At 34.2% G+C, this 72,089-nt stretch overlaps 6 protein-coding genes, 1 long non-coding RNA gene and 1 pseudogene across 8 annotated transcripts in view; 5 read left to right on the top strand and 3 right to left on the bottom strand.

Annotated features, from left to right (window-relative positions):
* The first annotated feature begins 12,395 nt into the window (after positions 1-12,395).
* LOC132623797 (receptor-like protein kinase FERONIA) lies at positions 12,396-15,685 on the top strand. Its single transcript, XM_060338612.1, has 2 exons — positions 12,396-14,339; positions 14,647-15,685. Exons 1-2 carry the CDS (start codon positions 12,482-12,484, stop codon positions 15,378-15,380), a joined length of 2,592 nt encoding a protein of 863 aa, XP_060194595.1. The 5' UTR covers positions 12,396-12,481; the 3' UTR covers positions 15,381-15,685.
* Positions 15,686-30,744: 15,059 nt separating this feature from the next.
* LOC132623846 (uncharacterized) lies at positions 30,745-31,520 on the top strand (annotated as a pseudogene).
* A 9,353-nt stretch (positions 31,521-40,873) lies between these two features.
* On the bottom strand, positions 40,874-44,867 carry LOC132621713 (uncharacterized). 2 transcript variants are annotated; one of them, XM_060336071.1, is made up of 5 exons: positions 44,429-44,867; positions 43,620-44,001; positions 42,877-43,221; positions 42,217-42,370; positions 40,874-41,430 (listed from the first exon to the last, which is right to left on the bottom strand). In XM_060336071.1, the coding sequence occupies exons 1-5, from the start codon at positions 44,485-44,487 to the stop codon at positions 41,405-41,407; spliced, it is 966 nt and encodes a 321-aa protein (XP_060192054.1). In that variant the 5' UTR covers positions 44,488-44,867; the 3' UTR covers positions 40,874-41,404. The 2 variants fall into 2 exon arrangements, with proteins under 2 accessions (XP_060192054.1, XP_060192055.1); XM_060336072.1 differs by having other exon boundaries at positions 43,620-43,972.
* Positions 44,868-46,717: 1,850 nt separating this feature from the next.
* Positions 46,718-49,927, bottom strand: LOC132623939 (COBRA-like protein 4). The gene is made up of 6 exons (XM_060338754.1): positions 49,680-49,927; positions 49,505-49,584; positions 48,568-49,024; positions 48,332-48,479; positions 47,635-47,912; positions 46,718-47,138 (listed from the first exon to the last, which is right to left on the bottom strand). The coding sequence occupies exons 1-6, from the start codon at positions 49,738-49,740 to the stop codon at positions 46,855-46,857; spliced, it is 1,308 nt and encodes a 435-aa protein (XP_060194737.1). The 5' UTR covers positions 49,741-49,927; the 3' UTR covers positions 46,718-46,854.
* A 2,838-nt stretch (positions 49,928-52,765) lies between these two features.
* LOC132624026 (uncharacterized) lies at positions 52,766-54,032 on the bottom strand. Its single transcript, XR_009576512.1, has 2 exons — positions 53,979-54,032; positions 52,766-53,042 (listed from the first exon to the last, which is right to left on the bottom strand). It is a non-coding gene; the product is annotated as an uncharacterized LOC132624026 (long non-coding RNA).
* A 2,843-nt stretch (positions 54,033-56,875) lies between these two features.
* Positions 56,876-58,198, top strand: LOC132622275 (uncharacterized). Its single transcript, XM_060336855.1, has 3 exons — positions 56,876-57,086; positions 57,589-57,677; positions 57,785-58,198. Exons 1-3 carry the CDS (start codon positions 57,063-57,065, stop codon positions 57,933-57,935), a joined length of 264 nt encoding a protein of 87 aa, XP_060192838.1. The 5' UTR covers positions 56,876-57,062; the 3' UTR covers positions 57,936-58,198.
* Positions 58,199-62,969: 4,771 nt separating this feature from the next.
* On the top strand, positions 62,970-65,962 carry LOC132623905 (PI-PLC X domain-containing protein At5g67130-like). Its single transcript, XM_060338714.1, has 8 exons — positions 62,970-63,235; positions 63,845-63,967; positions 64,049-64,186; positions 64,318-64,416; positions 64,510-64,813; positions 65,165-65,388; positions 65,496-65,582; positions 65,707-65,962. Exons 1-8 carry the CDS (start codon positions 63,146-63,148, stop codon positions 65,743-65,745), a joined length of 1,104 nt encoding a protein of 367 aa, XP_060194697.1. The 5' UTR covers positions 62,970-63,145; the 3' UTR covers positions 65,746-65,962.
* A 3,778-nt stretch (positions 65,963-69,740) lies between these two features.
* The window catches only part of LOC132622450 (PI-PLC X domain-containing protein At5g67130-like), a 2,822-nt gene continuing 473 nt past the window's right edge, over positions 69,741-72,089 (top strand). Inside the window, exons 1-7 of the mRNA XM_060337056.1 lie at positions 69,741-69,922; positions 70,290-70,412; positions 70,731-70,868; positions 70,992-71,090; positions 71,191-71,494; positions 71,656-71,879; positions 71,977-72,063. Coding sequence (XP_060193039.1) covers positions 69,833-69,922; positions 70,290-70,412; positions 70,731-70,868; positions 70,992-71,090; positions 71,191-71,494; positions 71,656-71,879; positions 71,977-72,063 — 1,065 coding nt within the window. The 5' untranslated portion in view covers positions 69,741-69,832. The remainder of the gene's footprint in view (positions 69,923-70,289; positions 70,413-70,730; positions 70,869-70,991; positions 71,091-71,190; positions 71,495-71,655; positions 71,880-71,976; positions 72,064-72,089) is intronic.

Here is a 72,089-nt window from a genome sequence, read left to right as displayed (position 1 = left end):
AACGTATACACGTATTTTCTTAAAATGATGAAGTTGGTCTATACTTCAAAATTTAAGGCCACAACAGATGTTGACACATGAAAGCGTTTTTCAGTGTTGTTGAGTAGAAAGATATGATGACATGAAACTCGGTAGGACAAAGCGTATTTCAAATCTTTCAATTGGTGAACCAAATCGGGAAAGTCATATATGGGAGAAACGGATTAAGTAAAATAGTTTATTGATATTTTCAATTAATTAAATTATAATACTTTCTATAATAAAAATTCCATAATTATATTACTAAAAGGTACTCTCTTTGTCCTAATTTATGCTTCATAGTTTGACTAGGGACGAAGTTTAAAAAAGAAAGGAAAGATCTTTGAATCTTGTAGTCTAAAACAAGTCATAGATATTTGTATGAATTTAAATCATTTCATTAAAGGTAAAAGGAGAAGTTTCATGTTAAATGATTTCTAAACATAAAAATATATCATTTTTTTCAGATAAACTAAAAAAAAAATGTGATACCATTTTTTGTGCTGGACCCGTGCTATCACAAACTTTTATCATCTAGTGTATATATACATACATACTTACTAAGAACTGCGAATAGCCTAAGCAGCCACCAGACCGTCAACATACCGTCAACATGCCTGCTTAAGCTAGGCAGTTTGGTCATTTCATGTTCTGCCTTTGATATCTTTGATAATCTTTGGACACATGCATATGAATTTGCTAAATTGGGGCCTGCCTCAATTTCCACGCCCCAAGCTGCAATTGCAAGCTTTGATGCAAACCCATTTGCCTCAAGGCCATTCACAAGGAGGCAAGCTCGGAAACTACAACACTTGCAAGGTCTATTTATGAAGTGGGAGGCTCTTGAATATACTTTTGATGAACATCTTGGATCCCAAGTCCATTTATTGATGAAGATTGCTTGGGGAGAAAAAAATGAAATGGAAAGTCGTCACAATGGCTAAAAGAGGAAGAGTTGGCTATTCTTACAAATGAGATTTCAAGATTTTGAAGAAAGAAGAATAGCCAAACAAGACCCTTGTCTCATTAAGGGTGTTTATGTCATTTTACTATCTTTTATTTCTAGCATAGTATAAATAGTTCTCTTCTTCTTTATGGAAGACTTAGATTATTTTGATGAGATATTGAAAACTTGTAAAAACTCTAGAATTGAGTGTTTGAGAGCTTGTTAAGCTTTTGGTTGTTTGAATTGGAAACTGGTTAATTGGGAAATCAATTCCTTTTGGTCTGCTTAAGAGTTTGGTGTTTTTGGATAATCTAATTGAAGGTCCTAATCTTTTATGATTAAGGTTGTCTTTTAATCTTATTCAATTGTGTCAATCTATTCTATCCTTAGTTTCTTGTCTATTTCTTGTCTTTCCTTTTTTTATTATTGTATCACTTTTTGACAATGCGGGCTGAATTTTCTTACACTTTCATTTGCAGATTCTTTAAATGTGTCAATACTTGTCTATCTCTTTGCCTTGCATTAACTTATATCCAGCTTTGTGGTAGTTCTTTATTGAGTACTTCAAAAAACATACTATTATAAATTGTCTAACATTTCACAAAGCTTAGAGAACAGTTGAATAAGCTATTGCATCCAAAATTTGAGCAATGTATTGAAAATAATTGTAAATACTAAAGCATCACTAAATTTAATATTGTACAAGTTTATATTGCATTTTATCTTTTAGGAGAAATTTCTTCAATTTAAATTTATGATTATGAAAACTGTATTACACTATAATTTTAACAAAATGTATCTTAGGAAGAGATCTAAACTTACACTAATTGAAAATGTTACAAATTAAAAACAAAGACGTTTTCATTTTGACTAGGTAAAAGTACAAAATTAAGAATATCTTAAAACATCATTCTTTTGGAGTTGGGCCGTGCGGTGCATGGCATCTTCTTACTAGTATCACTACAACTAGGAATTGGTTGCCACAGTAACTTGCTTCCTTCGGTGACGACCTCTTCCTCGGGGCCACCAGGTCTATATATACTCCCTCCGTTCACTTTTACTTGTTCACTTTGAAATTCTCACTTTGTTTAAAAAATAATAAATGGAGTAAATAATTTATCATGTACCCATATTAATTGATGCATATTTTTATTGGATTTGAAAAATGATTTGAAGTGAGTAATTAATACTATGGGTAAAATAGAAAAAAATAAATTATCTTCTCTTGATACGCTAAAAGTGACAAGTAAAAGTGAAAATCTATTTTTAGAATACTGAATAAGTAAAAGTGAACAGAGGGAGTATTACTTGTGCCCTTTATTGCTACAACAAATATAAAATTGGCAACATACATAGCTCTGCCCTGAAGCCATAAATGATTTGAGTAAAATCGAAAGAAAGACAAACTATCCTAGCAGTGGTAGCTAGAATGCGAGTTAATTACTTAAATAGTCATTCAAGTTATTAAAACAGCTCAATAAAAAGCTTAGATTTCCTTGTTTGTTTTCTTCTACAAGTACTTTTTCTGTACAAGAACTTTCTTCCTCAAGCATCAATTTTCAACTCTTTCTTTCGATGTTCCTTTTTATTTGTGTTGAAGGTGAGAGTTGTTTCCATTCTTCCAATTTTGTTCCGTATTTGTTGTGTAAGAATTTTGAAGTATAAAAAGACAAGGTTTCGTTGAGCTAAAATAGAGATACTTCGACTATACTTTCTTTCTTTTTTTGTATAGTAGTATATCTTTTGCATTTTACTTGGTTCTGGTCTATTATTTAAATTATTATTGTCATAATGTGCGTAAATAATTTGATTTGCCAAAGAAAAGGGATAGTTTATGCATATTGTGACAAACTAGGATGATTTTCATAATCGGCATAAATTGTGAGCAATTCAACAAAATAGGTAGTATAAGCAGACTTCGAGAGGATTTGGCTTAACTATTGAGCAATGACCAACCGCGGAGTGTCTCTAATGTAAAACTCAGAATAATCATTGAAGACTAGAAATATCTAAAACAATGAGTCAATATAGAGCGACAAGGAGCATCAAACGAAATAACTGTGTTTGTTTTGGCCTAATACCATGTTATTAGTATCTAATCTTTTTTATAACATAAACATAACCTCTTTATTACCCCTAAACAACCAAAAGTCTGAAAGAGAACAACAAAAAATCTGATTATGTGTTGAACATAGACTAGTTTTTAAACCATAGACCAAATAAGCTAATTACAGTACTAATTAAATGCATCTAAAAGATATTTTCTTTGTATCACCTAGTAACATCACCAGACAGAAAAATAAATAAATATCAAAGGTGGAAGAAGATTCAAGGAATCATGGTTACATTATTCTACAGCTACTATAATCCAAAAATGCAACTTAAGTATAGACCAAATTAATTTTTGCCCCCAGAAATTGCATGAAATTTGAGCCATATATACATCTTGTGGGATGCTGTAAGAATAGACCTCCACGATGATTAAATTAAACGAAAGAAGAAAACTAGAGACCGGAGACTGGAGAGTACCGAGTTAGTGGATTTTTCCATAGGATGTTAACAAGTGCAGTAATTCTAAGAAGAGAGTGTGACTAATGGCTTTTATGGGCTTGAGAAATCTTTACTTATTGAGTTAGTCTGTTCTTTTCTAAGTGCATAATTTTAACCAATCTTAACATCAAGCGGCTCTTGTTTTGCAACAATGAAATGAAGGTTCTTGGAAGGACAAAAGGCAAAAGAAAACAAACAGAGACAACACACTTTATTTATTTATTGAAGTGATCATATCGTCTAAAAGCTTAAACTGTTAGAGAAAACACACTTTATTTATTTAATTATATTTTCAACATGTTTTCTCACGTGCGGGTCTGATTCTTTTTTCATGGGCCAAACATATGGAAATTCTTTTTGATAATGAGTGGTCTGCTCTGTTATCATATTGAAGTGGGTGACCATCTTATCTAAAAATTTATGCTGTTAAAGAGAACAAACTTTATTTACTTAATTGTATTCTCAACAGTTTGCTACATGGAATATATGATTTAGCTGAAAAGACAGACTTAAACAGCTTCAAGGTTCAGGAAGAACTCCATATTATTTTCTCAATCGCTTGAACTAGAGGAGAACCGTTTTACTTGAATTAATCTGTATGTTCCTTTTAGAAACTTAAAGAACTAGCTGAACAGCTCGCTAAGGATCTTATTAATTGAATGAAGGGAAGAGAAGTGATTCAAGCCCTTTCTGGATATGAGGACGGTGAGAGAACGAATTAATAATTCTAAACTTCCCCTACTACTATGTTGAACTAGAAAGGGGTTAAGTAATAGCAGAGCCACTACTATACATAATACAGGCAAACTATATACTACTAGAACTAAGTTACATATTACTCTCTATGTCGCAATTTATGTGATATTTTTTGGTTTTTGAGATTCAAATTTCTTAATTTTGACTATATATTTTGGACATAGAATCTTTTACTAGTTTTTTGAGAAAAAATTCACATATTTAAAAACTACGTAATAAGTACTTTAAGCAACAATAATTAATAATTCAAAATATATAAAAGACATGAAAAAATTGCAATCAAGGAGTAACTCATTTGACTCTTGAAAACTGTCACAAAATTGGGACCAACGGGGTACTTCTTATTGAAGAAATTTTATACTATCCAGATAACAAGTAATAGTAATTATTATGCTACTTTCTTTTGGTACAAAACTTGAACAATCTATATCTATATATTATTAAAAAGAGGATAGTTTGCCCTAGGCTTTTGATAAGTGACAGTGTAGGATAATGACACGTGGTAGTTTTAAGGCAAAAAATAGTTAATTTTAGTTAATAGAGTTAGTTATTAATTATTGTTATTGAATTTAAAAATAATTAAGAGAATGTTAAAACATAATGGATATCAAGTTGTTAGATGATCAAGTTTTACACAGGTCAAGTAAATAAACTGATTATTATAGTTTTTCATATACTTATATCTTAATATATAATTTTTTTTAATAGAGGATTTCCATAATGGATAAAAATATTATACGTAATGAGCATCGGATTTCTCCGAATAATTCCCAAGGTATGTTATTCATGCGTAATTTAACTTATCATTATCATTATTGTTGTTGTTGTTATTTTATTATTTTGTTGTAATTTACAATTAATATTACATTTATCTTTTGTCACAGATGTAACTAAGGAATCTTAAGTTTCCACAGATCTGATCTATACAAATATCTCAAAAACGCGAAATGAATATTTTAAAAATGAACAAGTATGATGGAGAACCAAAATTTATTAAGGAGTTTTACCTGATCTTTCATGCAAAGAAGGAATGTGAACGTATTTGTGTATGTACAAATATCATTATGTCACATTTTTTTCTATTAATATTGCTCTTAAGCAAAAAGATGCCTTTCTCCAACATTACTGTATCACATTCTCATATCTACTCTCTTTTAGGATGATTAGGAAATAGATTTGCAGGCATCTAGATATTTTAACTAATTAATTTATCCTTTCTTGATTTTAATTGCAAAACCACATTCATGTTAGAAAGTTTTCTACTGATTTTGAGTGTGCTTTATCTTATATACTAACAAACGGTATTTCTGCATTTATGCTTGGGTAGTTCCGTAGTATAATTAAAATAAATAATAAAAAAAGACTAAGAAATATAGTTTTTAGAGTATTTGTGAATAAGCCACAATAATGAATGTTATATCACAACCTAAAAAAGTAAATGTCCAATATTGTTAATTATGACGAGCAAGTCTTAAATTGTATATATTACCTAACTAAAATCTCAATAAATAAAGTCAAGAGTTAAAATATTCAATAATGAATTTTAATTACCACATTAAAATAAGAAATTAAATAGTTTAAATTTAAACTCAGTTTTTTTATACTTTGAAATAAAAGAGTAGAAAAATCAACTGCTTATGGTGTGTAACACCAAAAAAAAATAAAAATTCAGCAGACTTTATAATAAAATAATAAAATAACTTCTATATTTATATTTTAGATGAATTCAAGGTCATAGTTTAATTTATATATGATATTCAAGTATAGGTAAAACTCTTAAATGGAGAAAAGTAATAAAAATACAGTAGAAAAAAAAACATGGATGGATTTGGGGGGCGGGGGTGGGGTGGTTAGAGATCATATTTATGGGAACAATAAATAAAATTCATCATTAAACAGTATCTATATTGATAAGAAGAGCAATCGATAATTATAATTAGTCAAATGATATAAGCTAATAAAAATTCATATTAAAAATCTAATAATTTTAAATAGAGAATAATGTAATAAGGAAAAATATGAAACATAAAAGTTATTTGATTATTATATGATTCGTTGTCTTTATTTTCATATAGATTTGATTACATGGGTTTAGGGGTTTTGGGGGGGGGGGGGGGGGGCGGGGGTTGTGGATTTTATTGATAAACAATAGTTGATTTTTTTTAAGCCTATATGATCTAACATGCTCATACAAAGCAAATCACAATCTAAAATGATTTAGCATAATATTTCAACATCGTCCGCGCATCGCGCGGGTACTGATACTAGTATTATTAAAAAGAGGATACTTTGCCCTAGGATTTTGACAAGTGGCAGCGTAGGATAGTGACACGTGGTAGTTTTAAGACAAAAATAGTTAATTAGTTAATAGAGTTAGTTATTAATTATTGTTATTGAATTTAAAAATAATTAAGAGAATGTTAAAACGAAAATCTATATCTATATATTATTAAAAAGAGGATAGTTTGCCCTAGGATTTTGACAAGTGGCAGCATAGGATAATGACACGTGGTAGTTTTAAGACAAAAAATAGTTAATTAGTTAATAGAGTTAGTTATTGATTATTGTTATTGAATTTAAAAATAATTAAGAGAATGTTAAAACGAAAAACAGATAAAAAATGAGTTGTTTCATTGTTAAGCGCTCCGTATAATTTGCACCATTTTGTCCCCTGTACGTATAGTTATCCCATCTTTTAAGCCTTTAAAAATTTTAAAATTCTATAAAACATATTTTTTTTTCCTTCTTTATAGCAAACGTATTTCCAGAAAAGTAGAGGCAACAAATACCACGTTCTTTGGCTCCTTTTTTTAGCAACTAAAACACAAGGTTTTGTTTGCTTTCTTTTTACTTTATTTTTTAAATATGTACTAATCCAAATCAATTCAAAGCAGTTTAGATTTTTGAATTTAAAATTAATAACTGTTCTTGCTACATTAGTTATTGTTTTTGAATTTAAAAATAATTAAGACAATGTTAAAATCCTTCAAATTGCAAATAATTGAAGGAATACTGTGTAGTTGTCATCATCGTTGTTTAGTGACTTTATGCTTTTTATTTTAAAACAAACCATAATTAATTATGATAAAAGTAGAATAAACACCAATTAAACCTTTCAATTCTGAATTTTAAATTTTAAATTGAGAGTGATTAAGTTAATTTATTTATCCATTTGAATTTAGATATAAATTTTTTAAAACTTACATTTGACTCAGTCCAACTTTATATATACATTTCGGCTGGAAATTTATTTAAAGGTAAAAACACTTTTTATCTTTAAAAAGCAAACATAAAAGAAAAGGATAACTAATCTAAACTACCCACATCTGCACCACGTTCCCATTTTCCCATTTCCCTTTGAATGATCAACAGATATGGGTAAATTGGCATCTTCATTACTCCTTTTAGTGCATGTACAATAGTAACAAAATCCACGCCACTTTATTTTCATTGTTCACACACACTCTCTGTCTGTGTTGCTGCTCTTGATTTTCCGGTATGTTCTTCTTCTTCTTCTTCCTCATTCGTTTTTCTGATTTCTTTTTATTTTCATGTCATTTGGTTTTGGTTCTCTGTTGTTGGGTTTCAATTTTCTCACTACAAAGAATCAGGGAAATGGTCATCTCGGATGTTATTTGTGTTTTTTCTATTTTTTCAACCACGAATGTGTTAATTTGCAGGGGTAGGCAACAAATTTTAGTTGTCTTATTTTCATTTCACACTGTCTTGTGCTGCTATGTTTGTAGTTTTTTGCTAGATTTTATACGCGTGCTAGATTCTTATCTGATATGCACATGCATGTTTAGAAATATAAACTCTATTGCATGAATTTGAATAACCGTTTTTCGATAAGTCATTTGGTTAATTTATCTTTATGTACAAATTAATTATTGCAAAATCAACTCATAAGTATTACAGAAAATCTGAAGAATCAAAATCATAATCAACGTGCAAAGATGGCCCGGACTGCAATTACTATATTTACTAATTTATCATTAAGTATATTATGCTTCAAAACATAACAAAGGACCAACCAAATTAACCTCTGTTAGAATACTGTACTATTGAAAAATTAAAATACTAAGTATATTTAAAATGAAAAAGCTGATTACATCTTAAAAAATACAAAATTGAAGAGAAAAGATTCAATACTTAAAATTCAAAATTATTCCATTGTCTTTCTGTGCTATGTAGTACTCTATTATTTGCTTCAAGCATGCAACAGGGTTGTGACACTTTTAGTTGTGACTAATTCTTCAGTGTAGGTTAAATGCTTTATGGCAACTTCTTTAGGAACAATGTGTCTTGCACTTGAATCCTTTTAAGGACCCAAAACCCAATGTTAATTACTCTTATCTTTATCTTATTAATAGAAGTGAAAAAACAGTGACATGTACATAATTTTGTGGTCAGAAATATAATATTTTGGAACACAATACATGACCGGTGCAGTGATGTCGTTTTCTTGGATCAGTGGCATTCTGATCTCTGCATATTGCCATTTTACTAGCTTGATGATCACCATTCTAGTAGCATTTTTGGCAGTTGATAAATAAGAAGAAGCAGCCAGATTTGCAAGGGAAATTAACAAAAGTGAAAAAAGTAGAAAGTTGTATACTGTGGAATTTTATACTTGTGATAATTGGTTAAACTTTGGATTGACATTGTTTTTGTGATGTGAATAAAAGAAAGTGTGGACATGGGTTGGTAAAATGAAAAATATACTTTTTCTTTTAAGTCTTCTATGCTTTCACATATTTTACTGTGGGGTTTTTCTAGATTGCTATTGATAATTAAATAGCTGGCGAATTGAGGATCTTTACCTCCCCACAATGTGTTGGTAATATCTCAAAATGGCAAAAAAAACCTCATCTTTATTTTTTTGGTATGGGGTTTCTGAAGGTAGAAAGTACTATGACCAAAGAATGCAGTAATTCCTATATGTAGTAATTCCTATTGGCTTAAATATTTATTTACATTGTAGTTAGTTCTTTCCGTTTATCTTTAGTTATTGGTAATTGATATGAATGCAAGACCGGAATTTATAATGATTTTTCAGTTTATAGTTTATGTATAGTTGGGTAGTCTTAAGGTCTTTCATGTACAAGCTAATTGTAGGAGAGAAAAATAGGACACTTAATATTTTATATATATATATTGAGAAAATGAAAGCTATAGTCTAACCATGTTTCTTTGAGTCAATTCTATATAAGTGTATACATATTGCATACATGTAATAGTGAATTATTTAGTACAAAATATCTTCAAAAAGTCCTTTGATGACTATGTGGTTTTTATTTTAATTTTGAAAAGTGCTGTTATTTAAAATAATATATTAAAATCACTATGGCATGTGATAAGTGGATATAACAACTAATTTAATATGCTCAAACGAGCAAGATCATATTGTGATATGGTTATTTGTTTTTAATAATATTCGCGTAATGTACAGTCTATATTAAAATTGAGGAGCTGAAATAAATTTCTAACCCAATGTGATGTGTGAACATATCGACAGAAAGCTGATTTTTCGTGGCTGTCAAGTATGTATAATTAATTGACAGTAGCCACTTTTGGGGTCTTATGTATTTGTTTGTGTAGTCGATTTCTTTCAATATTTTTTGTTTCTTTGATCTTTTAGCAATAATTTTTTTTATGCTTTATTCTAGCTTTGTGGCTAGAAGATGGGGATATTATTTACTTTCAAAAATCCCTTCGGAAGTTAGACAGTGAACAATATTGTTTTCTAGAGGTTCCTTCATCCTTTGGAGTACGTCCACAATAATTATCAGGTTTGAATTGCATCATTATATTGTTTGAAGAAATGATCAGTAATGAAGCAACAACTATATATACCATAAAAAGATGTTAGTCGGTAATAAGATTGATTATATGTGTCTTAAAGCTGTGTTGATCGGATGGACAAAGAGATACCAAAGGTATACACATTGCAAAATTTTGGAAAGTAAAACATTTAGTCCTTTTATGTTTTAAAATCCTTAAGTTAAATTTTTATTATATAATTTGGTTAGATGAGGGCTTGATTTAGAATATAGGTGGCGTTGATACGTGGAAAAATTATAATCCTGATGACTTCGAGGACCAGTCAGATGCATTATATAATACTCTAAGTCATTAGTGATTTTGAAGAAGTATATGTGGTTAAGTGTCAAATTTTTATTTTATTTCTAGCAATTATCTTTTGTCACGAACAAGATGTGTGAACATATCGACAGAAAGCTGATTTTTCGTGGCTGTCAAGTATGTATAATTAATTGACAGTAGCCACTTTTGGGGTCTTATGTATTTGTTTGTGTAGTCGATTTCTTTCAATATTTTTTGTTTCTTTGATCTTTTAGCAATAATTTTTTTTATGCTTTATTCTAGCTTTGTGGCTAGAAGATGGGGATATTATTTACTTTCAAAAATCCCTTCGGAAGTTAGACAGTGAACAATATTGTTTTCTAGAGGTTCCTTCATCCTTTGGAGTACGTCCACAATAATTATCAGGTTTGAATTGCATCATTATATTGTTTGAAGAAATGATCAGTAATGAAGCAACAACTATATATACCATAAAAAGATGTTAGTCGGTAATAAGATTGATTATATGTGTCTTAATGCTGTGTTGATCGGATGGACAAAGAGATACCAAAGGTATACACATTGCAAAATTTTGGAAAGTAAAACATTTAGTCCTTTTATGTTTTAAAATCCTTAAGTTAAATTTTTATTATATAATTTGGTTAGATGAGGGCTTGATTTAGAATATAGGTGGCGTTGATACGTGGAAAAATTATAATCCTGATGACTTCGAGGACCAGTCAGATGCATTATATAATACTCTAAGTCATTAGTGATTTTGAAGAAGTATATGTGGTTAAGTGTCAAATTTTTATTTTATTTCTAGCAATTATCTTTTGTCACGAACAAGATGTGTGAACATATCGACAGAAAGCTGATTTTTCGTGGCTGTCAAGTATGTATAATTAATTGACAGTAGCCACTTTTGGGGTCTTATGTATTTGTTTGTGTAGTCGATTTCTTTCAATATTTTTTGTTTCTTTGATCTTTTAGCAATAATTTTTTTTATGCTTTATTCTAGCTTTGTGGCTAGAAGATGAAATATTATTTACTTTCAAAAATCCCTTCGGAAATTAGACAATGAACAATATTGTTTTCTAGAGGTTCCTTCATCCTTTGGAGTACGTCCACAATAATTATCAGGTTTGAATTGCATCATTATATTGTTTGAAGAAATGATCAGTAATGAAGCAACAACTATATATACCATAAAAAGATGTTAGTCGGTAATAAGATTGATTATATGTGTCTTAAAGCTGTGTTGATCGGATGGACAAAGAGATACCAAAGGTATACACATTGCAAAATTTTGGAAAGTAAAACATTTAGTCCTTTTATGTTTTAAAATCCTTAAGTTAAATTTTTATTATATAATTTGGTTAGATGATGGCTTGATTTAGAATATAGGTGGCGTTGATACGTGGAAAAATTATAATCCTGATGACTTCGAGGACCAGTCAGATGCATTATATAATACTCTAAGTCATTAGTGATTTTGAAGAAGTATATGTGGTTAAGTGTCAAATTTTTATTTTATTTCTAGCAATTATCTTTTGTCACGAACAAGATGTTTTTCATACTGTTTATATTTCTGGTGTAAAACAATTTTTTATTTCTATTTTATAGGTATAAGTGCTTGAAAATACATCATTCGAAATCAAGAATATTGAACACCCAACTTATTTCAAATTGTGTAGATTCTGAAACCTCATGATGATGGTGCATTAGACAATTAGAAAATTGAATTGTGGGCATCACTAAGATATTTAAGGTGAATTCAATTTTTTGCGGTTCAACTTCATTCATGTTGTTACGATGTTGTGTCAGTATAATTACTTAATATGTTAGTATTATTCAACGTGATCAGAACTTAAAGCTAAGATTATTACAATGATCTCTTTCTGCTCTTTTTCTCTTTAAAACAATCCGCGTATCGCGCGGGTATATGTATACTAGTAAACTAAATAAAATGACCAATGACTAAAGATATCTCGGTCAACGTCGGCTTTCGGCATATAGAAAATTCGAAATAACAGAAAAGACTTGAGAGTCAACTATAATTGTTGATCGTCTAACAGCTGCTATTATTTGCACACCAAATAGAACAGAATTTTTCATAACAACGCCATGGGAATCATTGCTCTGATTTCCTTTCTCCTCTTACATTTCATGACTGTGAGTATGGCTCTCAAGTCAGAGTACAATGCCACAGACTATTTCTTGCTCAGTTGTGGCGCACCATCAAACACCACAGATGAATCCGACGGCCGTCAATGGTATACGGACACACCAAATTTCTTGCCTTCAAATTATGCTAGCATATCCTCAACAGCCACAGCTTCAGACACTTCAGTGAATAGAGTCCCTTATATGAGTGCTCGTATTATAAAATCTCCCTTCACCTACACTTTTCCTGTTTCCTCTGGCACCAAATTCCTCCGTCTCTATTTTTACGCGGCTGCATACCTTGGCATCAACAAATCTGAATCTTTTTTCTCTGTCACAGCTAATCATTTTACCCTCTTGAGTAACTTTAGTGCTTTCCTTACGGTCTCTGCAGATTCTAGTGAAGAACTTCAAGAATATGTCATTAATGTTAATGAAACTAAGATTCTTAATTTAACCTTTTCTCCTTCCCCAAACTCTTATGCTTTTGTTAATGGGATTGAGATACTTTCCATGCCAACAGATCTTTACATCCGTGGAGACGTCAAATTGGTTGGGCAGATAAGTAATCCTAATTTCTCCATTGGTAATAACACCGCTCTTGAAACTATGTACAGGCTGAATGTGGGAGGCCAATCGGTTGCTAGCAAAGAGGATACAGGGATGTATCGTGCATGGGATTCAGATGACAAATTTGTTTTTGGATTAGGCTATCTAACTCCTCATTTAGATGACAACATCACTTACACTTCTGAAACCCCTGCTTATACTGCGCCAACCAGTGTTTACACATCCTCCAGGACCATGGTAAATGGCAGCCACATCCTGGATTGGTTATTCCCACTAGATCCTGGATTCTACTATCTTTTCAGGTTCCATTTCTGTGAGATACAGCCGGAATTTAAGAAAATTAATGAGCGGGTTTTCGACATATCCATTGGAAACCAAATGGCAGAGCGAGCAGTTGATGTAATTCAATTGAGTGGCGGCTGGAGAGTCCCGGTTTACAAAGACTACGTGGTGTATGTGAAAGACCTAGATGGCCAACGAAGCAAGCAACGTATGTTGCTTGATTTGCGTCCTAACAAGGATCTGAATGCTATGTATGAGAATGCTATCTTAAATGGCTTAGAAATTTTCAAATTGAGCGATCCAAATGGAAATCTGGCTGTTCCATATCCTGAATTGCGCTCAGAAGTTCCAATCAAATCACCACCAAACAAGAAGAAGAAAAGATCATGGCATATCATTGTTGTTATCATCGCAGGTGTGATTAGTGGAATCATTGTTTTCTCAATTATGGGTTTCTTAATTTCCCAGCGACGCAATAGGGGAAAAGATTCTGATACATGTCTTCCCAAGTCATCAGAGTCCACGCAAAAGACAGGCGGGTCAGGCTTATCATCACTACCATCCGATTTGTGCCGACACTTTTTACTAGAAGAGATTAATACCGCAACGGGCAATTTTGATGAAAAATTTGTGATTGGATATGGAGGTTTTGGTAATGTTTATAAAGGGTACCTCGACAATGGTACAACCATAGTTGCAGTAAAGAGATTAAATCCTTCATCAAAGCAAGGGGTTCGCGAGTTCCAAACAGAGATTGAGATGTTATCATCAAAGCTTAGGCATCTACATTTGGTGTCCTTAATTGGTTATTGTGATGATAACAATGAGATGATCTTGGTTTATGATTACATGGCTCATGGAACCCTCCGTGATCACTTGTATAATACCGATAATGCTCCTCTTCCGTGGAAGAAACGCCTGGACATTTGCATTGGTGCAGCTAAAGGATTGTATTACCTCCATTCAGGTAAGTAGTCAATAACTTAATAAACATGTCATGATCGATCTAACTCACTCAATATTTGTTTGGCAAAAAGGTATTGGGTCAAAATAGGTAAAATAACTGTCAATGCCAAGTTGCACAGCATGATCCAACCTCCCAACTTGGGTTTTATTTGTTCGAGTTGCATTTTGACCTATAATTTGACATGTTTTGATCCAATAGTTTGATGAGTCATTTCAGTTTTAATCAATTGGGTCAAACCAATAAGCAAGTTACAATATGTTTAAACTTACATGAATTAGTTAAAAATTAGTTGATTTTGCTGATATAGGTACCAAACACATGATCATTCACCGAGATGTCAAGTCGACTAACATCCTATTGAACGATAAATGGGTCGCCAAGGTGTCAGATTTTGGATTGTCCAAAGTAGGTTCACTTGGTGGGCCAGATATTCCCCATGTTAGCACTGCAGTGAAAGGAAGTTTTGGGTACGTAGACCCTGAATACTACAAGCGTCAACAATTGACAGAAAAATCAGATGTTTATTCATTTGGGGTGGTTCTGTTTGAAGTGTTGTGTGCTAGGCCAGCAATAAATCCTAACTTGCCAAGTGGGCAAGTGAATTTGGCCGAGTGGGCTTGTTGGAGTTGTAAAAAAAGAAATCTTGAACAAATCATTGATCCTAACTTGGAAGGACAAATTGCCCCAGAATGTTTAAGCAAGTTTGCCGAATTGGCATATTGTTGCTTAAGGGATCAAGGGGTCCAAAGGCCATCAATGGGTGATGTTGTAAGAACTTTAGAATTTGCATTACAACTTCAAGAGGGTGCGGACAATAGAAGTCATGACGTGAAAGGGTACATAAACCCGCCTAGCCTTTATTTTCCCTTGATTATTGATGGTCATGCGAGTATAAAGACCAATGAAGATGAGATTTTCTCCGGTTCAGGTGAAGTTGAAAGAAAGTTGACAAGCGATGGTATATCCATATCGACCAGTAGGAGTGCTAGATTGAAGAATGTCGACATTTTCTCTGAGATAGTAAATCCATCGGGGCGATGAAATTGTTATGATTGATATAATAAAGTTACATTTATGAAGTTTTTCAGATTTAGGTGATCAAATTAGGGTCCCACTTAATGGTACATCCATGACAATTTGTAGTGACAAATTGAAGAGTGTAACCATTTTCTATAAGATCATGAATCTATTGGGTGGACTAGATTGTTACAGCTAGTTAAATAACATACATATTTTTAGCTCTTTTTATTTTTCGATGAAATATCTACATCCCCATAAACTTTACATGTACTATCAGTTTCACTCCTAAATTATTTCTAGTTGTAGTTACTCCCTTGAATTTGGCTATTTGATAGTTGTTACCCCTATTGGACGATTCCATCCCAGATAAGTAGCATACATGAGCCTGATAAGTGGACTTTTATGTCCACATGGCATTTTTAAACTATTAAAAAGTATTTTTTTACCTTTTTTAATTCATTAATTCTTTTACTCATTTTTAGGGCCAAATCTGAAAAAGAAAACTTCTAGGAACCAATTATTAAGGCTAAACTTTTTTCATTTGGCTAAAAATGAAGAAGTTTCACTTAATTTGTTTACAAAATTGACCTGAAGGAAGAAATACACAGTTAAACAAATAGTTATTGTATCTAAAAAAAAAAAAAGATACAAAAAGAAATACATAGTTTGAACTTTATTATTTTGGCTAAAAATTTTATTTGGCAAAACATAAGGGTCATTTGCACGATTGCCCTTCAAAGGCACTAGTCTTTAATTGTTGGCCCTCAAATTGTTTGTCTTTAATTTTTTCCCTTCGCCTAATACCCCGAGGTTCTGGGTTCGAACCCCTGCTCAGTAAAAAAAAAAAAAAAAAGAATTTCGCAAGGCAGAGGTTTGTAGCAAAATTAGGCCTTAAGGCAAACCTCTGCCTTAAGACAGACTTTTGCCCAAACTCTGCCTCATAAGGCTAGGTAGAGTTTGAATCCAAAACTCTGCCTTCGAATTTTTTTAAAATTTTTGACTGAACAGGGGTTCGAACCCGGAACCCATGGGGTTTTTAGGCAGAAGGCAAAAATTAAAGACCAACAATTTGACGGGCAAAAATTAAAGACCAGTGCCTTTGAAGGACATTCTGCGCAAAAAAGTCAAACATATTGAAGTTCTAAGCAATTTCTTTCTCTTATAGATTTTTTCCCGAAAAAAGAAAAAATATGCGGTTGAAATAAACCGTCATTACATCTAAGAAGAAATAAAAAAGTACAAAATTGTAACTCCGTTGTTTTGGCTATACCTTTTTTATTTGGCAAAAAATTCTGAAGCTCTAGCCTTATTTTTTGTGGTTGATTTGACAAATAAAATATTCAATTGATATAAATAATCATTGCATTTAGAGAAAATAGAACAAAAATCACAGAATTCGTACTATATTATTCTAGTTACAACTTCTTTTGTTTAGTTAAAATGATGGAGTTCCAAGCTTCCAGCGAAGTTTTTTAACAAATTTGGCCCCAATGTAGGAAATACACAATTGGATCAAATAACGATTGTATTTCAAAAAGGATTTAAAAAAACACACGCACACACACAAAGTTGGGTAAAGTATGCATTATATATTAAGAATTAAGATGAAGAAGAGATACAAAATTATAATAAATAAATCATTATATATATAATATGTGACAATTGACAATTGAAAAGTACCCCCACATAAAAGTTGATTGTTTAACTTCACTTTTACGCGTCTAAAGGAGAGTGTATCCACGCCTTTTGTCACGTTAGAATGTTCCTTTGTTGAGTTAATTTCCTAACATTCATTGATTCACTAAACTTTTTCTTGGTTAAGATAAAGTTACATAGCATAAACGACTAATTAATTAATGTCGAGTTAGTAAGGTGGTTATGGGAATTTACTTCCGAAGTATTTAACACAATAGCCTACTCCCACGCAAGAAGACTTTTAAGCAACAACAAAACAAATCACATCTAGAAAAAAAAGAACTTGACAGCAGTCTTGCCAAAAAAAAAAAAAATTAAATAAAGATATAGAATTAATAATGAGTAATTATTTTTTCATTCATACCTGAAATTTGTGATTCTTATTTGATTAATTGTTACTGTAGACACATTTGACTTGTAGGATCTTCAATTTTTTCATAAATTATCAAGAGAAAAAGTTAATGTTAACAAAAGAACATATATCACATTGGATAAGAGGAATCTTGATAATCAGATAAACATGCAAAAGTAGAGTTTTTGTTCAACAATTTTCAAACTTTGCTTCTTAATTGTTGAAAAGTTAGGTCAAAATAATAAAGTAGAATCATCTAAAGGTCAAAAAAATCACCCAAAGCCTTTCATTTAAAAGTCGTATAATATTATGTCTATGGCCTACGGCTCCGGAGAAATTATTGAGCGGAAACATAGCAAAGACTAGAAAACACGATTTTTGTAGGATAAAAAAAAAAAAAAGTTGAACTAAACTAACACAAAAAAAATATATAAGTAGGTTTCACGCATTAATTTAATGCGTGAAAGGACTAAACTGTAAAAATAAAAGTTTGGCCTTTCACGCCCGAAATTCGTGCGTGAATGAGGCCAACAAAAACTCAAATATTCTTCTTCTCTGACACCCTTATTCTACCCCTCTTAAAATTTCATCCTTTTATCTTTAATATTTTCTCTTTAATACTCTCATTACAAAATCAAAACCAATTTTCTCCACAAACAAATAGCAACCCAAGTTCTTGAATTCTCCATTGTTGTGTTCTTCCTCTACTGTACACAACAACCATGGCAGAAAACTCAACAATTTCAGACCAAATTAAATACAGAAAACCAAGAACACAAAACCAACAAGAACCCCAAGAAAACATGGATCCAATTTCTTCTTCAACGCGCTCAAAACCCACCATTTCCTGTTTACTTCTATCACCATTTACACCTACAAGTCCTTGAAAACTCAACAACCCCAACTACCCCTACAGTTTTTCCACTGAAAAAATGAACTTTTCCACATTTCCAAAAAAATGAACTTTTCCATTGAAAAAATGAACTTTTCCAAAAAATGCACACCAATTATGATGGGCCCAAGCAGAGTAGTACACTATTCACTAATCAGAAAAAAACCAAAGATTACAGCCAATTGCTGCCAGAGTAGGAGTAGTACACTATTCACGCATTCACGAACGAATTTCGTGCGTGAAAGGCCAAACTTTTATTTTTGCAGTTTGGTCCTTTCACGCACTAAATTAGTGCGTGAAACCTACTTATGTTTTTTTTTTTTTTTTTTTGTGTTAGTTTGGTTCAACTTTTTTTTTGTCCTACAAAAGTCGCGGATTCCAAAGACTATGAATGAAAATGAAAGGCAGCATCTATAAAATATTGTAAGAAAAATAGTTGAAGGATAATCTTATTCATTCAGCAACCAGGCTTTAAATACAACAAATAATAACAACCTACAGCTAAGCTTATGGAAACTAACTAGCTATACAATAGGAGTAGTCTTATACTAATACTCAAATGCAGTAACTAAAATACAGTAACTATAAGTAGTAACTAATTCTAATGATGATAAGCTAATGATGCTTAATACACCCTCTCAAGTTAGGTGTGGTGCAACAACGCCTAACTTGGAACGACACCTTGCAAAGGCTGGTTTTGGTAACGGCTTGGTAAATGTATCACTAAGTTGATCAGAAGCATGAGTGTGTTTGATAAGAACCTGATGCGCTTGAACTTGGTTCCTATCATAAATGAAGTCTACAGCAATATGTTTTATGCAGCTATGAAACACTGGATTATGACAGAGATAAATGACACCAACATTGTCATAAAAGATTGTGGGCATATTTGGAATGGTGACACGCAATTCATTGAGCAAGTTGCGCACCTATGTGATTTCTCCAAGCGCGTTTGCAACAGATTTGTACTTTGCTTCAGTGGATGAACGAGCTACAGCTTGTTGCTTTTTAGACGACCAACTCACTGGATTAGGCCCAAAGAAAAGAACATAACCTAATGTGGATATTCTGTCGTTCGGGTCCAGGCCCAATCAACATCAGCCTACATGTAAAGACTATGGTCTGTGTTGTGAAGAATTTGAAGACCTAAAGTTGTCGTGGCTTTGAGATACCGTAGTATCCTTTTAACCGCCTTCCAGTGTTCATCAGTAGGGCCATGCATAAACTGTGACAGTTTGTTGACAACGTAAGAAATGTCAGGCCGTGTGAATTATAAATATTGTAACTTACCGAGGGTACGCCTATAGAGTGTAGCATTAGCAGGTGGAGAACCATCAGCAACCCGAAGTAGTTTACTGGAGCACATTGGTGTCAAGACTCCATTACAATTTTGCATATCCAATTCAGACAAAATGCCAAGAATGTATTTGGTGTCACACCCCATTTTAACCCGGGTTAAAGTAGAAGTATGACGTATTGGAGATTCCTGTTATTTTGTTTGTTTTGTTTAAAGGAGTCGCCACCTAATTATTCATGGTGAATTAGGACACCTAAAGTTTATTAAAGTTATGTTTAAAGTTAACTCTGTTTAAGGTCTGCGAAACTTAAGATTCTAGGTAAGGGTTCAATTAGTCTAAAGGGAAGGTATTAGGCACCCTTTAGACCCATTAACAATGGTTAACCGACCGGACTAAAAATTAATTAGGCTAAATGTAAATATAGTATTATAGAAAAAAGGAAAGCGGTTTTGTAAGTATGGCTAAAGTTATAGATAGATATGTAAGAATGTTATTTAAAATAGAACTTGTAAAATAATAATAATTTGTATAAAAGAGTATTTTATAATGTTGTTTTGAAATACGACTTATAAATGTTGTTAAGATTTTAAACGAAAGTAAAATGATATTGTTTAGAATGATATTTGTGGAAGACATAATAATTTTGCGTAAAAGAGGAAAATGTTAAATGATATTTAAGGATATTGTTAAGTCCCTAAATAAATAAGTACAAGTATAGTAATGTTATCCAAAAAAATAAGATTTGTAGATAAAATAGGATGATTTTCCTATGAATAATAATCTTTTAAAAAAAGGTAATTTGACGCAAAATGATCTTTAAATAAAATGATATTATGTGAATGTAAATGTCTAGACTTATGTTCTTAAATACAACGAAAAGGCCATGACTTTCTTTCATTTTCTCATTTTTTATTTAATAAATTTGACTAAAAATATGTATAATTCTTGAAAATGTATTCATAAAATATACTTGAATTTATATTTACATCTATCGAAAAATATATTGCATGACAATGTGAGTTCTAGAAAATTGTTTGTAACGTGATATAGAGCGAGAACGGACATAGAATATACATTTTTAATTTTTTCTTGAAATATTATAAAGACATGCTCTTGAAAATCAATAACAAGAAAACAAGTGAAGCTTATGGGATTGATCGGTTTTCCTTAAATTAATTAACCATTGTTAAACTAAGCCCCACTATTTTGTTAAAATTCATCTGAATTAGGAAAATAAAATAAGATAAGATGTTAGTCATTCAAAGCAAATAAAATATACAGCAATAAAATAAAGAGAGTAAAAGAGTAAATGGGTTTGGCCCATTTATTAAGGCCAACAGCTGCAAACTCTTCATACTATTGGGCTTCGGCCCAGATTTATATATTGCTGCCGACAGGGGGTGGACACGAGAGGAGTCATGTTGGGCTTTAGCCCAACGCCAAATGCGGAAGGATATGACGAGTCGCTTGGACTCGATGCGAGATGTCGTGCAAAAAAAAAATGAAAAGAAAAGGATTAGTATATAATCGACGAATAAGACTAAACACGTAAAATATACCCTCAAAACAGTATAGCAAACACCAACAGCAATCTCGTCTGAAAATTTGCACTAAAACAAAGAATCAGTCTAGCTGATTATAGCAAACACTTGCTCTCACGTTTCCTAATAACCAAACACAATGATTATAAAACTGAAAAGATGATATTTTTTAACTAATGCTCGCCAGGAATGTAACTGGAAGCTATGTGTTTGAGGGGGATTATCTTAGGCAAATTATCCTTATCTTAGCAGTACATCAAGAAGAAGAGAAGGGAGGAATAGAGGCACAGACATGTCATTCAACTTATAAAATAGTATTTAACTTTAAACCTCAATTATCATGGAGAATGTTCAATTCCTCTAGACAGAGACAACTGATCAGGGAAAGAGGAAACAATGAAGGACCAACAAACATAGGTTATGCAGTTTAAGGACTTAATGTAATCATACAAAATTCATAGTTAGAGTTCCTTCCCTCATTTCTTTTAAGCATGGCTGTGTTCACACTTATCATACTTATTCTTATACAAGTTTTCTCTTTTGAAGGCAATGACTAAACATAGTTGAGTCCAATACCTATGTTTCATACACACATAGAACAAACTTAACCAATGCACAGCAAGGTCTTGATTCGAAAAAAACAGTTTTCCCTATGCAATGCACCAAAATTAAACAAAAGAGTTCTACTTTACCAATTTGCATCATAAATGTATATCGTTATAACTGCATAATGTCCATCTGCATCTTACAGGATGTTTGGGAATTACTAAAGCTTAGAATAGCACATAATTACTTTGACGCAGAGCTGACCAATTTAATAACTCATAACGATAGTTAATAAAACACATTCTTGCATATTTAAAGCCTATTTAAGTACTCAAAGATCATACTGCTTTGATACAATTCAAACTGGGAAATAACCTCATATTTAAGAGAAGAATGATCACTATTAAAAGCAGCTCTTTAGCCCCATATGTGTACTGGGTATACTTTCATATACGCATCTTAATATATACATGATGGTTTCTATTCATGTAGTAACCAATGATAATAAGTTTGTTATAGCAAAGTCATTATGGGAAAATCATAAACTACTCATGAAATGTGAAGAAGCAAGGTTAGATAGAACAATTACTATTTGAAAATTCTTTATTGGGTTTGAAGACGAATATGTGAAAGATTTAAAGCTCAGATTTCAAAGAGAAAAAGCCCTGGAAGTGAGATTTGAAACACAAGTTGAATTTAAGGTGAGAGGAGACAGTGCTAAAATTAACCATACAGTGGGTTCTATTAACATGGTTTCCCACATCCTTAAGAATAAACAAAAATACATTATAACTCGACAAAGCATACTTTCTTCTTTTCTTAATGATCAATCAAACAGGCAACCTGTTAACTTCATACCTAACTTAATTCTGATCTTAATGATCTATGGCCTCTGTTATTCTAGAATGCAGATCAAGGCAACAGCTTTGCTAGCTACGGTTGAATCAAAACAAACAGGAATCCCAATGTTAACATGCTAACGCGAGTATAAAGAAGTAGAATTGAAAGAAATGGAAAGAAGGGGAAAATTACTAAACCAGTGGCCTCAACTTAGGAAACTAAATTAATGCGTGAATATGCTCAACTGAACCAGACAAACTCAATACAGGGGATAAGTCTGATATGCAGTGGTTTGATTAACTAGATTGGACTATCATTTAAGTACACCTAAATGAGCTAATTTCCATGGTCGACTAGTTCAACCTAACATGAACATGTTTATGAAAACCGAAATGTAAGTAGCTTGAACTAGAAAGGGATCAAGTAGACTGAACATGCACAGTTAACATGTTGAGTTTCATGTTTAAAATATACAGATTACACTAATACAAGTAAGTTGTATCATACAGGCAATCCCAACGAACTTATCGCGAAAAACAGTCCATGAACACAACAGTTGAAGCTAAATCAAGTTCGTCGTTGTTTTGAATAAGCGAATAGTCATGTGATGATGCAGGGGATATTTGTCCTTTTAAAACAGTCGTAGGTAATGCGAGATATGTTAATGGATACTGCTAACCACATAGAGGGGAAAACAAACTGAAACTCGACTGAACATAATAAATGTGCTAATCAGGATATGAATACCATGCCAAACAAGTAATGAGATTGATCCATGTTGATTTTGAACCTATTTAAACATACTAAAACAGCAGATACGCAAGTTTAGACCAGGTTGTAAATGGTAAAGTGGTCAAAATGCCATACAAGAATGGTAGACAAGCAAGGCTGTTTATACTAAGAGTGCATATAATCAAATAAAATTTCACATAGACTCCTAATTTAGGGACAGTTATGTCAAAAACTCACATGGTCTAAATCAGTATTCAAAACAGTCATTTTGAGTCAATCATTTGAACAACTAAATCAGATTTTTATCTAAGTATGATAGCAGAATAATCAAGTTGACATCCAGTACATATTAAGGCAAGAATTATATCTAAATATGTTAATGCCTATCATAATTTTCTAACAGAACCTACCACATACATAACTAAATAGGGAATGCAACTAGCAATTCAAAGCAGATTATATTCATGACAGGACATATTCTTTGAAAAAGATAGAGTAAAAGAGAGGTAGTGTCGGCCTGTTCTAATCATATACATAATATACTCAAAATATACACACCATGGTATGTATATCATATGTATATCGAATGTATATCTTTTCTTATCTTGATAATCCACTGTATATCATACGTATACTCGGTTTTAAATGTGTCCTAAGTTCTGGAAATTCCGTCTTACGCATCCGAATTACAATGGGCAATTTTCAAATTCAATTAACGATTAATAACCTATCCTAACAGCTCCCAAACATCAAACAAATAACGCGACGACAAAGAAACTACATAATCACTAAACATACAGTAGAATAAACTAAAATATTAACCCAAACAGAAGCTAAAGACCATGAGTAATAAATGTATCGAAGTTTACCTCTTGCGAGTGCAGTGAAGTGAGGCGTCGACGGCATCGAATCTACTCTCTCGTTATGAATAGACCCGAACCTTGAGCCAAACGAGTCCGAATGAAAGTATTTCGGATTTTTTGTGAACTAAAGTTTTGTATTCACTTTCGGGCGAATTGAATAAAATGCTAGAAAGTAGAGAGTAAGGATTGCTATTCAACAGTGTTGTTTTCTGTTTGTCACCAAAAAATCCTCCTTTATCTCCTCCCAAATTCGGATTATTTATAGTATTGATTAGGGTTTAAGGGAAGAGAAAGAAGAGCGTGGGAGAGAGACGAAAAGGGGAAACAGGAGCGTGAGGCGTGGGGGACAGGGGAGTGTGGAGGTGCAGAAGCGTGGGGGGAGACAGAGGTAAGGTCGAAGTCAGAGAGCGTGGAGGGTAACGTGGGGAGCAGTGATGGTGGAGATGGCAGAACGAAGTGGGGGACAGGGGAGTGTGGAGGTGCAGAGGGAGCACGTGAGGAGAGGAACGTGGGTGTGAAGAGGAATGGGGGCGGCGATGGTGAGTTTGAAGAAGAAAAGGAGAAGAAGAGATAGAGAAGGTGAGATGCGGCTGTTGAAGGGAAAGAGAGAGAGAGAGAGAGAAAGGGATTAGGTTTAGGGGGAAAAAATGGGGATTGGGCCGGACCGGGTCGGGTAATGGGCTGGCCAATAATTCGTTTGGGCCGGTCTATTAATTTAAATATGGGCTGATATAAATGTGGGTTGGGGTATTAAAATGTGGGTTGTTTATTTGGGTAGGAAATAATTTCGTATTGGTATTTTGGGCTATTAATTTGGCTGAAAATTGTTGATCCTTCCTCCGCTATTTAATTATTTTGGGCTTCCAAATTAATAACTAGTACAATATTTATTATGTGAAGATAAACAGTAATTAGTATATAGAAAGTAAGGATTTTACAAAGTGTTGTCTTGTAATTAATTTAACGAATCCGAACCTGAAACGAAAACGATGACTAACCATTTAAAATTTGTGATAAAGTAATGCTCATAATGTTGAAAATAAAAGTGGCGATGTTAATAGTAGTAGCGATAAAATATTGTGAAAAATAAAGTATTTAGCTCGTCAGTAAATTTAGAAACCCGCGTAAATTAAATAAAGGAGGGACAAAATTGGGTGTCAACATTTGGATTGAGAGAGAATGAGACCATCAGGCACCTTTTAACTTCTACGCCCAAAAAGTAGTCTAAATAACCAAGATCCTTCAAAGAAAAACGATAAGCCAAGGAATAAATAACGCGCCTAATCAAGCTGTGATGATTTCCCATGATCAAAATGTCATCAACATAGACAAGCACGTAAACAGTTACAACTAGGTTATTTGAAATAAACAGAGAGGTGTCGGATTCAGACTTGATAAAGCCCATTTTCTGTAGATGATCACGCAATGCAGTATACGAAGCCCGGGGGGCTTGTTTGAGACCATAAATGGCTTTTTTTAATCTGCAAACATGAGAATAGAATTGTGAATTAACAAAGCCTTGAGGTTGAGACAAAAAAACCTCTTCTGTCAACTGGCCCTGTAGGAAAGCATTGTTGACGTCGAGTTGATGAATCAGCTAAATATGCTGCACTGCTATGGATAACATAAGTCGCACTGTTGTTGGTTTGATAACAGGATTGAAGGTTTGATGAAAATCCAAGCCAGGGCACTGCGTGAACCCCTTTGCAATGAGGCGAGCTTTGTATCTATCTATAGAGCTATCCGTTTTTCGTTTAATGCGAAACAACCATTTGTAGTCCACAACATTCTTCGTTGAGTCTCGCGGTACCAATTCCCAAGTCTAATTCTTCATCAAAGCATTATATTCTGATTTTATAGCTTGTCTCCACTCTTCATGGATGGTAGGTTGTTTAAAGGTGGGTGGTGTAGGAGTAAAATGAGTTAAAAAAAACTGAATTATCTTTTGGGTTTGGAAATATTATTTTGGGACCTAGTGAATATTCGGTTTGGCGCAGGCTCTGGAATTGGCATGGGGAGTTGTTCTGGGGAGGGGTTACTAGATAATAGGGTGGAAGGAGTTTCCCTGCCAAGAGGTGAAAAGGTTGTCAATGGTGGATTAGTGATTGGAGATGGAGCAGCAGGCGTTTGGAGTAGAGTGTTGGTGTTGGATTTACGTCTTTGATATGTTATCAAAGGTACAAACTGTGGTTTTGAGTTTGTCGGATACTGGGAAGAAGGAGACGAAAGTGGAGAATTACCTGGATTAGCTGCAGCAGCTGCTGGTACTTGGCCGAAACTGAAGGAGCGAGTATTGTTTACTGGTGGTTTGGGTAAATTGGATTCTATGGAGACTGGTATAGGTGGCATTATATCTGGAGATGGAGTTTGAATTGGAATTGACTTTGGAGTGTCCTCTCTGGAATCAACTTCTTGCCAAGTCAGTTTAGAAAATCTTTTCCTTATATTTAGGAACATCGTTTTAAAAGGAAAAGTTTTTTTAAAAAAAAAGAACATCACGGCTTATGAATATTTTTTACTGGAATGGGTCAATTAAAAGGTGTGCATGATGGCTCTAAGAAACACCTAAATACACACAAGCGGTAGACTTAGGCTCCAACTTATTTTTGGCATAGGGTTTAAGCCATGGATAACATAGACAACCAAAATATTTAAGATTGGTGCAGTTGGGTGGTTTACCAAATAACTTTTGGTAAGGTGACTCATCTTTTAAGATAAGTGTGGGCAGCCGATTAATGAGATAAACAACATGATGGAAGGTAAAAGACCAAAGTTCTAGTGGTAGGGATGCTTCGTGGAGAAGGGTTTTAGCGGTTTCAACAATCTGACGATGGTGACGTTCAGCTATGGCAACACGTTGTGCCGTGTAGGTAGGTGAAACTAAAATGTTCAATGCCATTTTGTTGAAGATAGGACTGAAGACTTTTGTGCTCACCCCCCTCCGTTTGTATAAAGTGATTTAATATTTGTTTTGAAAAAAATTTCTACTAAAGGATGAAATGTTTGGAATAAAGACGCGACTTCACTTTTATTTTTAATTATGTACCACCAAGTATACTTGGTGTATAGATCAACAAAAACACAGTAATATAATTTTTTGTCTAATGATAAAACAAGTGATGGTCCCCATAAATCGCTAAACATAACATGAAAAGGAATATTACTGGATAAAGTGAGTCGTTGAAATGGAAAACGATGTGCTTTATTAGAAGAACAAGCATAACAAAATTCAAATTTGTCCTTAGTAGCAATAGGTAAGGAAAAATTCTTCAAAACAAAGTTTAAAATTGTCGAATGAGGATGACCCAAGCGACAATGCCATAGCAGAAGGGGGACTTTTGTGGAGGCAAGATTGATGGATGGTGGTTTGGGTTCCATATGCAGCCACTCGTAGAGTCCATTCTTATTTCCGGCTTGTACTAAAGGCTTCTGAGTATGTAGGTCCTTCACAAGAAAAGTAAAAGGAAAAAATTCAACAGATTTTAGATTGTCTTGACAAAACTTGGCTAAGGAAATTAGGTTCTTTTTAATTGATGGAGCACATAGAGTGTTAGAAAGCCTGAAAGTAAAATTAAATGTTTGTCTATGAGTTGAACCGATATGAGTAATAGGAATGATTTTACCGTCACCATAGATATTTCCTCATTGCCTGTATGCTCCTCAAGATTGTGAGGTTTAGCCATGACATGATGGTTGTGTGAATTGGAACGACATACAACTGCATTGTGACCATATTTTTGGCACAATTGACATCGAACAGATTGTCTCGATCTCCAGTTTTGCTGATTGTCGGAGTTGTACGGTCGAGTCACAGTCTGTTTCCATTATTGATTATTGAAGAGACGATTGTTCCTGTTAGACTGGGGTGGCATGTTTGTTTCTACGCTACTGCAGCTGTGATAATGGAAGATGACTTCTCAAGATCTTGGTGCTTCAGAAAAAGCTTATGATCTATGAGCTTGTGGAATAATTCTTGAAAACTCAAGGAAGAGTCTTGTGCTCTTATAGCAGCAGAGATTTCACGGTACTCGGGGCCCAGGCCGCTTAGAATCTTGACCATAAGCTCATCATCTGTTACTGGTGATCCAGCAAATTTTAGCGCATCAGAGAAAGAGCGAACCTCTTGTAAGTATTCTGCAATGGATTTAAAAGCTTTTTTGATATTTTGCAATTGATCTCGTAGGCTAAAAATGCCAGTATGGCTCTTATTTGCATAAGTTGTGTGAAGAAATTCCCAGGCTTTCTGAGCAGATGGAGCTGTGGCGACAGTTGGCGCAATGGTAGGATCGACAGATTCCGTCATTGCTTGTTGGATCAGTTGGTCCTGAGAGAACTAGACTTGGTATTTGGGATTTGGCATCGTAAGGTTGTCTTCGGTAACAGTCTGTGGTGGTGCTATTTTTAATCCATCAATATGTCCCATGAGTTGATGGCCATTGAGTAGCATCACAAGTTGCGCTTTCCAAGTTGGGAAGTTGAGGTTACCTTGCAGTTTGATAAGTAACTGAGAAGCGGGATTGAATTGTACCACATGAACGATAGGTGAAGCTACAGAAGCACTGCTATTGGCAGCTGTAACATCACCAGAGTTAATAACAGCGGAAGGGATTGTGTTTCTAGGTGCAGCCATAGATGGGAACAGAAAAAAGGATCTGACTCGTTAGAGCTTAATGGGCTCTGATACCATACAAACTATGATAAGAAAAGTAGTTGAAGTACAATCTTATTCATTCAGCAGCCAGGTTTTAAATATAACAAATAATAACAACCTACAGCTAAGCTTATGGAAACAAACTTGCTATACAATAGGAGTAGTTTTATAGTAATACTCAAATACAGTAACTATAAGTAGTTACTAAAATACAGTAACTATAAGCAGTAATTAATTCTAATGATGATAAGAATAACATCATTATTAAGAGAAGTCGTTTGCATGGCCCTCAATAATTCCTTTTATTTCTATGTCTTTTTGTAATTTTAACGGATACACATATGGTCCCCATTTCATAACCTTGCACCTTTACCTTGCACCTTTCTTTCTCATTCTTTGACGAGGTCAAATCTGTCATTAACTTTTCAGTCCCTCAATCAGCTGTTAAATGAGGTAAAACAAAAATAGAAAATGAGTACAACTTGGAAATCAGTTAATCAGGCATTTTTCTTCTGACCTACCTTTTGTGAGTGTGTTAGCTTAAAGACATTGAGATGGTTCGCTTGTTGTAAAAGTGACCAAACTAAAAAAAATTAGTTATATTGTACGCACCAATAAAAGTGTATAATTCTTTAACATCATCCAATTAAGTTAGCCGCAAATCGCAATAACATATAAGTATAAACAAGTCACCTTAAAAATAGAGTAAATAACTTATAATAACAGGTTAAATTACACTACTAGTGAATATATTGAACGCCCAGTTCAGAAAAATTCAACTTCAAAAGGAAGAAGAAATGTTGCGTTCTTGCTATATGAACTCAAGTGCGTGGACTTTGGGCCCTTTGTGGTACGCCCCATGGTCTACATTCAAAATTAGCCCAAAAGATTAAATAGTGACATTATTTTTTCTTCAAAACGTAGCAATATTTTTCTTTCAAAATGTAGCAGACCATATGCGCGCTCTTTCAAAATATATCATATACACAACATGCATGCACATACAAAAATTATGCCTACAATTTAGGAATACATATATCAATGTATATCTGCTAGAATATAACTATATCTTATAATCATTTAACAATACCGCTATAAGTGTAACTATGGAGAATAATCATTTACATTAGGTAATTTTTCCTTAGAAGGAAAAGAAGAGAAAGAAGAAATATTGCGTTTTTTCTTTATGGGCCCAAGTGCGTGGATTTTGGGCCGTTTGTGATACACAAGCCCACGGGCTACATTCAAAATTAGCCCAAAACAATAAATAAGGCCACATTTCCATCATCAATACAATAGAAGGGAGTTTTAATCTTTTTTCAGAAGAGAAAAAAAAAAAAAAAAAAAAAAGATGAGCAGCGTAAGGAAAGGGCCGCCAAAGTACCAAAACAAATTCGCCTGGAAACCTAACGCCGGTATCAAAATCAATGAAACGGGGCGTGATATAAAATTGGACACATGCACTAGGTTAGCAAGATCTGTATATAACTGTAATTTTCTTTAGTATGTACTCCCTCCGTTCACTTTTACTTGTCCACTTTTAACTATGCACACCCATTAAGAAATAATAAATGAAGTGCATAATTTACAAATGTACCCATATTAATTGATGAATATTTTTATTGTATTTGAAAAATAATTTGAAGTGAGTATTTAATACTATGGGTAAAACAGAGAAAAAGAAATTGTCCTTCTCTTGATATGCTAAAAGTGACAAGTAAGAGTGAAAATCTATTTTTAGAATACTGGACAAGTAAAAGTAAACAGATGGAGTAGTTATACTATGTTCATTCAAATTAGTGCACCATGGTACTCAGCAGCCACTGATTTAAATGCATGTATTAAAAAAGGGCAGCCTGGTGCACTAAGCTCCCGCTATGCGCGGGGTCCGGGGAAGGGCCGGACCACAAGGGTCTATTGTACGTAGTCTTACCTTGCATTTCTGCAAGAGGCTGTTTACACAGTTCATTTAAATGCATGTATTATTTTTTTAATTTTGATAGTCAGAAGTGTTCGAAAAGAAACGTGCGTCAAGCTTACCACAATCTCTGCACTGGTCAGTTTTAATTTCTTTTTCATTTGCTTTTATTTTATTTTATCTGTATTTGTTACAGCATACTTGAATACTCTATTGCCTTGTGAAATTTGTGAAGTGTGGTTTGATGTTTTTGCATTTATATGAAAAATCACAGGCTGTGCAAAGGAGCATAATGTATGTGCCAAGTGTTCGTGTCGTGTCGGTCAAGTTGTTGGATGGTTTAAACGTTCCTCCCTTTTTCCCATTCCCTTTTAATATGGGTTTTGCTTCAATTTAAATGATGAACATTGTTGTTGGAAGACATCTCATATGTTTATTATTAATTTCGTGTAGAGATATTTCGGAAGTGGAGGCTGAGAAAAAGGCTCTTGAGGAGGTTTGTTTTTTATAGTCTCATCCTTCGGTTTTTCTGTCATTTGTATGATCAACGTGTCATTTGTCAATCTATGAAGATAATGGTTTTGCTGTTGGTTACAGGCTATCAAGAATGCTCGTGAACGGGATAGGAGGTCGCTTTTACGTGCTGCAAGAGAAAACTTTCTCTTGAATTAACCTTATAACTAGTAAATTTATAACGAAAAATTGGAAGTAGCAAATGTATGCATATGAATTTTTTTTAGAAAATATAATTATATATATATATATGTGTGTGTGTAAAATAAATCCTAATAGAAGCATCTCATATGTTTTTTGTAAGTTTATAATGATAGTGTTCTCGAGGAATAGTCCTCTCAGTTGGGGAAACCATGATCCATATAAAAAGAACTTTTCATGTATACAACAACAACATACCCATTGTAGTCCCACATAGTGGGTCTGGGGAGGGTAAGATGTACGCAGACCTTACATCTACCTTTATAGGGTAAAGAGACAGTTTCTGATAGACCCTCGGCTAAAAAAAGAATGTAATCAAATGCAGAAATGTAAGAGAAAAAAGACAGCAAAATATGAAGATATCAAACAAATGCATTTGAAAGTTAATTCTATGAATATTGATTAAAGTACAAATGCAATTATTTTTCTTATATCATCGATATAGAAATAACTTGTCTTGTATATGCATATACAGTTTAATTCTATCATACATACCCATTTTTCCTAGTTAGTCCAGCACTTTCCATCTAAGCAATCTACACAAAGAATGGAGCAAAAACAATCATACGCTTAAAACATAAGATTATTAATTTTCCATAAGCAAATGTTATTTAGAAAACCATTCCATATCTAAAACCCCCACGAATTCCAACTTTCAACCTCCGCAAATTACTTTTATTTTTATTTTTATTTTTATAGTGATGGGGGAGATTTCATTAATAAATAATAAAGTCGGGAAAACAAAAACAAACAATGCAAGAGGCGTACATAAATGAAGTAGCTATACAAATGGGTAGAAGATGAGACGGAGATATCACCTGCTTCACAGTCCACTAAGGCCTCTGCCCTAGTACGCCAAGTTCCATATCGAAAGTAGTTACGGAATACATTATACAATTTTTAATTCACCTAAAAGATAATAAATTAAATTATATTGATAAAATAATCAGAACTCAAATTAAGGACCAGATAGTAAACTTTTTTGCAGTATTGTTATAAAGGTTCCACCAAGCTCAAAATTTCACTTCAACCAAATCATTAACTCAAGCAATCACTAGGATTATTCGCCACCAAAATGTTTTACTTCTGTCATTTTGCATATATACGTCCAAGCCAAATAGCCACACTGTCAGAGTTGGACCCGGATTAGTCTGGGCCAATGCGGATATTAATATCGGGTAGGAAATCAAAATAATAATAATAATAATAATTATTATTATTATTATTATTATTATAATAATAATAATGTATTATTGAAAATAGTGAAAGAAGTTTGCAGAATGCGAGTTTGTGCAGGTTTGATTATCAACATAAGACTAACTTTTCAGAATTATATCACATTCCTTTTCACTTTTCCTCCCCAGCATAGAAACTCAAAGGAATTGCATAATTACTTACCTTAAACTATAGAAACAATTACTTGTACTTGAATACTTTTAAAATCAAAAGAAATGTCTCCGAAAACCAACTTGGATTGGCTCTAAATTACAAATGAATTAGAACAAATAGGAACATCACAATGCTCTATTAATATTTCATATCTCTCAAGTCAAAAGGACCTCATAGTTGTTCCCACAATTCCAAGTAAAATGAAATCAACATTTAGACAATTGAGAACTCAATTAGTAAGGAATTTATCAACTAAATCCCGATGCATAAAGATATCATACATTAATTGATACAAAATATTGATAGAAACAGACAAAAGAGAATCAGAGATATACAAAGCAGTATAGACCGAAAAATAATACCTGGCATAGAAAGGTGATGGTCATGCTTGCAACATGAGAAAAGATGACCTCTCATTTGCTGCAAAAATGCCGAGATACGGCTTGGTTGTCCGATAAGCTTAAAGAAATGATATTTACAGTATCTTTCTCTCTAATGAATAAAACAATTGTTCTTGATTGGGGTAATTAAGTTTTCTAACGCACGAACCGGTTCTTTGTTTAATAAGAAATAGTAACTTTTATACTTTTTTTTTTGTCCAACATGACTTTTGAATTTGTAACATAAATTAAATTGAAATTGAGCAGAAAATATTAAAATCGAGAAAAATAGGTGTCATAACAAAATTTTCTTTTCTATAATATAGCCATCAGATATCCAAATGTGCAAAGAAATTAAAAATAGCTTAAAACAAACAACAATAAAACACCAAATGATGTGGTTATAGTCAAGTAGTGTTAAGAAGCAAAAAGTGTTAAAGTCCACACTATTTCTTTCCCTCGCACCCTTTACCATCAGAAAGAACGTCAGAGGGAACCAAAAACACAAATTCTTGATTTCCAGAAAAAGTGAGATGAGGATAGTTGAAGAAGCGCATAAGGCGAAGATTATAGGAACATCGGATCGGAAAAATAGTCCTAGTTCAAGGGTTTGGGATTGGCCAATCTAAACATTAGAAGGTTGACTTGTTTGACAATATGGTCACTCAACTATGCGAAATTATGTAGTAAAGTTATTATATGTGCAATAATTCAACTTATTTCTAGCCATTGATTTAAGATCAATGAAGTTTATTATCCCATTCAAAATGTGAAGGGTATATTATTTCCAAACCCAAAATGTTAAGGGGGCAAAGTGAATTTTTTTAAGACAAATTTGTTGAGTGATCTTATAAGTTATAAGAAAAGTCCCAAGTTGAGCGACTTTATTGATACAAAATAAAGTTCAATGACTTTGCTATATAATTCTCCATAATTGAGTGACCTTTTGAAATATTTACTCGTGCTGGAATTACCAATCCCGACTACTTTGACTTTGAATGGTACTAAACTTTGGAAGGATACGTACGCCTGTGATGTGATCGCTATTTTGAAAGAACTCCAAATTTCTCGTTGCATTTAACTTGGACGCTCTATTTCTGCCATGATTAATTGGTGCCATCCTTTCCGTTGGCCGCCCTAATCTCTTCATCAAACTTGTTACCGTCACCAGAGTCATTGGTGTATCCGTGTTTGAAAGCTTCTGAAAAATTAAGAAGCGCATAGCATATCAAATTTAAGTTGTTTATTCAGTAAGTGGACAATAAAATAATTTAAAGAAGCAAAGTTGAGTAGTATAGCAAACATAAAATGAAGGGAAAAAATGAATAAGTCGAAGCTGAATAGAAGAATCTTACCTTCGGCGAGTGGGGAGAAAATACTCAAAATACCCCCCAACGTTTGACCAAAATCCCAACTACACACCTAACTTTTGCGGGGGTCCTATTACCCCCCCAGGACAAATTTTTTCAGTATCAAAATGCCCCTTTTTTGCTGATGTGGACAAGAGCGTGAATGCACTGCTCAGTGGTGCGTTATAGCCTTCAAAAAACTGCATCTGACGTGTTTTAGAGCGCCAACTAAGCTGCCACATAAATGCCACATAGATAAATTTAAATTCCCTCCATTTTTAGGCTACTTCATCTTCTTCTTCACCCTATTTAATACTCATCTCCATTTTTTTTGTCAAAATAATACCCATTATAAATTCATAAATTAAACTCCGTTGCTACTTGTTGCTTGGTTGGAGATTCTTTGAGTTGATTTGGGGAGAAAATTAAACTCCATTGTGGAGAAAGTTATGAAGAACACCAAGTGGGTTTCTTTAAATTCTTGATTGTTTGATCAAATTAATGGATGAGCTTTGTTCTACTTGGTGTTAGGAAGCTTCCTTTCACATTTGGGTTTGGTTGGAATTTGGATTATAATCACTGTTTTCCCAAATCAAATTAAAAAACAAAATCTGAAGAAAAAAAAAATGAAAAATCTGGAAAAAAAAAAACATGGTTGAAAAATCTAACCTTGTTAAAGAAAATCTGATTGGAAGTTGCTTGTTTGGAGTTGCTACTTGTTGCTTGGTTGGAGATTCTTTGAGTTGATTTTGGGAGAAAATTAAACTCCATTGTGGAGAAAGATACGAAGAACACCAAGTGGGTTTCTTTAAATTCTTGATTGTTTGATCAAATTAATGGATGAACTTTGTTCTACTTGGTGTTAGGAAGCTTCCTTTCACATTTGGGTTTGTTTGGATTATAATCATTGTTTTCCCAAATCAAATTCAAAAAAAAAAAAAAAAAACTGAAGAAAAAAAAATGAAAAATTTGAAAAAAAAAACCAAGGTTGAAAAATCTAATCTTGTTAAAGAAAATCAGGGATGATGATGTTAATGAAGATGAAGGAGAATTAGGTATGGGTTTTCGGATCCTCATATTGAAAATGGAGTATGGAAAATTGAGAGATTTTTTTTTTTTTTTTGAAGAAGAGTAGATGGATGGAGGAAGTGGGGAAATTAATAAAAAATGGAGGGAAATTAAAGATGTGGCACGTGGGCCAGGCGCGTATGGACAAGCGCCTGTTAATAATTGGGAGTTGTCATATTGGACTGTCACATCAGCAAAAAAGGGGCATTTTGATACTGAATTTTTTTGTCTAGGGGGGTAATCGGACCCCCGCAAAGGTTAGGTGTGTAGTTGGGATTTTGGTCAAACGTTGGGGGGTATTTTGAGTATTTTCTCGCGAGTGGGAGGAAGAGAGGACAATGCGGACGACGTTATGAGAAAAGGAGTTTTACTTGGAAAAGGTCAAGAGGAAGAGATATAATTGAGCAAGGGGTTGGAATCTGACAAAAGACGTGACCTTTGAATTTTATTAAGCACGAAAAAATGGTTAAAAAAGAGAGTGAAAAGGCAAAAAATTAGGGAAAAAGATAATTATGGATCCTGATTTTGTAGGGCGCCATGTAGGCAGGTTAGTTTCCTGCTTTTATATATATATATATATATATATATATATATATAGATTGTTTCTAGGAGATGCCTGCCTTATCCTTGTTCCTAGTCTCCTCTCCCCACAATGGTAATTTTTCTATGAGGTGAAGTGAAAAATCTAAGGAGAACGTTTATCTCTTCAAAATCCAATCTGTGCACTTGGTCGTATTTCTTTTTTCTTAATAATAGTGGTGTATGAGCCAAGTTGTGTGCACCTTTACTATACACCGGGAACCTGCCATCTCCATCAGCATAAGTACCGACTAAGTACTTGATAACTCTACCACCTATGCATGCTTGGACAAATGAGAAGAAATCACCTAGTGTATTTATGCTTGATGTTACACCTCCTAGTTCTGTACGTGAAATCTATTAGGCATTAGTTGTTTATGGAGGACTTCCTAGGATATGTTGTGAGATTGTATGCACCTATCTCATGGTTACGAGAGTTTAAGTTCATATAATAAGCTATGGAAGACTCTGACTAAGAAAATCAAAGAAAATAAGTTTGTCGAAAATTTAAAAAAAAAAAAAAAGTTGGCAGAACCAAGGATAGAATTTTGGGTCAACTTTGGAGGGGTATATTCTCGTAACTTTTATTTACGAGAATAAAAGTTAGAGTTTGTTGTGTTGATGTTGTTGGCTTATGGATTGAGGTTTGAAGAGAGTTTTGGATGAAAATATACATATTTATCTTGTAGAATATTGAGGATATTGTTGGTATTGTTTGGGAGTTGTTTTGGTATTTGGAGGAAGTAGATGATATAGGGGAGATGCTGCCCAAATTTTCGTAACCCAAATTAGTCTTCAATAATTAGTGCTTATAAGTTGATGGAAATATGATGAAAGTATGATTAAAGATCTATTTCTAGATATATAGGTTCGAGTGAAGGGCAAGCATCGGTGTACGGAATTCTTTAAGGGGTGGCTTGACGGATAAGGTATGTAAGGTGTTCGTTTCCCTCTTTCTTTGGCACGAATCCAACTAGAATATAAACACGAGCGTTCCATAACAAATCCACTCCATTCCCATGCTTTGTATTTCAAATCTTAATGTCTTGTTATTTTATTGATTCTTAAAATATTATTTTACTTATCATCATCGATTACTTCTTTGGACTCGATACGAATTCCATAAGTTATTCGGAGGCTACTGACCTTATGTCACTCCGAAAGGCCAAAGTCAGATCATTGACTTCTCATGCATGGTGTATATATATATATATACACACACACACACACACACACATATATATATATATATACACACACACACACACACACACACACACACACACACACACACACACACACACATATATATATATATATTGCACTATTTTACTACACCGTGCCGCGCTATAGTCGGCCGGGCATGGCGCGTAGATGCGCACACCACTGCAGTGGGCATGTTATGATATTGCCCCGGACGCGGGCTAATGATGATAACACCGAGCCTTAACGGCCGGGCATGATTTTACACATATAACACTGAGCCTTACTGCCGGGCATGTATATATATATATATATATATACACATATATATATATATATATATATATCTATATGCATACAAATGATTTTATCATGCATTGTATGTCGTGCTACTCCCAGATGTTCAGTTTTCTTTTGCCCTTATTAATGTTACATTATATCTTAATTATGTTGTTACTCTCCGGTCTTACATACTCAGTACTTTTATCCGTACTAACGTCCCATTGCACGGGACGCTGCATTTCGTGCTGCAGGCTCCGATAGAGTTATTGAGGAGCAACCGCAGTAGGATTTTCCAGCTTCAGCGGTGTTAGCAAGTGCCCCTACTCCGGGCTTGCTATCTTTTGGTACTTTTCTGTTAGTATAATATATGTTCATATGTATACTCTTAGAGGCTCATGGACATAGTGGGATATGTAAATATTATGTATGGCCTTGTCGGCCTTGTTTTGGGTTCTTGATATTTTCTGATAGCCTTGCCGGCTTTATGATATACGTTATGTTGTGGCGACCTTGTCGGTCCGCATATGTACATATGTGTTGAATTATCGGATATTTCTATGTTGGGCCTTTTCTACGTGCAGGTGTTCTTTGAGTTATGGTATGTGATGTTTAAAGTGACTGTTAAATTAGGTGATTTTCAGCCTACCGGTCGAAGCCCGTCATACTTCTCGTTAGGGGTATGATACTTGAACCCTAGTCTTCCATGATTTTTCACCCACGTCATTGACCACATTAGAGATCTAGTATACTCGTTGCATCTCATATTGAATAGCATGGTGCAACTACGTGACTTATCATAAACTCCACCTTTTCAATCATTTGTTAGATGTGATCAATATAATTCTTAATCAATAAACAGTCATTAGTATCAAGCCATATCATTTGGTAGCGCCACAGTGGCTTTTGTCCTTTGCTATATTTCAAATCTTCATGTCAGTGAATTTATTACTCCATCAGGTCCAAACAGAGTGACTACTTAGCCATTTGCACACCCCTTAGAAAAATATTAATTCCTAGGTAAAAATAGGTAATTTGACTAAATTACTCCTAATTAAATAGGTATTGGAATTTGGTCACTTCAACACTTAAAAAGGGCATATTTGAAAAAATAAAGTTAATTTTTTCTTGATTTGATAAGTGAACACTCTTTTTTAACAAAAACAAATAAAGACTATATGAACACTCTTTTTGAACGGGAGGGATTACCATGTACGCTAGTTAGAAGAAAGTAACCCCTTTAACACTTATTTCTCTCACCCTCGTTATTTGATCTCTACCCTCTTGGAGTCTAAACGAGTACTGTTATCCACACCACATTAAGCCTTGTGGGCTCTCTTGCTCCTCATTCTTACGTTATTTGTCTTCAGTGTTGTCCCTCCCTTGGATTCCACCTTGACTGGATTTGTCTCATCTGTAGGAGCGAATAACACTGGTTAGATCTATGTGTCGTCATTGGCACAATTGCCAATCTTTCAGGTGGGTAACTGACAGACTACTTACCGCCTGCCTCTTCTGGCGTGACATTGGCGACAATTTGGTAAATAGTATTGACTGCTACAGATCATTCCCTCTAAACAGTTGTACTATTTGCCTTCTTACCCATATGAACATCGTCGATCAAATAATACTTAGCATAATTGTGAATGTTATAAATTTATATTCCCCCAAAGTGCTCTACTTCTCTCAAATATGTATTCATGTTAGATGAAAATCAGTTTTTAACATGTAAATTGTACTATTGTAGGTCACCTTGTTCCTGCAAAAACAAATGATGTAGATGACAGTTATGGTCATTTTTGTTTATTTACTATCTGATCGTACCATTTTATAGTGTAAGCTTAACATGTCATTCTCCTCCTTTTTTTTAACTTTCCATCTTCCTTGTTACTAGGTTGTAAATGTACTTTACTTCCCCTTTTACCATTTGTCTTTTCTATTGAACCAAGCAGTATAAAAGTATCTTCATTTACCAGAGTTTAAGCACATTGGTGTCCGTCGTCTGATTATGTTGCTTTCATGATGTTTCTGAGATTCTTAGTGCGCGTCTAATGTGTATGCAACAGATGAACAAAGGGAAGTCTCAGAGTTCGGAGAAAAACCTAATTCAAAATGAAATGAAGGTCGGTGAACTGTTTACAGCATCATCACTTGAGGAATATGCCGAGGCAAACCTTGATGATGATGAAGATCAGGTCAAAGTTATTTGAGATGTGCATTTTGGAGAATAAATCCCAAATGGCTATTCATAGGTTTCCCTTCATGGTCACCAATTTGATTGATACTCGCACATGTGTATTGGCAGCTTTGGAAAAAAAGTAAATTTGTTGGCCACCACAGATACAGGCTGTTTGGTTGACCGTCCCTTTTACAGTATAGGACTAAGGTCGAGACCAACACACTACTGCATTCCTTTTGGCTTTTAGATTTTCGTAGCTAGTGATGAGTTTTGAGAGTGTAATATAGGCTAAAATTGATTCTTAAGCCCATTTCAATGTAAAATGGGCTATAGTATGAGGTGAGTAGTTATTATAAGTTTTGCAGTGGAGATCCTTCGGCCTTGGTGTATTGTGATGTACGAGCATTGGTGTATTGCTAGTCATTTTACTCAATAGTAGTTGGTCTTTCATTTTGGAACCCAATGGCGTGTGAATTTATTTAAGGCTAATGAATTGGCTCGCTGAGTGTTTGCAGCACCAGTATTTGTGTGATGCAGCCTCTACATTGATTTTAATCTTCTGTGTTCAGTATTCTGATTGCAAAATAAACGAAGTGTGCCGGTGATATACAACACAGCAGTAACTTATACAGTTCTGAGAGGGAAGAGTATAATGAAAGAACTAGAGATTAGCTATCAAGGTCAGTATGTCCTTAAATAACCTAATGATAATCTACTGCATCAAGAAATGATCTGAGGAAAGCAGAAGTGGAACATGTAAAGCCCATTGAAGCACACCCTAGAATCGTCATGCCCAAACTGTTTTACCTTGTTCCACTGGTAAACATATCTGCAGTGCCAAGTGGGTGTCCTTTTCGAGCAGATCCATATTGACAGTTAAGAGTGTTCAACTTGCAAAGTTTATATCATCAGTCGGTGAAGATGGTTAGTGCAACCATAGTAATGACAGTTTTCATTTTTATGGCTCATGGAACCCTCCGTGACCAATTAATGCCCCTCTTTCATGGAATAAATGACACGACATAAGCAATCAATCTGCGAAAGGATTGAATTACTAACAAAAGTACGTAAATTATAAATGAAAAATGTCTATTACATGGACCAACATGCAGGAACAAGTACAATGGGAAGGGCAATTCTGGATGCCTAGACAATTATAAAAATGAAGGATCTAACTTTTGGAAAGAAATGAAATCAGCGAAGATAAAGGCTTGAAAAAAAAAAGAAAAAACAGAAGTTGATCAAGGATTCATCCATTCCCATATGGATGAATATTACATTTATTTGGCAAAAAATATTTAAGAATATATCTTTCGGTCCTCCTTGTAGTGACTCACTACAACCAATGAATATTACATTTATGCGGCAAAAATCATTGAAAAATATTGTGAGTGAATCCCTAAGAAATTAGTTGTGGTTGCCAGGTACTCTGATTCCAAGTCAACTTATGTCATTTGTATACAGACAGCTAATCAGCAGAGCAACCACGGTCTTGATATCTCCAGCTCCAAAACTGTATGGCAGTAATATAAAAACCCTACTGCATGAAGAGTCATCTGGCAGCTAGCTCTATCAACCTATTCGTTTACCGAACACAAGCGCTCTGCCAAAAACAAAAACACAAAAGAAGTTTCAGGAAAAATTATTGAACAAGATACAGGGTTCATATCTTCATGTCAAGAAAATAATAGTAGCTTGTAGGATACAAGGACAGCCCGAAAACATTGCACACGAGAATTTTAACTCTTTCCCTTTTAATTGACAATAATATATGTCATAAACGAAGCATCAGTTCCAAGTTATTTTTGCCTAGAATCAAGAGTTAGACCAACGGGGCTTATCTCTCCTTTATGAATATGGATTATGCTAAAGTCATTTGTCACAAATTGAGTACCAACTGGATGTTATTGTTTTCCCACAATGCTACAAACAACATATTTGCGAACACCTGATCCAGGTAAAACGGCTTCCATCAAGGGAAGTCTGATGGAGCAGACATGCACCTCTTTATAACTAAACAAAGAATAGGTCAGAGCATCTATAGGTAAAACATTGATAGAACTGATAATGAAACATAAAGAACAGCAAAGCCTCAATTTCATAAATAAATGTAATAGTTAATGATAACTAGTAACTTGAGACATATCAACATCAATCACAAAATCAGAGTACTGTGAATATAAAGGTCCCATATAAACTCGCAAAAAGAATCTCATGAGAAGCCATGATTAATATCAAGTGGAAGACCTACCGGTCTGATTCAATTGGACACATTAATAACAGCACCACATTAGGTTTATAAGAGCACACTTGGACTTTCAGAAAATTATGATTTATAGCTCACGAAGTAATTAAAGGTAAACGAAAGAGAAGAGGTTAAAGACCCTACTGAGATATTCATAGGCAAGTATCATGGAGGTTCCCCACGCTGACATGCTGACAAATCTTGGACCTAGTCCCCTATAAAATCCTGTCCAACCATCCTCAACAATTAACTGCTTAACTACTTGACGTGCAGTAGGTCTCTTGTCGTGTCCCATCACCTGTAATGCATGAACAGAAGGTCCTTAAATAACAAGACTCAAAGCTGAGACTAATTACAGGACATGCAAGACAACAAACTAGTGTGGCTAGAGTTTTAACAGGAGTTGCTTCGCAACACTCTCAGTTATGTATCTGACCATCAAAAGAGAGACCAAAATGGGAAAAGAGAATCTCTACAATTTCTATGCAGATGAAGAAAGCAGCTATTAATGCCCAATTTTGTGCTCTATAGGACCAATCTGCACGCAGGAAACAAAAAAGAACACCTAAACCATCTAAAGGAGAGCAGCCACCAAAGTTCATTGTATAGTTGTAAACACAATCCTTTATTGAACATGAATGAAGAGGAGCAGCCACCAAAATAAAGCATAGAAGTAAAAGGAGAAGCATCGTAAATCGATCAAGGGTAAACAGTACGGAAAATTTTGAAAAATGCAGAAAAAGCAATAGCCATTTCGAAGAAAATACTAGCTGCAGAGTTCCTAACAGAAACCAAAGTTAATACCTGCAATCGAGTTTTAATGGTGTCCAATGGAGTTGTTATGCAAGATGCAGTAGCACCTGCAATGATCCCACCAGCAGCTTGAACTGCCACTATTTTCCCCTGGCTGGGTGCAGGCCCACCATGCTCAGTTCCATTATCCAAGAGCCTGCTCCATATGAAGCGCTGGCTCGAACCATAACTTGCCCACCATACAGCACTGGACGGAGAGTATGTTAGAACAGATAGACTGAATCCTCTGTATAGTCCACGAATACCTTCAGACTTTAGAACTTTGCGAGCAACATCCAAGCCTCCATTGTAGCTTGCATGTCCTGAGTATCCTTGCACCATTAACCTTTGACTAACCTTTTTCCATCAAATTTCAGGACATTAATTTCAAAAATTGAAAAAAAAAACTCATCTACAAAATTGTGACTGGCTGAAGTAGGATGCAGACTAGTAATAATAAAATAAGGAAGTGCATAAACCTCTGAAACACAACTTAATTTTGATCACTTTGCTATGCTCAATTCCGCCAAGCGTAGTTAGTGTTCTAATGCAAATTTCGAGTAAATGACCAAAAAACAAAAGAAACAAAATAAAGAGCAATCTGATAATTTAAGAAAAATTTCTTCAGATTTAATCAGATAGCTAATCTAGCTATAAGTGGATTTCTAGAGAATAAATTACGTCTATTTCACAGTCCACTTATCCAAGTCATTATCCTCTATTGTGAAAAAATAATGAGCACATAAACGGCTTACTATGTCAATTGGAACAAAGACAGATTGTGAACAAAGAGACGCCAGCATGCCAGCAGCACCATTTGCTATAGCTGCCTGTACAGTTTCTGATAGCTTGAATGGTTCAACCACCTTAAATGCAGCCACCTTAGTGGTCTCTAGTGCTGTGAGAAATATAATCCTGGCAGGAACCGCCCCTGTAATGACAGTTCCAAAACCTCTATATAAACCGGGAACACCATCGCTTCGCACAAGCCCCCTAATAACAGAAATTGCACTGTCTTTTGCAGCATTACTGGTTGCCACCTGCATTCTAGTCTTGATAACCGAAATGGGGTACAGTGCAACAGTAAGCCCTGTAAATATCCCAGCTCCTACGACATAGAACTTAGTCTTATCAAGCCTGCATAAGAGGTGGAAAATTTGAAAAGACAGATCAAAATAAAAGAAGCAAGCCTGCATACAAGCAAAGAAATTATCCCTTCAACCCATTACATCATTAAAAGATTAAGTTGCAGTGCAAACGGAAGCCTACTTGACCTTAAACAGCTTATCCTATAAGATAGAGAAACTTAAATTTCATCCTCATGAATATTATGAGTCCCAAGAGAATTGCAAACAGATCCCTGTTAATTACCCTAATCTAGATATTACTTATAATTCTTAACCCTAAATTACTCTAAACGAATATCAATTTTCATATTTGGAACACCTATTAATAGCAACCTGCAAGACCCATCATCATTTTACATAATTAAACACATAACAATCATTAAGATACGAAAAAAAAAACACATCAAGATGACCAAAAAAAGAAGCAGGAAGCTTACTTGTCCCAGTTAATCTCTGTTTGGGCAAAAGAATTCCTTCTAGATCCAGCAACCTCCATTTTAGAAGGTCCCCAAAAATACAACTGCTTAAAACCCTAACAGCAACTCATTAATTTTTTCAGGAGGACAGCACCAAATGTTGCAAAATAAATTGGAAAATGGAATTCTGAATAAGTACTTTGAAAGGAATATTCAAATTGCATAAGTTTCTTGGAGAAAAAGCACCGACCAAATGGTCAATAAAATGCTTTTCCTCCTGCTAATACAACTTGTTTAATCAGTTTATTAGTATTAATTATTAAATTGGTGTGTTTGGGTTGTGTAATGTATGAGATTTGGAAAGAGAGGTGTTGCTATTTGCTAGGTCTTTGTTGGCTGGCGCATGCTTCATTATGCGGCGTCCCATTTACTATTTACTTGGCCGCCTATAGGAACACGTCTTAAGATACATTGGCTGAATTATTATGATATACACCGTCAATATAAGAAAATTTATATATTATTAGATCACTCAAATAATATATCTATAACTTCTTAAAATATAAAATTTACAGTCAACCTCTCTATAACAATCACCCTATATAACAACATTTTACTAAAAGTCACGCTTTTTCCAAAACCCTTTTATTTATGCTATATTTACGGATTTATAATAATTTTTTACCCATAAGAACAACATCCATCTTTATAATAGTATGTCTTTTTTATAAAATTACTCCTCTATAGTAATCATCTTTAAAAAAAATAGGATCTCTACGATTACCAATAATAGGTTTAGAGGTTTCCACCAAAAATTTTGAAACTTTAATACATCATTTATGACGAATAATATTATGCGACAACATAGTTCCATTGTAAAAAGATACTTTGCAGCAGGAGTTGCACTTCGTTCGAGCTGCGCTACTCTTGTTTTCAATCGATGGTGGTGTGACATTGCTGTATACAGAAGCGGATTTATGTGGATGGATGGGGATGCCACGGCACCCGGACCGCTCGGCTGAAACTTGGTATATATATGCGGATATTTATAAGAAATGAAATATATATAAGTCTTGCCACCCCCCAAGAACAAAAGAGTGAAAAGTGCCACTGGCAAAGGGCATAACCTGCCACTCTTGCGACTGAAGATCGAACCTGCGTGCAGTACCATTTGCATTTTTTTTCCTTGTGCACGCTTCAGCTCTATACTTTTTCAGTTTTTGTATCTTTAATTCTTTTTACTTGCTATTCTTTGTTAATCCAAATTAACTCTTTTATGCTTTAATTAATTCTTGGCTCTTTTTACTTCCTCTTTCTTTAAGTATTAATATCTTTATGCGTGCATTGAGTGCGTATCCTATATCAATGAGTACATAAACAATACATAAAAAAACCCTCTAACTTGGCGCGAACTGGCAACTATGACCTTAAACTTTGCTAGTGCACAAGTAAGCACTTAAACTTGCCAAAAGTTGAACATATAAACACATATGCTAACGTGACGCTGATTTGTGTTTACATGTTCGACTTTTGGCAAGTTTAAGTGCCTACCTGTGCACTAGCAAAGTTTAAGATCATAGTTGTCAGCTCGCGCCAAGTTAAAGGGCTTATTTATGTGTTTCACATAAATATTAAAAAATATATATGTAAATCGTAAATTTCAAAATTTTAAAACAAATTCAAGTTTTAAAATGATGAATATTATTATGTTAAGAGTTTTCAAATTTAAAGGTTGCTTTGATCTTTCCGCAACGTTCGCGCCTATAGAAGATGAGTGGGTTGAAGCTACAATTTTGACTCTTTCTACACTATATATCTGCAAGAATACACCAGGAAAATATAGTATGAATCTATTGAGATAACGGTATTAGATGGTTTATAGAGGTTCAGATTTTTAACGTACAAAATCTTTATCTTTCTCAAAGTTTTAGAGGATAAGGCCTCTCACTCCTACAAAAAAAAAAAAGGCCGCTTAAGCATCGTTAACCGATATCTGCATATTCGTTCGATTTGTCTATATTAATCGAAATAGATAAATGACCCGAACCGTAACTCAATTTTGAAGAAACCGACCCGTTTACCCTATTTGAACGGTGTGGCACTCCGAACCTTCAAATCCTGGATCCGCCTCTGGCTGTATATATATTTCAGCTGAGTTACATTTGCTTTTCCAGTATTTCAATGAAACATAATTATGCCAATGCTATATTCTGTAAGCTAATTTGTCTTTCTTAAGCAATGTACATTTTTTGTGAGCGTTTCATGACATGAATGAAGTTTTCATATGTCAATGCCTATAATGAACCGGTGGAATTTAGTGTGATATTAATCCCTATGCACAAGCAGAATTTGTTGCAGTACATTATACATAGTCATGTATATGTGATCCCAAAATACTTGGTTGCTTAGCTTCAAAATTTCAATGACTGACAAAACTAGAGAAAAGATCAAAAAAGTACAATGAAAAGGAAAAGCATGGAAAATAACAAAGTTGTGAAGGCAGCAGAGCTATGATTGGCAAAGTTGGGTAAGTATGGATAAGTATCTGGTGGTGGCAGCATGCATTCATCGCCATTAAAGTAAACTTTCCGGGGAAATGCCCAGCCTTGCTTGAAGGAGAAAGTTTCCTTGTCCTTCTGGAGAAGAACTTCTGATTGAACAGTTCCAGATGGCCCTGCTTCCATCAGCAAGTCATTGTAGAACTTCATTCCGTAGAACATTCCCGTGTCATCTGCATATGAATTTTAGATTGGCACATGATCAATATGTTTGTCCATATCACGAACTTGTTAATTTAGAGATAGCGAATGGCCGAGTGGGACAAACTTGTGCAGGTCAGAGCTGGTCAAATAATTAATGTGGTCATCATTCAACCCGCTCAAAGTTCGCTTGGAACAACATAGGTAGGATCAACATGGGTAAAAAGCGGTTATATTTGAAAAATGAATCGAAATTGGGTCGTAGCTTCTCTAGATTTGATTTTCTATGTTTTTGTTTGGGTTGCATTTTGACCCATTAGATTACACTACTTTTCACGTTTGAGGTGATAGTTTGATTGGTCATTTCGGGTTTAAAATGTTGGATCTAGTCTTTAAAGGGATAATAAACCCACCTGTTTAATTAAATAAGGACGAATTGGCCGCGGTACTAGAAAATAGGTTGATTAATTTTACCACCTCTAATCGTGTTGCATCTATGAGACTAGTTAATACTGATCAGGTACTTACTGACGGATTGATAGGGAACCAAAGACTTGTAATCAAAGCTAAAAACTTGTGTAACATTGTTAAGATTTGGATGCTGAACAACAAGAGTCCATTGTGTGTAATTGATCCTGTAATTGAAGTTGGTCACAGTAAGCTTGACTCGCCAATAGTCCTTGTAGTTGAGCTTCACATGCCAATGCACTCGAATTGGGCACATATGGTGCGTGCACTGTATTAGTGGTGCGTTGTCTTTTCTTGGAGTGTTTATTCCAACAACATTCAGTAGTTTGGAGTCGCTCCTATACATTTGTCATATAAGAAGATAAGTACTGTGATCCACTACAAGAAAAATACAAAAATATAACGGAATATTTGTGACGGACAAGTTCATCACATTTTGTAATGGGTTTATGACAACTTTATGACAGAATTCATCAACGTGAACAAAATTTGTGACAGACATGATGATCCGTCACAATTCACATACAAATATGTGACGAAAATGATGGTTTGTCACAATACTATCAGAAATTTATGACAGAAATAAGGACTCCATTAAATTCCGTCACAAATTTGAAACATATACATACGTCACAAAATTGTGACAAACCTATGATTACGTCACAATTTTTTTTTTTAATGAGGCAAATTTTAATTAAAATAATTTGAAATCAAATCTCTGTGGTCTGCAAATTTGTGTCCGTGAGTAGAGACTTACTTGATGCATTTGTTTTTGTTCTCACATCCACAAGCACAAGAAGGACAAGAAGTGATGGTTTCATTGTAGAAACTTGACATTGAGACACAACAACTCGGGTGTTTTCGTGCTAGAAATTGGGAGTATGTGCATGTCACATTCCATGTCACTGCAAAAAGGTCAGTTGTTAGAGGATAAGGTTCAATGACCATACGAATGAAATTAACTTCTGACTGTAATTAATGAACATAACTTACTTAAGGCCTGAGTTTTTCGTCGAAGATCAGGTGTGAAAAATTTGGTAGGTGGAACAATCTTAGCAGGGCCACAAGTATATCCAGGTCCAGGACCAAGCAAAGTGAAGTTCTTAGGAAGTTTAACGGTCTTGTTCGACGTACCGGCCTGGCCCACACTAATTTGGAAAGCAGAGACAGAAGCTTGAGGATCTTGGCCCCAAGAAGCTATGACTCCACCTTTGCAACAATTAGTGAATTGCTGGTTATACGGAACTCCAGGGAGCAAATCTACTACTGTGGGAGTCTTCTTACAACAGTGAGGGATGTTGCCTTTAAATTTAGAGCAGTCACCTTGTTCGGTGGTTTGTGCACCCACCATAGACCAGATTACTTCTTTCTTAGCCCATGTCCATCCTAGGGTCCAACCAGGGGTCATTATATGCCGGTACATTTGGAAATTGTTCATTGTTACAGTGGCCTACAAGTAAATATCCCCATATACATAATGTGTTAAATGGTCATCTAGCTTGGAATTTAACCGCATGCAAAAACCATGAGAAAACAAATGATTTTATAACTTATGTACAATGACGACATAATTTTTTTTTTAACATAGTTGGCAATGTATTTTAACATGTTATAGAAAGTAAACATGCTTTAGTTTTTAGGTTACTAAGTGTATCTTTTTATGAAAGATTACCTCTAGTTATTAAAACCTGCTTTCATTTTTAGGTTACTAACATCTTTTTATTAAAGGTTACCTCTATTTATCATTAGCTGGCGCAATCGTGTAAAATTAATTCTTTTCATAGTTAAATTCCAAGCAATTGGGTTCAACTTTCGAACACTATAAATTTTATGGAATTAAAAATAGAACAGGTAATACATACTACAACAGGTTAAATGCATTAATTTTACATGGTCAGCGTATATAAGTTAATCCAAAAGAGAAACTTACGACATAACCATCTGGTGTCCAAGACATAACATCCCATTTGATGGTGATATTCCCACTAGGATCCAACGGATCAAATGCAACTGCAAGGTAACAAATGTTTGTTAGAAAACAAGAGCCAAAAAACAAAAGAAGGAAAATAAGTACAAATTGATCGAGTCTTGTAGACTTGAAACACCTGCATGATGAGGAATGAGAGCAATTAAGAAGAAGCCGGCTACCCCGATCAAACCTCTCATTTAAAGGCCAGTATGATCTTCACAACACAATCTATAAAATGGTTATAATTAATAATTTAAGTGGTGGATATTTGGAATTATATATGATTCAGACGAGAAAAAATATATCGTGTGTTTCTTATGTACCAACTGGTTGTTGGTACTTGGTAGCAAGAAGAGGGAGAAATGTGATTTATATATCGTCAGTCGGTTTGTTCCGTTTTTTGCATTCAGCTTTATATATATATTGCTGCTGGGGTTTCTGAATCTTGAAGCAAGGATTTAATTTGGTCAGTGATATGTCATATTTATGAAGCAAGTTCTTTGTTTGTCTTTTATCTTTCTATGAACACTTTCCTTGATACGTGAATATAACATTCCAACGGTGATTTTCCTGCCAAGAAAAGATGACAATGATCCTTTTGCTTAAATTTTGAAGCTATTTGGACTTCTACAGTTAGACTTATTTAAAAAATAAATACAGATAATTATATTTATTAAGTAAAAAGGGCAGCCCGGTGCACTAAGCTCCGGTTATGCGCAGGGTCCGGGAAAGACCGGATCACAAGGGTTTAGGAAAGACCGGACCACAAGGGTCTATTGTACATCGCCTTACCTGATAATTATATTTATTAAGTATTGAATGATAATCAAGAATAAATGCTAAATTAATGACCTGCTGGACGATGATGAGAGACGATGCTATCCCTGTCAACTAGCTACCAGATGGGATATTGAGCACTTTGGATATATATGACATTGATCACGTGGTGAGTCAGAATTCGGAAGTGAAAAAGTCGTAACATCTTGCAAGAGTTTACCTCAAGGAAAGGAAAGAAAGGCCTAAGTTAGTAGCTAGGGACATTGGAACAAGTAGAATGTCCCCTTCCCATACAAACAAATACATACTATGTTACGTTCCAAAACCTCTTTAGTTTCTAATGATTCATCAACTACAAAACCCCTCCCCACCCCCCACCTCCCCTTATTCCCTTCTCACAAAACAGTGGCGAACCAAGATGTTCAGTTAGGAGATTTAAAATATATATATAAAAAAAAAAATATGAAGAAACTATGAAAATTCAATACTACTATATATATAAAAAATAATTTAATCTTATATAGATAGAACTATAATTTTCCGGCGAAGGGCTTGACCCCTACCCAAACACACAATGATATTCTAAAGAAACGATTGCAAAATACAACATTAATTTTGGAATTTGTATATTTTTATGGTAATTGCCTTGAGTATTATATTGCCCGGAAAATTATTGATCAATGATTGTAAAATGTGAACTTCGTACTTATGATCGTCGTGGATTGAATTATGATTAAATAGCTTTGTCACACACAACCTTAGCGCAAAAAAGTAAAAATTCTTATAGTAATTTCATAAAATGAGTAGTACTTAATAAAGAAAAAGGAAAGAGACAAAACAGAAAATGAAGACATGACAAGGAATGTAGCTAGGTCCTTCCGAGTCTAGTTACGGAATTCATGTTTGCATGTGGTTTTAGCGTGCAGTGAGCTGCAAGGGATCGAACTATCTATATCAACGTAACGTACGCTTCTGTGATACTCAACTCAACAAACTATAATTGTTTTCCCCATGCATATTCCTCCTCCTCTGTTAAAAGACTCTCTTTCACCATCATTTGATGTAATGATGTAAAGTTCTAAAATTATAACGTCAAAGTTATATTCTAGTTTGACTCCATTTAATACAATTGATTACTAAATACCAGGAGCGTGTATTTAATAGGAAATTGGGACTATACATCATTATTTTTAATTGTCTTATATGGACATGGTGAAAAAAAAAGTACAAAACCAAACAGATTTTTTTATAAAAAAAAAAAAACTTCATTGTTTCAGTAACTTACAAAGAATCAAACTGAATAAAATCAAAGAATATATTGACTACTCTCTGCAGATATTCCCTTAGGTCAAGCGTCTGCCTCGTGGTATTGCTGGGCCACATTGCGTTTGTTAACTTACAAGGCACCGCTTTCGGCCCAAATAGATTGGACTGGATCAGTACTACTATACTGCTGGCAGGGTGTTCACGGAAAATCAAAAAACCAAATCAAATCGAAAATCGAAGAAAAAAATCGACACTTTTTGGTTTGATTTGATTTTGGTTTTTTATTTTATAAACTGACAAAATTTGATTTGATTTTGGTTTGAAGCAAAAAATAACCGAATCAAACCGACAATATAAATATTTATCTAAAACTTATAGATAAATGTGTGTGAATACACACACACACTAAATATATATGTATATGTATATTTTTATAGAAAAAGTTGAAGTTTGAAACTTTACGATATTAATCTTTTGCACTCTTGATTCATAATCTTTGTGTTTGCCTTTATAGTAATCCAATTTTTGTATTTACTTTCTAGTTTGATTTGTTATTCTTATTTTGATAATTCTAATTAAGAATCTATATTTTGTTCAAAATAACTTGTTTTTGAGTCCTTTAATTATTCATCAAGATATCTTGGTATACCACAACTAGATCTTTAATTTATTGCACAAAAAAAAATTGTAAGAACTTTTTTTATGTTCCTTGAAAAATGGCTAAATTCTTAGATGATGCATACAATTTTTTGGAGAAAGTACATATATAACTTGATTAGGTTTATATTTCCTTCTTTTTCTCAAATTGGAGTGATTGATTTGGTAATGTTATGCTAGAAAATAGTCAATTTATTATGTGTTTGGACATATATTATCATATATTTAAACCGACAAAACCGAAGTAATGAAAAATCGACTTAATTGATTTGATTTGATTCTAAAATTTGAAAAGCCGACTGTCACGACCCAACCCCGTAGGACGTGACTGGCGCCTGAGTTGAGCACCCAAACGTACCTATCCATATCGAATCACATACAAATAGCATATACGGCCATAAATACTATATGCCGTCTCAAACTATATCAAACTATTTCAAACACATCTCAACGCAACCGTATGCGGATATATATATCAAAAGCCAACCAGGCTATCAAATGGCACAACTGCCCCAAAACATATACAAAATGCACGCCGACAAGGCTGCCATAGCGAATAAGATCATACAACCACATCTGAACAGAAGTAGGCACACACACCCACAAATATGTCTACAGACCTCTAAACAGACCAACCGAAACATATGACGGGACAGGGCCCCGCCGTACCCCTGAACAAATATATACATACACAGCGAACGAATATATACCAAAATATATGCTCTGAAATGAGAAGAGCACTCCAAACGGCAGAAGAGGGTGTCCTAGACTGGTGGATCACCAAACTGTGCGTCTGTACCTGCGGGCATGAAACGCAGCCCCCGAAGAAAGGGGGTCAGTACGAAATATGTACTGAGTATGCAAAGCAGAAGATACAGAAACAAATCTGAGACATAAACAAAATAGTGGTACAGAAAATAAGTACAAATCCACTATATCAAAATGTTTAATTTTCAAAAATATAAGTCATGCATAAGGTACAGAAGAATATGGTCGCCCGCCCGTCAATGGCGCCATAACACAGCATAACACCAGAAAGTTTCAAATCTCCATATTCCCCGTCACATATCATAACACAGCATAACGCCATACACAGCATAACACCAAATGTAAATGGAACATAGCCCTCTAACGAGTGGCTCGATGAATCATAAACACAGCATAACTCCGGAGTATATCAAAGTGCGCACGACAACAGAACCGGCCCGGGACTCGGCGAAAGGGATAACAGAATGCACGAGTAGAGTCGTGAGTAGACATATGCATAAAATCATTATCATAAACTCAAACATAAGTAAAATGATCATACTTGAAAATCGAATCATAGTCATAACAAATTCTTTCAAAGGTTCTTCGAATTACATAAAAGAAAGTCGCGGGACCCACGGACGGGCATTTACCCGAGTCGGGCCCGCCTATGGAAAACATACATATCATATGTCATATAGACCCCTACAAAAATATTGAGGTAATCCGAGCATTTATGTGCAAGATATGGCATTCAAGAATTACGAAATTCCTTAAAGCGAAACCTTTCTATACAAAGTTCAGAATGCGACTATTTCAAAGACGTAACGGTTCATACTTTTATCAAATCAAACATAAGAGTGCCAAGGAATATATATAGATCATATCATGCTCGGATTTCGAATCATAGGATTTTCCTAAAGGCTCGTAATCTAGCCTATCCAAAACTAAGGCATGCCAAAAGAAAGAAAGATTGGGCTTTACATACCTCGTACGCACTCCAAGCTAACCCGACTAAAGCTAATCCCAATCTACGCCTCGGACTCCCCAATGTCTACAAGTACGCCAACAAATATCAAACATTAGCTAAGGGCACTTAAGCCATTTATTCCAAACTAACATTAAATTCTACAGAAAATTCGGCAGCATTTCCCCTGTAAATAGGCCAACCCGAGAATTTAACTCGCTCAAAATCAACAACAACAACCACAATAACCAACCTAGCAACATCGATAATCAATTCGAAAGGCAAAATAACAATAGTAACTCTCTTTTACATCATTCAACAACTTTCCAAATATTCATATCAACGGCTTACCTTCAAGCCAACATCAACACTTATACATTCAAATACTAACCCAAAATCATACTAACAATATTCAAGAACACTTTGAACAATTTGCATAATATTTCAACAATCCAACAATTGCTCCAATTTCACCCGAAAGCTGTCCCAACCGAGAGCAGCCCCTAAAACCGAAACAGTCCCCCATGACACATTCCTCAATTTCAATTCATGATTTGTATCAACAATCCACACTATAACGATATAATTCTCATAAAATATACAAGTTACATCAACGCACAATATTCTCCAAATCAGTCCGCAACACTTACCATATCGTTCTTGAGTCCTTGAACGCTAAATTTCAAACTAGAATTCATAACGACAACAACTAAAATACTAAGCGATATCAATTCGTCCTTTGTCACACATTGGGACTATATACACGGCTACACTACACATACATATGTATTGAAGATTCTTAGCCATTCTACACACCACAACAATTAAACATGATACAAGAATTAATTCATCAATTCTATTTTCCCCACCCATATACACGGCTAGCTCCTCAAGCACACAACCCACTTCCAACATACAATATTTCATGATTTCCATCCATATTAACATACTACAATATGCATACAACATTTATAACTCATGAAACAAGAGAATTTCTCACCTTTCCTCTTCAACTCCACAATGGGTTAGGGTTTGCAATCTCTTAAATGGATGCCTTGATCGCTCCAAAAATGCTTCCACGCTACTTAGGGACCTCTAATTAGTTGATTTGAACCAAGGAAATATTTTTAGAGTGGCTTGAAATGGGACTTGGTTTTTCCAAGTCTTGGCCGAGAATGGTGATGGTCTTCACCTTCTTGATGTATATATTTTTTTTTTTTTTGCTAAGTTTCAAATGAAGAAAGATGACTAAGTGGTCATCTTTTAAGTCCCCTTAAAAATATCTCCATGACTTAGGCCCACACATGTGTTGGACCAATTAAAATTGGCCACACAATGTGTGGGACCATTTGAGGGCCACAAGGCCTCATTTGCAAGATTTTTAAATTTCAATTTTTGAATTTTGGTCCCAATTTTTCCTACGTGTTCAATGCCAACAATTTCATATATAACTTATGTCTCAAAATAAAATCACAAGTCAAAAGTCCCGACTTCAAATCCCGGAATAGTCTTGGCCCAAAATTATCAAAGTTAATCCGGGTTGTCCCAATGTATAAAAATACGGGACATAACACCGACTAAGTTGATTTGACCATCTTTTAGAAGGTAACCGACTCAAACTGACCATGAACACCCCTACTGTTGGGTTTGGAGTCTTGAGGATTGAAGACCATTCTAGAGCGCGTTCGGTGAGGAGGAAAATGTTTTTCCCAGAAAATGTGTTCTTGAAAATAAGTGAATTTCTACTAATTTGGGCATGATGTTGGTAGATCATATATGGGTAGCAAAAATGTGACAAAGAACGTATAATTAAAAGTTTCAATTGAAAAAAAAAAAAAAAAAAAAAAACTAAAAGCTTGGATCGTGATACTCTCTATTGTGGTGATTTGTTCAAAAAAATACTCAAATGAAGATCAATTTTAGAAAGGATTTTATTATGTAATTTTAACTTCCAGAGTCTAAATTAAACAAAAGCAGAAAAGAAAATTTCTCACAATAGATTATCTTATTCATGCGGTTTCTTTATAACATCTATGGCGAGTCCCTGTTTAACTAGGATCAGATGAAGGATATTTACGAATGGTTCTTACTCATCTCAACTCTAGATAAGAACACCCCAAAATTCAAGAAAGAAAGAAAGAATTGAGTATCCAATTTCGTAATTATTTATTTCATGCCAGTTTAGATGTTCTAATTTGACCCATCAAGGTCATTTAATTTGACTCACTAAATCCTAATATAATTTTAGGAAAACATGAAAGATATTTTTAGAAAGCTCCCATAAAAATAAGTGTAGAAAAAGGATGGATATACCCATCTGTATTTGACTGGTTTATTAAGATATAGTTGGCTTTGGTACCCTTTTACACATATGAAAGTCAAAATATATATAGAACCAAAGTCCCTTGTTTGGATGCACCACCCATAGATTTTCTCTAATTTCAATGAAATGATGATTGCTACATATGTTTCACGGTCGATTCAAGGTCAAAAAGGATTTGCAAGTATGATCTCTGCTTACTTTTCACGCTGAAACCAATTTGAACTGGCAGTCTTTCTAGTTTAAGAACCTAAAAGTACTTGCAAATTTTTAAATCATAGAATTGTCGTCAAGAATTGAAAAGTAGCTTGTAGAACAAGAAATTAGATGGCTATAACTTGAAAACTAGAGGCCATGCATCCTACTATAGGCGCACCTGGTTTTATTGGTTTCCAAGTGAAAACTTGTTATTATTATCAGCCCACTGAAAATGTAATTAATTAGCCCTCGCTAGCTTGCACATTCAACTTGTTATACGCGGATTGGTGGAAACTTCAAAAATCCAGCCAATACTTCCTTTCCAATTTTCCAATGGTACAGTAATTAATTAATAGAGGTGGATTAAGGGACTGCTATATAAACGAATGAAATACAGAAGAGAAACACCACAGCTACCTTCAACGTATATTTATATATATACAACTATACAAGCACTTGTCCTATACTGTCCAAACCTTGAAAAGGCGCTTATTTGGTCTTTCTTTTTCAAGTCTCGGCACCAAGCAATTGATTTAAAAAAAAAAAAAAAAAAAAAAAAAAAAAAAAAAAAAAAAACTCCACACTAAATGGGGCGTTGGATTAGACCCGAGGTAATACTTAAACATTAGTAGTACTCCCTCAATGAATACCCATTTTATACTTTGATCGTATGGCGCTAATGGATGTATGCATGAAGACTTTTATATATAGAAGTACTTATAATTCTGCCAGTTTAGTGTTATGGCTCGCGGAGTATAATTACATTCACGATTCATTAGTGGCAATGAATTCGATTTTAGAATACATATATGTATTTTGGAAATATTTTCAACTTTATATTGTTCGTGTATTGTTGTTGTTTCAACTTTATATTGTTCAATTGATCTAGTGCATCGTCCACGGCAACCATTGCCCAAAAAGCTGGTTGGATTCACTTTTTAATTCCTCAGTTGCTTTTACTTGTCAACAAGTATTTGTTTTGCGCTCTCATTAAGGAAATACCAATTAAGTATTTATTTTACTAAATTACCCATATATTTTTTCTTTGAAAATCCATATATTCTATCGGTAGCTCGAGAATTGATGGCCTCAGGTACGTATTTTTACTTGCAGGTATACCCACTAATGGCAGCCATGACATTTGTAACGGGAATGTGCGTTTTTCAGCTGACAAGGAACGTTCTCTTAAACCCTGATGTCAGGTACGTACCTACTAATTAATTAAATCTCATCTCACTACGCAAAGTGTCTTTGAATTATTTTTTTCCAGCAAATTTTTATATATTCTGATTGTTAAAATATATTGTAGGATCAACAAAGCTCATAGAAGCATGGCAGTACTTGAAAATGAAGAAGAAGGAGAGAAATATGCACAACACAAACTTCGCGAGTTCCTTCGCAGTCGTCCACCACAAGTCATGCCTTCTATCAACCGTTTCTTCTCTGATGACACCAACTGATCATATCTCAATCCAATTAAGAAATTCTGAATTATTCAGTCATGCATCTATGCAAAAAAGATTTCTAGCCGTGATTGGTTTGACATATTTGTAGTTCCTTTTTATTTTTCTTTTGGTTTGACATATATGAAGTCGTGATATATGGCTTGTGTAATTTGAGTATTTCTACAGAGATGTACTATTTTTTTATGCTGTTAAGATATCACAATCATTTTAGTGATTTGCCCGTACAGTCATAAATAATAGTACCAACTTTTATTTTATTTTATGTGGCACTTTTTTTTTTTTTTTATACGAAAGAATGATACCTTTTTACATTTAAAAATAATTTTAACTTTAAAAATATACTGTAATTTTTCGCTCAAGGGGGTCGGATCGACCCCCTGGAGCTAACGTGGCTCTGCCCTGGCCGCAGATATCTCATGACATTCTTAAAATCATCACAAGTTCCAAAAATTTGTCTTTCCTTTTCTAAACTCCGTGTCCAGTTCCATTGAACACCTTCACAAAAAATCACGCACTTACTGATTTGGTCATCATTATTTGCAAATAATAAACTTAAGTATTTAAAATGCTACTGCCTCCGTCTAAAAATATTTATTGTCCTTACTAAAAATATTTGTCGTTTTATTTATCCAAGATAAAATCAAATAGCTTTTTCTCATTTTACCCTTGTATTAATTACATAAATGAGCTAATTTTGCGAGTTCACATACCAACATTTAAGAGGTTTCATCTTAAATGAAGTAAATATTTATTGATGAGAGAGAGACCATGATTAAATTTGTTAAGAGAATAGAATAATCAAAATGCTACCCTTATAAATGTTTTCTTCATGGGCGTGTAAATGAAAAATGTGGACAAATATTTTGAGGCGGAGGGATAGTAAAATATTGTTGGAATAGTATTTCAGGTGATTGATGATTTCCGCTCACAAATCTTTAATCTTCTTAAAGTGAAGTTCATATTCACATATATATAGTTTTAACTTTCAAATATTATTTTCCAATTTCAACTACATTTAGATGTCGTCCAAACGCCTATATATGGCCACACAATAAACTTTTTTTGCTCGGATTGCCCTTCATTTGGGGTGGTCTTTAATTTTTGCCCTTCAAATTGTTGATCTTTAAGTTTTACCCCTCATCTAACACCCCGAGGTTGTGGGTTCGAACCCCAGCTCAGTAAAAAAAAAAAATCACAAGGCAGACTTTGTAAAATTTTGCTTTAGGCAGAATTTTGCAAATCTGTCCAGTGTCACAGGCAGAATTTCTGCCTGTGCCATGTAAATTCTACCTGAAGGGCAAAATTTAAAGACCACCCCCCAGCGAAGGCCAATCCTGCAAATTGCCCCACAATAAATTCATATTGGGACAAAGAAATCTCAAAAGCAGCATTGGGCCTAGAAAATTTCTGAGTCAGTACTGGGCTAGGCCCATACAATACTTGCGACTCATGCGCGAAAGGCGCAATCGCAACTAACTTAGACCGGGCAATTTGAAGGATTGGCCTTCACTGGGGTGGTTTTAATTTTTGTTCCTCAAATTGGTGGTCTTTAACTTTTGCCCTTAAGGCCAAAATTCTACTTATGCACAGGCAGAATTCTGCCTTCTGTCCATGCAAATTTTGCCTTGCGATTTTTTTTATTTTTTTTACTAATCTGAGATTCGAACCCACAACCTCGGGTATTAGGCGAAGAACAAAAACTTAAAGACCACCAATCCGCGCAAAAAAAAGACTCAGACCGCCCATGTCTTATTTTTCTCTGATTGTTTCAATGGTCAAAGATCTATCCTTTTCTACATTATTTCTAACAATATTAAAACATTAAATTACAAATTTATTGCAGATTTTTTGACACTTACAAAAAATATAACTATATAATACTGTAATCTGCTATTACAGAGTACTCACCAAAGATCCACACAAGCTTTTTTAGGCTTAGAGCCCGTTTGGATTGGCTTATAGGTTGCTGAAAACAGCTTATAAGCTATTTTCAATTTTTTGAGTGTTTGACTGGCCAGTTTATAAGCCATTTTGTGCTTAAAATAAGCTCAAAAAAATAATTGGGTCTGTTTGACTTAGTTTATCTAAAGCAACTTATAAGCTGCTTTTTTTAAGCCCATCCAAATAGGCTCTTACTCACCAAAGAGTGTATCCTAGAACTAGTTTACATGATAAGTTACTAACGTTTTTATTGTTTTGTTTTTCTTTGGGGAAAAGAATTGGATTAGTCTATTTTGCAGTCATTAATTGAACTGTTATCACTAAATTTAATCCTATTGATTGAGCTAAAATATCAGTGGTTACTACTAAAATTTAAAATGAATAGACGCGTAAACGAAAAGTCCAAGGTATGTTCCTTGGGCTGTCCGAATCACTCTTTTAATATGCTACTCCATATTTTCTACAACTACCGTGTGCTATATTATTAGTAGGCAGACTTTGCACAAGGAAACAACGTATGCATTCCATGTTCACACGGTAAGAATTTGAGTCCGGAGCCTAAAGGGCATAAAAATACACGGTTTTTACCAAAAGGGAATGTCTAAAAATTATTATACCAAAACGGGTATATCGTGGGCTGATCCACGATATACCCCAAAATGTTTTTTTACCTTGTCAGACGATTCAACCAAAAGCCAAAAAAAAAAAAAAATTACATGTATAACGTGGACTGATCCACGTTATACAATATAAATTGTATAACGTGGATCAGTCCACGTTATACAATTATAACTTGTATAACGTGGACTGATCCACGTTATACAATTTATATTGTATAACGTGGATCCGTCCACGTTATACAAGTAAAAAAAAATTCTCTCCTGTTATATTTTAGGGTCACCTCAGTTCTCCTCTTTCACTGTTTCTTTCTAGTATTCTTTAGTTACAGTCCCTTCAAGAGCCTATAAAGAGGATATTATAAAGGCAATGGTTAGAAAGTTGATTAAATTTTCTGAATTATATATGAGCAAAGCAGAATAAGTTTCCTGTCTAGGTTAAGACCACAACAAGTGCACCAAATATGTCGATATCAGTATCTCATATAACTATCTTCGTAATAGAATCCAATCGAAAGATAAGATGTCATCCCAATAAGTGATGAAAGCTCATATCAGCACAGCAAACCATATTATCACCACACAATGTCCACTGACAAAATAAACGCAGAACGATGAGCTCATGGGTGCAAGCTCACTCCTATCTCACTGTACATACAACACACCAATCATGTGGCACCCTTTTGTTTCTCTCAGTAGATCAGTAGAGCAAGAAGATTCTAAGAAGAGTAATGAGCACATGAGGAAAGAAATTATTCTCTTAGAAGCGATCAACCAAATTGCATTATTCTTCTCCATGCACCAAATAATTGACAAACTTAAAACATATCTTTGATACATTTTTTTCCACACATTTGGAGCAGATATTCAAGCTAACATATATTTTGACGGAACTGCAGCCAAAGAGTCGCCGGAAACAATATTTTTTTACCAAAGCTAAAAGGAAATAAACAGAAAAGTCAATGAGATTGATGAGTATACCAAAAGATTCTGAGGTTTGATGTCCCCGTGACACACTCCAATGGTGCGGTGTATGTAAGATAATGCCCTGAAAATCTGCCGGACAGAAACAACATCTTGTACTTCAGACATGTTAGAAAATACAACCTCAAGAAATCATTAGCTCAAGTGCGTTAACAACAACGTAACTGAAGTGAAACTAGCTTCTCATAAAAACTCGCGGTTGGATGGACTTTTCCAAGCTTAGCCTATCCTCAAAACAAACAAAAGAACTAGAAAATATTGGAACAATTTTTGCAACAATCTCTTGTCCAACATCTCACGCATATGAAAAAAAAGGGAAAACAATCTCTTGTATAACAGAATTTGCAGACGTGTCTCGTATTGGGTGTTCTTAACAAGGGGGCCTATATAAATGACAACTCACTTGAGAAAAGAGTACACTACCTGATATGTATAAAGCTTCACAAGTATCAATGGCATCCGTTGGTTCAGCTTGTTGTAGTGTTTGATAACACGGTGAACAATTTCAGGTACATACTCAAGAACCAAGTTAAGATAGAGTTCATCCTTATCAGTTGTGGAAAAGAAGCAGTGTGTCAGAGAAATTTTTTTTGCTTGTATAACGTGGACTGATCCACGTTATACAATATAAATTGTATAACGTGGATCAGTCCACGTTATACATGTAGTTTTTTTTTTTTTTTTGCTTTTGGTTGAATCGTCTGACAAGGTAAAAAAAAAAATTGGGGTATATCGTGGATCAGCCCACGATATACCCGTTTTGGTATAATAATTTTTAGACATTCCTTTTTGGTAAAAATCGTGTATTTTTATGCCCTTTAGGCTCCGGACTCGTAAGAATTTTATGAGTTAGCCAATAAGTCATATCGTTAATGGATTTGGGTCCCAAGTCTCTTCCTAGTTTTTTTTCCTCAACTGATTTCATGTCAGGGATGTCCTTATCCTTACATCTCAAATAAGCAATAATTTAATTTGAAATAACCTACCTTAAATATTTTTTCTTAACCAGCCTAAATAAATTGAATGGGTAATACAAATTCATTTGCCCGGTGTATTATTAGTTTGTTACTATACCAAGGGAAAGCATTTGAAGGTGGTACTTTTAATACTTAATTGGATCATCAACTTGCCACTGTGACACTGTCAATTGCAGAATGCTGCATCTTAAGTATTACTATATTAAAAAGAAATAAGTTAGGATGAGTTGCTGAACAAACAAGCCTGGAGTCAAGGCTGACTCACTAATCATGCTATCATTTATTAACTTACGTTAAAAAGGTTGGGAAGATGATCCTTCAATGCATTAATCATTTCTCCTTGTAAATCTCTTGAGATTGTATATTCTCTAATCATGAAATTCTCATAATCTATTTATTCAAGTAATTAATTAAAGTTTCCGTACCTTGTTCAAACAACTCGAAAAGTCTTCTCATCATTTTCATTCACATTTCACTATCACAGTATAAAGAGCATATCCCTATGCTAATTTCTATTGTCAGTTTCTTTCTCCCACAATTATGGCTTCGTTATCTCAGCCAATCCTCAAAACAAACTTATAGATATTTTAGCATTATTATTCTTCATATACCCTTTTCTTGTTTCATTCCGTTTTCTAAATAAACTCCCTCTTTCCCCACCTCTCTCCTCTATTTCATCTTCATTATGCGTTCTCATCAAAACATTTCTCCTTTGTTGCTCATCTTCTCCCTACTTTTCGTTGTTGCCACCTCTTGCTCTAATGGAACATGCAAGGTAAATTTTACGATTTAAATTTAATATTTATAGTCAGTGCGTGTTAAAAATGTTGATTAATTTTATCTATAGATGCGTATGTGTTCGAGTTGAAGACAGTGAGTGTGTCACACTCATTGCCTCCTTCTTCCTCTTTCTTTTTTCTCTTTTAACTTCTTATTCCAATTAACTTGACAACTATTAAAGGCAGATTCAAAATTTGGATTTAACGAATTTAACCAATAAGATTGTACCTTTGGACTCATAAAACTTTTGAAAATAAAAATTTATAATTTTAGAACTTTAATGTCTTTGTCACGCTATATAAAAACGAAATGAATTTCCTTAAAGAGATATTGCCCGTATACAGATTGGGAAAATTGCAAGCAATTCTCTTCAGGATACAACAAAGTCCGTGTATACCTGCAGATTTTTTTATTTGCTACTTCAAAAGTGTTCTCATATTTATAGAATTTGAGAGATGACTTTTCAGAATAGTCATTCCCTTTCATGAACAGATGTGTCTATTCAATTTAAGACCTCTTATATTACAAACTATCGAACAATTCCATCCGCCCGTTCCGGAGATTAGAGTATGATGATTTCCTTTTTTCGAATGTTTTCATTCAGCTCGATGACAAATGCTCAGCAGACGCAGATTGTGAACCTGGGCTATACTGTTTGGCTTGTAATCTATCCTTTCAAGGCCACAGATGTGTTAGATCAACTGGCACAGATCCGTTTAATTTAGTGGTGCGTGTGTAAACTTGATTGGTAAGTTGGACATATTAGATTTTTAATTGGGCTGATGTTTCATTTCATGTTGTGTTACAGAATAATACTTTACCATTCAACAAGTACTCATTTCTAACGACCCACAATGCTTTTGCCATTGAGGGAGAGCCGTCACATACTGGGATACCCAGAGTAACCCCCACCAATCAAGAAGACACTGTTACGCAACAGCTCAATGTATGTCATTTCCTCTAAACTCAAAATTGCTTCACTAAATATTGTGGTTTAGCCACTTCTATGTTCTGATATTATGTTTAATCGAGCAGTTTTATTTATTTAATTATGTGTTTAACGTGTTAATATTTCAGAATGGTGTTCGGGGTCTAATGCTTGATACCTATGATTTTGACGGAGATATATGGTTGTGCCACTCATTCGGAGGCAATTGCCACGACTATACTGCATTTGTAAGTTCTATATACCATTTTACCGTACTTCCTTTGTTTTACATTTAAATCAATTGGTTAAATGGGTAGTTTCAATGAAATTTGGACTACTAGGAACCAGCAATAGACACATTGAAGGAAATTGAAGCCTTCTTATCAGCAAATCCCTCAGAAATTGTGACGTTGATCTTGGAAGATTATGTAGAGACCCCAAATGGTTTGACCAAAGTATTCACAGATGCAGGACTAAAGAAATATTGGTTTCCTGTGTCAAAAATGCCCAAAGGTGGTCAAGATTGGCCCCTTGTGAGTGACATGGTGGCTAATAACCAAAGACTAATTGTTTTTACTTCCATCAAATCCAAAGAACAGAGTGAAGAGATTGCTTACCAATGGAATTACATGGTCGAAAATCAATGTAAGTGCCTTACAAATCATGCTTTGCGAGCAGTTTACTAATGAGTCAATCTTGGGCCGGTCAAAATGGATCAAACTGATGAGTCGTGATTCAGCTAGCTCAAATTTGTTTGATCAAAATGATTTGAGCCGAGATGAGTCAAATTACAATTCATAACCCTAGCCGTCTAACATGAGACCAACCTCCCTCCCATTTTTGAAAAAAATTACTTAAAAAACCTAATGTATTTTTCTTAATTTATTCGCTTAAGTTCTTCTAAATCAACATATCTAGATGTACTATTTTGACCCGTTTTAATCCAATAATTTGACGACTCATTTGGGATTTAACCAGCAATTGTGGAATGTGCAGATGGGGATGGAGGAATGAAAAAAGGAAGTTGCCCCAATCGAGCAGAGTCATCGCCAATGGATGATAAAAGTAAATCATTGGTGTTGGTAAATTACTTTAGGTCAGTGCCATTGAAGCCATTGGCTTGTGCTCAGAACTCAGGGGACCTCCTTGACATGCTTAAGACATGTCATGATGCTGCTGCTAATCGTTGGGCTAATTTCATTGCCGTTGATTATTACAAGGTTATTTTACTACTAATCTACAAGCAATTCGTATGTCTATTTCTTAATTGTACTATCAGAGGCCATGAACTGACTTTTTAAATTCTATTTGGGAATGAATGATGCAGAGAAGTGATGGAGGAGGTGCATTTTTAGCTACAGATACCCTCAATGGGCAGCTATTGTGCCAGTGTGGTGATATACATTCTTGTGCGGTGAGTAATACACTGAACGCTATCTATACTTATATTTCATTTATTCTAGAAACTTATGATGAGTATAGTGGATGTGTCATTTTAATGTAAGCATGTGACTGATGTCAATTCTTGATTGTTACAGAAGGGATCTCCCCCAGGAGGCTGCACTTCTCGATCATGACCGAGAAAAAATATTTTCTTTAAACAATAGATACACCTTTCTTTTGTTTTAATTTTCCTATTTTGGAGAATATGCAGGGGAGTATGATGGGCATGGTTGCTTCTCCATATTCATGTAATTGTTGTGTATGATATGAACAACAAACTCTTGGAGATACGTTTTGTACCTTTGAAGAGAAAATATAAAAGAACAAAGAATTTTTCAGTTTTGTCCGTTATTCTTGTGGTACTTTATCTACAAATACATGTGTATTCTCATTAATTCAATATTTATATATAGTGCAAACATTGTACACTTTTTAAAGAACATATAAAAGATTGAACACCATCTTACGATCAAACAAGATTTATCAAATTCGCATAAGAGCGGAGAGACTCATGAATCAATAATCACAAGTCACAGATTTCAAATTGTTGGTCATAATTAATCACTAGTGTACTTAAGCGCGCTTTGCGCGGCCATACTAAGGATCAATCTTCACCAATAAAACATCTTTATGTGATTCTTTAAAGTCTATATATATGTTTTTGACAGAAAAAGAATTCAAGTTAAATATGAAACAGCCCACTTAGAACAGTATGTACACTTGAATTTAAAATTAAAAAATAAGGAGAAAGAGGAAAAATCGCATACCTTAGTATGAGATGTTATCCACCTTTTTATCTTCATCTTCTAAGACTTTTTTGTTAGCACTTTATTTCTTAGCACAAATTGTTTCTCTCTCCGTCCCAATTTATATGAGAATTGATCTATTTGTAAAGTCAAACAATTATTTCTTTAATTATGATTTTCTTCAACTTTTTTCATATATTGTGAATTATTAATTATGCATATTGTAGTACTTTTTAAATATTTTTTAATATATAAATTTTACTATAAAATATTCGAAGATTCTATGTTTGAAATTGAGTAACAAAAAAAAAAAATTGTTTCACTCTCCAATAAGTCAACCCTTATATAAACAAGAAAGGAGGGAATAACACTTATTCTTATTAGCCGTTTGGACATGATTTGAAATCATGAGATGAAATCACAAGATGAAATCATGAGATGAAATCATGTTTGGACATGAAATTTGGATTTCTTATGTTGCAGTTTTTTTTATAAACATAAAAACCCCACAAGTTGTGAAAACCATCAAAATTTTCTCAATTTCTATACAATCTTACCAAATAAGTAAATCATAGTTCATAATAAAATTAATACACTATGGCCTTTCTAAAAAATACAACCTCAATTGATCAAACATTAGTTCAATAAAAAGGAAAATTTAACATGAATAGTAATGTAACTACTCTTTAATATAATTCTCCCACATGGTAAACATGATTGGTAAATATATTTTACCAACTTGCAGATTAATATTTAATACAAATGGTTGGTAAACATGATTGGTAAATATATCTACCAACTTATGGGTCTTTTTTTTATAAATATAAACGTATGAGTCAAATTTTATATTTATATTTTTTGAAATCATGATTTCAAATTCCAAATCATGCCTTTTTGGATGATTTGGGATTTCATCTCATGAGATGAAATCAAAGATGAAATCGCATGTCCAAACGCTGATTTCATCTCATGAGATGAAATCGTATGTCCAAACGCCTACTTACTTTTTTAAGATCAAAGATTGCAACCTAATTAAAACGGTCTTGATATTAGTAATTTGAAAGAGTGCCAAAATGAATATTACATATCTCATTATTGGGATGTTAATAAAGGTGCTCCCTGCATGATAAAATCTTAAGTAGCCATCAAAATAAATATTATACCTAAAATAACAACACGATAAGTAACAATCATCCGAAGAACCTGTAAAAGATGAAGTAGGGGAGGAAATGAGGAGGAATTGTTCTCTTATTCTCATTCAGTTTGTTTAAATTAGATGTCCAGTTTGCTTTCAAGAACCAAAAATTACGAGACAACATATATTTACTGTTGTTTAGTTGTTGTTGAGAAGCGGATTAATGTCTAGCACAAATGCATAAATAGCCAACAAAAAAAATTTGTGTTGAGCATGTAACAACAAACACATCTAACAAAGAAAAGACAGAGTAATAAACATTCCATTCATGAAAAACTAAATCAATTACTCCAGGTAATCTTTTAATAATTTATATCTGGACCATTTTGATTCAAAACTCTGCTCAGGTTATTTGTACCAGAAATGTAACATTTTCTCCTTCAACAGAGAACTTTAAAATAATGAAATTCCAATCACAATAGAACTTTAAGACAAATAAATACCACTCTCAATAAAACTTTAAGGCAAATAAATATCACTCTTAATTAATACTCCATCCGGATAAAAAAAAGTGTCCACTTAACATTTTTATTCCTGGGTCAAAAAAGTATCCACTTATTAAATCAAGAAACAATTAACCTTATATTTTTATATTTGCCCCTATTAAGTGTCATGTGATCAAATCCTTGCCTATTAAATTAGAGATAGTTTAGTCAATTTACATATTTTTTTCTTGGAATGAGTAGTTTCTTAAGGGGTGTGCAAATGACTAAGTGAACTCTTTTTTTAATCCGGAGGGAGCAGGACTTTAAGACAAATGCATGAATACAATTTTCAATGCTGAATGGACATGCAGTATTGATAGTAATGAATGCAAATAGTGCGTTAAAAAAAAATCCTTAGCATTATAGTACATGGAAAATTGCAATGGAAATTAAGTAATTGCAATGAGTGTACAGAATTGCCTATTCTGTTCAATTAACCACTGCTTTATTGCACAGATTTTAATTGCTACAACGTCAACTTTATTGCAAAAGGATATTTACTTCCGGAGACTTTTGATAATCCATTTAATTAATAAATTATGTAGAGGAAATGAAAGAAAAATGCAAAAAAGGAGAATAAAGATAAATACTAGCATTTTAGGCCATAGAGAGGTGCCACATCACCTTCTCTATGCGTAGCTTCATATTATATATAGATTTTAATATTATAAATAATATATTAAAGTTACTCATATTGGTGTACCACTTTACTGCATTTTTTCCATTCACGTTGGTGACCATTTAAGAGGTAAAATTTAGATCGATTTGACTATCAAGTTTAATATTTTTATGCGTCGAATAAATAGTAATGACAATTAGCAGAGGTTGAGGAATCCACAGTAAGCGCTTTGTTGAAATTTAAAAGGGCGATGCTTTCATCTTTGGAGCACATACGAGGTATGGATGGGGGAAAAAAAGGGAGAAAGCTGACAGAAATAGAGAAATAGCAGAACCGAGAGTTGCCTTATGCCCATGTTTGTCACAAAGATATAAAGTATGTTTAGAGAAGAAAACAAGAAAGTTAATCTCTGTGTTAGTTCCAAAAGATCCAGCAAAATTTCTTGAAAGAAAGATAAAGCATCTTTTAAAAAGTTTACTTTGAAATATAATATCACAGAATCAGTTTAAGTTAACGAATTTTTTAACTCTATAGATTAAGCATACACTAACTTAGCTAACTATAGATAACAAAGATCGCTGCATCATAGTGCTCCTTTCCACTTGAGTGGATTTTTTTATAAATGGAGAAATATTGAATGTTAACATAGTATATATGTGCTGAAATATGATTAGGTGTCTCTCTGCAATGTATATATAATTACATTTCTTTAGAAGTAAATGAATTCATTCCTTAAGAGAAGTACTGACTTGGCAGAAAAATCTGCATTCAGAGCTACAAGCACTATTTAAATGAAATTAAGTTTATGTGGGTCATTATATGTTTTTCCTCTTGATGGTAAGCATTTGTTATTTCTACACTCTTACAAAAAAGGAACCTTCCCAATCAAGACTAATCAATTACAACATGTAGAGGGGATAACCTTTTGTCAATATGTAAATAGTGATCTCCTGGAAGCAGCTTGAAGAATATACTGCTTTACAAATGTATGTCCCATATATTGTACAACTTTGTCCCTAAATTATAAAAGAGCATATCCCTATGCTATTTCTGTTGTCATCCTATAATCAAAACAAACTTATAGATATTTTAGTATTCTTCATATAGCTTTTCTTGTTTCATTTTTCTAAATAAACTCCCTCTTTCCCACATCTCTCCTCTGTTTTCATATTCATCATGGGTTCTCGTCGAAACATTTCTCCTTTGTTGCTTATCTTCCCCGTATTCTTCGATGTTGTCAACGCTTGCTGTAATGGAACATGCAAGGTATGATTTAGAGTCAGTACGGTTAAAAATAATGTGTATGTATTCGAGTTGAAGACAGTGAGTGTAGTCGCATAATTTAGTCCTTCTTCTGCGCGCTTCTTTTTTTTCTTTTAACTTCTGATTTCAGTTAACTCGACAAAGGAATGTGACGAGTTCAACTTTTAAATTCTTATTATTGAACTCATCACACATTTGAAATTATAGATTTAAAACTAATATTTTTTTAAAACTATAATGATTTCTTACTCTCTGTATACTAGTAAAAAATATTGACTACATATTCCATCGGAGCTGGAAGTTTGATGACTTTAGTTTCATGCTTTCACTAGTATTTATGAAATTTCCCCTTTTCGAATGTGTCCTTCAGCTGGATGACAAATGCTCATCAGACGAAGATTGTGGACCTGGGCTTTATTGTTCGTCTTGTACTCTATCCTTTTCAGGCCACAGGTGTGTTAGATCAACTGCCACAGACCCGTTTAAGTTAGTGGTATGTATGTAAATTCAAGTAATTGTACGGTTTGTCTTTCAAATGGACTAGTCTTTAATTTTGCCCTTCAAATGGGCTAGTCTTTAATTTTTGCCCTTCAAAATTGACCCTATGCTTAACGGGCATAAGTTCTTTAATTGCGCTAGCATAACTTGTGGATTTTGAAGGACAAAAATTAAAGACCAGCACAATGAGGGACAAAGTGCAAATGAAGCATGTAAATTTCTGGATTTTTGATTGGGCTTTTGACGGATATATTTGAACTGGATTGGTTAATAATATAATTGGATTGATGTTTCATTTCATGTGGGCTTACAGAATAGTTCTCTGCCATTCAACAAGTATGCATTTCTTACGACCCACAATTCTTTTGCCATTGAGAGAGAGCCATCACACACTGGGACCCGCAGATTTACCCTCACCAATCAAGAGGATACTGTGACTCAACAGCTCAGGGTATGTCATTCCCTATAAACTCAAATTTGCTTACGCTTTAATGCTATCATATTATGTTTAATTGTGTAAATCCAACGAGTTTTATTTACTTAATTACGTCTTTTTAACGTGTTATTCTATCAGAATGGTGTTCGGGGTTTAATGCTTGATATGTATGATTTCGACGGAGATGTGTGGTTGTGCCACTCTTTCGGAGGCCACTGCATTGATTATACAGCGTTTGTATGGCCTAATTCCATTTTGGCATACTTTCTTTCTTCATATTTACATCAATAGACTAAATTAACAACTGCCTTGTTTCAATGACATTTTGGTCCAGTAGGAACCAGCAATAGACACATTGAAGGAAATTGAAGCCTTTTTATCGGCAAATCCATCAGAAATTGTGACTTTGATTTTGGAAGATTATGTGGAGACCCCAAATGGTTTGACTAAAGTGTTCACAAATGCAGGACTAATGAAATATTGGTTTCCTGTGTCAAAAATGCCCAAAGGTGGTCAAGATTGGCCCCTTGTGAGTAACATGGTTGCTAATAACCAAAGACTAGTTGTTTTTACTTCCATCAAATCCAAAGAACAGAGCGAAGGGATTGCTTACCAATGGAATTACATGGTCGAAAATAAATGTAAGTACCTTACCTAATCATGCTTCGCCAATAGTTTTCCCTAGATGAGACAAATGAATGGATTGAGTCAAACTTGGGCAGGTCAAAATGGATCAAAATAATGAGTCACGGTTCAACTAGCTCAAATTCAAACTGATTGTTCTTGTAACTACAATGTGCAGATGGGGATGCAGGAATGGAAAAAGGAAGTTGTTACAATAGAGTAGAGTCATCACCAATGGATGACACAACTAAATCTTTGGTATTGGTAAATTACTTTAGGTCAGTTCCATTGAAGCCATTGGCCTGTGTTCAAAACTCAGGGGACCTTCTTGACAAGCTTATCACTTGTCATGATGCTGCTGCTAATCGCTGGGCTAATTTCATCGCAGTTGATTATTACAAGGTTATTTTTGTTTAGCAGCTGGTGTTTAAATTCTTCATTAGTCAGAGGGCCATTAACTGACTTTTCTTTAAATTGTTCTTTGGAATGAATGATGCAGAGAAGTGAAGGAGGAGGAGCATTTTTAGCTACAGATACCCTCAATGGGCAGCTATTATGCCAGTGTGGTGATGTACATTCTTGTGCGGTGAGTAGCACGTACTGTCTATATTT

The sequence above is a fragment of the Lycium barbarum genome, chromosome 12, assembly GCF_019175385.1.
Source record: "Lycium barbarum isolate Lr01 chromosome 12, ASM1917538v2, whole genome shotgun sequence".
NCBI classification, from domain to species: domain Eukaryota; kingdom Viridiplantae; phylum Streptophyta; class Magnoliopsida; order Solanales; family Solanaceae; genus Lycium; species Lycium barbarum.
The sequence above is the reverse complement of the archived record's forward strand: the minus strand, read 5'-3'. Positions and strand labels throughout refer to the sequence as shown.

Coding starts and splice junctions, on each gene's coding strand:
- LOC132623797 (XM_060338612.1), top strand. CDS start 12,482: ATGGGAATCATTGCTCTGATTTCCTTTCTCCTCTTACATTTCATGACT. Junction 14,340..14,646: donor ATTGTATTACCTCCATTCAG/GTAAGTAGTCAA, acceptor TTGCTGATATAG/GTACCAAACACATGATCATT.
- LOC132621713 (XM_060336071.1), bottom strand. CDS start 44,487: ATGGAGGTTGCTGGATCTAGAAGGAATTCTTTTGCCCAAACAGAGATT. Junction 43,222..43,619: donor TCTTTGTTCCAATTGACATA/GTAAGCCGTTTA, acceptor TGATGGAAAAAG/GTTAGTCAAAGGTTAATGGT. Junction 42,371..42,876: donor CCATTAAAACTCGATTGCAG/GTATTAACTTTG, acceptor CATGCATTACAG/GTGATGGGACACGACAAGAG.
- LOC132623939 (XM_060338754.1), bottom strand. CDS start 49,740: ATGAGAGGTTTGATCGGGGTAGCCGGCTTCTTCTTAATTGCTCTCATT. Junction 49,025..49,504: donor GGACACCAGATGGTTATGTC/GTAAGTTTCTCT, acceptor ATTTACTTGTAG/GCCACTGTAACAATGAACAA. Junction 47,139..47,634: donor GGTTCCCTATCAATCCGTCA/GTAAGTACCTGA, acceptor ATTCATATGCAG/ATGACACGGGAATGTTCTAC.
- LOC132622275 (XM_060336855.1), top strand. CDS start 57,063: ATGGGGCGTTGGATTAGACCCGAG. Junction 57,087..57,588: donor GGCGTTGGATTAGACCCGAG/GTAATACTTAAA, acceptor TTTTACTTGCAG/GTATACCCACTAATGGCAGC. Junction 57,678..57,784: donor CTCTTAAACCCTGATGTCAG/GTACGTACCTAC, acceptor AATATATTGTAG/GATCAACAAAGCTCATAGAA.
- LOC132623905 (XM_060338714.1), top strand. CDS start 63,146: ATGCGTTCTCATCAAAACATTTCTCCTTTGTTGCTCATCTTCTCCCTA. Junction 63,236..63,844: donor GCTCTAATGGAACATGCAAG/GTAAATTTTACG, acceptor GTTTTCATTCAG/CTCGATGACAAATGCTCAGC. Junction 64,187..64,317: donor CTGTTACGCAACAGCTCAAT/GTATGTCATTTC, acceptor TTAATATTTCAG/AATGGTGTTCGGGGTCTAAT.